This window comes from Spinacia oleracea, chromosome 4 (assembly GCF_020520425.1).
Source record: "Spinacia oleracea cultivar Varoflay chromosome 4, BTI_SOV_V1, whole genome shotgun sequence".
In the NCBI taxonomy this organism is placed as follows: domain Eukaryota; kingdom Viridiplantae; phylum Streptophyta; class Magnoliopsida; order Caryophyllales; family Amaranthaceae; genus Spinacia; species Spinacia oleracea.
Window position 1 is genome coordinate 42,147,900 of NC_079490.1, and position 72,089 is coordinate 42,219,988.

Below are 72,089 nucleotides of genomic sequence, written 5' to 3' on the forward strand. Positions count from 1 at the left end.
GTCTCTTGGTCTCCACAACAAATTGCTTTGCCATTGTGGTGTCTCTGATTTGGGTCATGCATGTGATTTAGCTTTGAATAGCTTTCCGGATTTATGCCACTTCGAACCTCTTGATCTTTGTCAAAGTTGTACCACCCCCCCCCCCCTCCCGTTTATGAAAAAGTTGGCTACAATGTACTTTGATATGATAGAAAAGAAGGTGGTGATCCAATACAAACCAAGTACTAGAGGAAGGGTTGTCCTCATTGGCAACCGAACGGCACACTCTTTGAATTTCTTGAAAACACTTCCAATTGAGGGGTTAGGGAAGACGATCCACCCAAGACAATTCAGGTGTGTTATGTGATATCGCCTTACGATTCCTATGTTCCTGATGCTTTTACTTGTCCTTGTTGCTCATCAAAATTTATAGATCAATTTGGAGATCATGTTTTACATTGTGGCAATGATATTGTCCTTAAATTCCTCCATCACTTAGTTCGGGATGTGTTGGGGGATATTTGCACTCAGGTTGGGGTTCTTGTGCAAAAGAAGGTGCCCTTAGGTATTTTGTCCGAGGAAGGGAAAGATCTCCAACCAGCGGACCTTCTTCTCTATTCTTAGGACAAAGGGAAAATGTATGATTGGATGTCATAGGGGTCTCTCCCTTCACTTGGTCAGGTGTTGATGCTTTTTTTCCTAGAGTTGATGTCTCTAATGTTGTTGCCAGAAAGAAGAAGAAGTATGAAGCGAAGTACATAGATAACGTGTATAGTTTTATTGCTTTTGCCTTCTCAACTTTTGGAGAACTTTGGGAGTGATGTCCTCGAGTATATGTCTAGGATCACACGTACGTACTTCTCAGAGTAACACGGCTATTACTAATGTTCGATCTTTTCTTTTCTCAACGGTTGTATTTTGCCTAAAATAAGGTGTAGGAGCTCATTTAGTTGATAGGCTCCCATCCAACTTTGTGTAAACGTTTTTTTTAATAACAAATAATAATAATAATAATAATAATAATAATAATAATAATAAGAATAAGAATAATAATAATAGTAATAATAATAATAATAATAATAATAATAATAATAATAATAATAATAATAATAATAATAATAATATCGGCCCAGATTGTATCTCGGCTCCCCACCAACTTCTTGTAGTTCACTTGATCTTTGTAGCTTGTTAAGCTTGTAACTTTTTGGTGTTTTCCCATAATAATAATAATAATAATAATAATAATAATAATAATAAAAGTAATAATAATAACAATAATAATAATTATACCCCTCTTAGTTTGTTGGTGTTGTTCTTTTGCTGTTTAGCTTGTATTCTGTTTTTTATTGACCAATGAAAATAAATTGTTTCAAAATAAAATAAAAATAAAAAATATAATAATAATAATGTGGTTCGGGATACCCTGGTTGATGTTTGTTATCGGTCTGGGATTTCGGCGCGGAAAGAGGTTGATATTGGTCTATCTGGAGGGAACGATGGAGCTCTCTGACCAGCAGACGTGTTGCTCTACTCATGGGATCATGGCTGTGATGTGTGTGTTGACTTGACGGGATCATCTCCTTTGACACAATCTGGGTTGTCTGGCTTTGCTCCTGGCCGGGTTGTGACTGATGCGGCTGTTCGGAAGCGGGTCAAGTACGAAGCACGTTGTAGGGCCATTGATTATGGCTTTCTTCCGTTCTCTTTCTCTTCTTTGGGGGAGCTGGATAAGGATGATGTTGCGTTGTTGAAGCGGATTCAGATGTTTTCTAGGACACATGACATTGGAGCTCGTGCTGCTGCTCATATTTTCACCAGGATAGGTTTTGTTATAGCCAGAGGAGTGGGGGCCCAGATTTTATCTCCGCTTTCCACTAACTATTTGTAAAATATTTGACTTTGTTAGCATTTGATTCATAATAATAATAATAATAATAATAATAATAATAATAATAATAATAATAATAATAATAATAATAATAATAATAATAATAATCTTAATTAAATTAGATTGAATTAATTGAATTTTACGTAACTTAACTGAAATGAATTGAACTAAACTGAATGCTAAGAATTGAATTAAACTAAATTCAACTTAACTTAACTGAACTGGATTGAACTAGACAAAACCGAGTTAAACTGAATTGAGTTTCTCTAAAATGAAAAAAACAAAAAAAAAAAAAAAAAAAAAAACAGAGCCATAGTCTTCTTTCAAAGTTGGTGCAAATCCTATTTTTTGAATTGTTTGTATTCCTCGAAATTCCTTTATATGGCGCTCAGACTTTTATCTTATTGAAAATTTTATTTTTTTGTCTCATTTGTGACATAACTCTTCTTGCATTTATTATTTGAGAGCTCGTGTAAGATACCGTAAATGAATTTGTGGGGACATTTATATTGACAAAGAGTCCATATATATGACTTTTTTTGGATGGGACATTCACATACTACTATGTATATATTGGATATTAGTGTATCGCTATTCGACATTTGTATACGTTAAAATTGCCTACATTTTTTATTTAAAGATACGATTTTGTCCTTATAAAATTCTACCCCATAATAATAATAATAATAAATAACAAATATAATAATAACATATCTTTGTTAATAATAATAATAATCATAACATATTTTTATTAAGGATAAATTGTTTTTTACCACCTAAAAAAATCGAATTTTTTTTTTTTTTACCACCTAAAAAAATAAAAGTTGTTTTTTACCACCTAAAAAAATAATAAAAGTTGTTTTTTTACCACCTATAAACGATAAAATGGAAGAAATTATCATGTAGGGCAATTACTCAGGTGAGTTACATTGCTTCGGCTTGAACTATATGAGTTCTTAATATATCTTGAAAGAGTGGTCCAGTTCTTATTGCAGTTAAGTGGAACAAACTTGGTCCATAGACCTCTTGAGCTATGAGTTCTTATTTCAGTTATGATATATCTTGAAAGAGTTGCATGGTATGACATTAATAGTGTTTGGAGTGTATGTGATTCAATTGCCGCAGTCCTAAATCAGAATTAAATTTCTTAATCATGTTCAGGGAGAGAGGTCATTGTATCCTTGATAATCAGTGAGTACTCAGTATGGGGTCAATCAATTTTAAGGATATGAACTTTCAATGTATCATCTATATATACGTGAAACATAATTTTAGGAAAAACACTAAAGCTTAAACTTCTATTAATTTACTATCGATTTCATGATGCAAAGTTCTGAAAATGTTTGAGATGACTACTTCTTACTTGTACTCCACTCTTCTGGTCTATGGACATGAATGAGATGTTGTTAGCTCCTTCCATTTTCTAAATAGATGATTCAAGTCGAAGCAACGTAACTAGCATGAGAAGTTGCCCCCACATAAGGATTTCTTCAATTTTTCGTTTTTTAGGTGGTAAAAAATAACTTTTATTATGTTTTCAGGTGGTAAAACACAACTTTTAATTTTTTTGCTGGTAAAAAATAATTTTTCTTAGGTGGAAAAAAACAATTTATCCTTTTATTAATAATAATAATAATAATAATAATAATAATAATAATAATAATAATAATAATAATAATAATAATAATAATAATAATAACAATTTAGAGAAAGGGGAATTAGAGAAAGGGGTTGTTTCTTTGCTGAAGCGGGTCCAGACGTACTCCAGGGCTCAGGACATTGGGGCACGGGCAGCTGCCCACATTTTCAGCAGGATCGGGTTCGCCATAGCTAGAGGAGTGGGGGCCCAGATTGTATCTCGGCTCCCCTCCAACTTCTTGTAGTTCACTTGATCTTTGTAGCTTGTTAAGCTTGTAACGTTTTGGTGTTTTCCCATAATAATAATACTAATAACAATAATAATAATAACAACAACAACAACAACAACAACAATAATAATAATAATAATAATAATAATAATAATACTAATAATTTTTCACGTTTCTCTCAAAGGGGCGATTATGGGGGGATTAGGGCTTTCACGTTCGTCGGTTCCACGTCAATCCGCTGGCTATATCGACGGCGAGGGTTGCCTGAGATTGGTCGGCGGTTTTCAGGCTGTCTGAGGGTGTTTTTAGGGCTTTTTGCGGGTATTTTGGAGCAGTTGGCAGCGACTATTGGGTGTAGTTTTGATCGGTTTTCAGGCGACATTCAAGGCTTGCAGTTTCAGGCGTGCTTTTGATCGGTTTTCCGGTGTTATTGTCCGGCATTTCAGGCGGGTTTTAGGTCAGTTTGTAGGGCTCGATTTCTCAGTTGTTTTCGCCAGCGGTGGGGTTGTTGCGACGGCAGTGTGGGTTGCGGTTGTTTGCGTTTACTTCAGGCGTGTTATTGATCGGTTATTGATCGTATTTGGGTGGTTTCCGGCGTAGTTTTAGGCCGGTATTTGTGCGTGCGGTTTTAGGCGGAGCTCTCGAATTTCGATCTTGCTTTAGGTGTGTTTCTGGTCGACGATTTCTGCAATTTAGTTTTGGGAAGTCAGTATAATTTCGTGAGTTCAGTTTCCGGCCATTCGTGGGTTCAACATTTCGTGAGTACAGCTTGGTGAAATCTTTTCAGGCATTTTGTTTGGTTTTTGGTTGTTCAGGTTCGTGAGTTCTTTTCAGGAATTTTGTTTGGTTTTTCGAATCAGCATTGTAGCGTTGCTGCTCCGTGGTGTTGTGGGGATCGAGTCACTGTTTTGGTGCAGTTTGCAGAGTGGTGCAGTTCACAAGGGTTTTGTGTACTCCTATTCCTTTGGTTGTCTTATTTATTTAGGATAACCTTTCCACGGTTGAAGTGCTTTGATATGGCGGCTTCCGTGGAGAAGTTTCATTGCCCTTTTGTGGGTCTTAGCGGGTGCCAGGATGGAGGTGGGCGTGGTTTGGTGAGGAGTTCTCTGATCACTCACTTACGGGATCGTCATTGTTGCACTGGTGTGCGGGATGTAACCCGTCATTCCCTTACTACCAATTTGCAGGTTTTTACTACGGCTGAGGTGACCTTTCGTCGGATGGGAATTTGGCTATGTAGAGATTGTTTCAAGACGCATACTAATCGTATTAGGTGCCGACATGGCAGTGGTTCTAGTTCGGTTTTTGTGGACCCACCTGATTCTGGGGATGGTACTATTCGTTTTATTCTCTACGGTATTCAAAAACCACAAGCTCCTGCTTCCGAGCTGTCTACTTCTGATGCGCCTCGAGAACATCATTTTTCTTTTGATGTTTCTCTTCTAAACACTTTATGGTATAAGCGGTTGCGTTCTGTGAAATCCATCCTTCCTACATGTCGTTTGGGTTTTTCGCGAGTTCTGAAAGGGGCGCTTGATAAGGTGATTTGCAGACCAGATGACATCGCTTGTTGGGTTCAGTTGCTCATGTTACCTCTTTGTGTCCTCAAGACTTTTTCTCCACGAAGTAATCGTGAGTGTTCCTCCGGTGTTAGGCGGCGACAGCAGGAAGAGGGTATCACCTCTTCTATTCGTTCTTGGGGTGTGCCTGGTGGTTATGAGCAACTTGTCATAGACACATTGGCTAGCGTGTCTCCCCCTCTATTGGATGTTGACGAAGACCATGATTTGGCGGAGCGTAATATTAAGCAATGCAAGAGAAAGATTTCTGACGGTCACTACACTGCTGCCGTTAGAGTTCTTTCTTTCTCAGGTCTTGCCCCTTACAATGATGCTACTCTTGCAGATTTGCAAGCAAAGCACCCTTTCGTTCCGGTCCCTACCTTACCGGATATCCCTGTTGATCATCACCTTACTGCTTCCTCCGCTGTTGTTTTGGAGCAGATTAGGGGCTTTCCGCGTGGTACTTCGTGCGGTAGAGATGGCTTGTGTGCTCAACACCTTTTGGGTTGCTTGGGTGGTGCTGCTGTAGCTGTTCCTGATGAGTTGGTGGATGCTATCACTCAGGTAGTTAATCTCTTTCTTGCTGGAAAGTGTCCTGCTGAGCTTGGAGGATACATTGCTAGTGCTCCTCTTACGCCACTTGTTAATCCTGGTGGTGGTATTCGGCCTATTGCTGTGGGCACTATTTGGAGGCGCCTTGTTTCTAAGGTCGGGGCTGCTTTGATTGGTCCGCGTTTAGGAAACTACTTAGGAGGTCTTCAGTTTGGAGTTGGGGTTCCAGCAGGTGGTGAGGCCATTCTCTATGCTGTCAATCGTTTGGTTGAGGCTCGTGGAGCCGATGTTGGCCTCTCTATGTTATTGGTGGATTTTCATAATGCGTTCAATTTAGTTGATCGATCGGCTTTGTTGCGTTAGGTTCGGCTACATTGTCCTGCTCTTTCGCGTTGGGTTGAATTCTGCTACTCTTCTCCAGAGCGGCTGTATTATGGGGAGCATACCTTGTGGTCTTGTCAGGGTGTGCAGCAAGGGGATCCTCTCGGCCCTTTGCTTTTTTCTCTAGTTCTACATCCATTGGTGTGTCGAATCAGAGACTCATTTGATCTATCTCTTCAGGCTTGGTACTTGGACGATGGCACTATCGTTGGTGACACTTTGGTGGTTGGAAAGGTCTTGGAGTTGATTTTGGAGGAGGGTGCTCATTTAGGTCTCCATGTTAATGTTGAGAAGACAGAGGTTTTCTGGCTTTCGGAGGACCTACGCAGTCGTCTAGAGGGTGTCTTTCCTACGGATATTGCTCGTCCTGCGCTTGGTGTTAAGTTGCTTGGTGGTCCAGTCAGTACGGATTCCTCTTTTTGTAAGGAGTTGGTTTCGCAACGTGTGTCGAAGACTGTTGTGTTGATGGATGTTGTAGATAAGCTTAATGATCCCCAGTGTGAGTTGTTGCTTCTTCGTGCGTGTACTGGAGTATCTAAACTCTACTTTGCTATGCGCACTTGTCCGCCTCATCTTTTTGAAGCGGCCCAATTATCTTTTGATGTGGCTCTTCGGGCTTCTTTAGAGCGTATCGTGGCTGCTTTGGGACCTGGGTTCGGTGACTGGCAATGGCGTCTTGCCACCTTACCTTATTCTTACGGAGGACTGGGTGTTTATTCAGCTGGTGATGTTCGGCATTATGCTTTTCTTGCATCCCGTTTGCAGTCTTCTGATTTGCAAGATTCGCTTCTTCGGCTCTCAGGTGTTGATGGTCCGGGGCCGGCCTTTGATGATGCTCTTGGTCTTTTCAATAGGACCGTGGAGACCGACCTTATGCGTAGCCTTAGTGAGATCGCTGCCCCCACACTCATGAAGAAATTGGCAGACATATATTTCACGAAGGTTACTGTTGTTGCGGAATCCGCCTACTCCTTATCTTCACGTCATGTTGCCCTATAGAAATCACAGTAGGGGGATCACTCCTCAGCTTGGTTGCGGGCAGACCCCATCTCGGCTTTAGGCCAGACTATGAACTGTAAGACTTATCGTTCGGTTCTTTGCTATCGGTTGGGTATTCCGTTGTTCTCTGGTTCGACGCTGTGTTCTGCTTGCTCTCGGGTTTTCGATGGGGACATTTATGGGGATCATGCCGTGTCTTGTGCTGGGATTGTGGCTATTACACATCGACATCATGTTGTTCGTGATACCCTTTTGGATATTTACTACCGGTCGGGGATTTCTGCTCGCAAGGAGGTTGATGTTGGGCTGACTAGTGAGAGTGATGGAGCTCTTTGTCCTGCAGATATATTGCTGTATTCATGGGATGGCGGTCTAGATGTGTGTGTTGACTTGACTGGGTCTTCCCCTATGACGCAATCTGGGCTGTCAGACTTCGTTCCGGGTCGGGTTGTGGCGGTTGCAGCGCAGCGGAAGCAGGATAAGTATGCGGCACGTTGTAGGGCTTTGAGTTACAGTTTCTTTCCATTTTCCTTCTCTTCTTTTGCGGAATTAGAGAAAGGGGTTGTTTCGTTGCTGAAGCGGGTCCAGACGTACTCCAGGGCTCAAGACATTGGGGCACGGGAAGCTACCCACATTTTCAGCAGGATCGGGTTCGCCATAGCTAGAAGAGTGGGGGCCCAGATTGTATCTCGGCTCCCCTCCAACTTTTTGTAGTTCACTTGATCTTTGTAGCTTGTTAAGCTTGTAACATTTTGGTGTTTACCCCATAATAATAATAATAATAATAATAATAATAATAATAATAATAATAATAATAATAATAATAATCGAAATTTAAAAAATAAACAATTTTTTTTTAATATTTCTTGATGCTTGATGCCGCCTAGTAATGGAAGCACCCTGCCATGGTGAGCCGCCCGATAATGGCGGAAGCCACCATGGCTCAGCCACCCAAGATCTGCGGCTGAGCCATGGTGGCTGCCGCCATTACCGGGCAGCTAGCCATGGTAGGGTGCCGCCATTCCCGGGCGGCCAACCATGGTAGGGTGCCGCCATTACCGGGCGGCCCATGTCAATTAAAAAAAAAAAAAAAATCTTTTTGTGTGCGGCTCTGTACTTCAATGGTGGTTCGTTACCTCTGTATTTCAATGGTGGACATTGCTGATGCTTTTCATTTTGATTGTTTAATTTTTTTTAGTTACTTTATAATTTTTTGTGTAATTCCTTCTGCCTTTGTGCTTATTTAATAATGGGTGAGGCAAAAACTGAACAACCACCACTGTTCTAACTATTGGTGTGGCAAAAACAGAGCAGTCATGTTCTTTGCAGCTCCTATTCTTTGGGGGGTCTCAAGCAAAACAAAGCAAGACGCCGGCGTGGATGGTGTCGAGCAAACCAGAGATGTGAGGGAGGGGCTGAGCGGTGAATTTCTTGAAAAGGGTAAACCCGTCATTTCATCACAAATATGGGGCGTTTTTAGCTAATGCGGACGTCAATCAAAAACCCCTTTATATGTAGTTACGTTCAAGAATTGTCTGAGAGTAGTACCCCAGCCCAGCTGCCCCTTACCGGAGGTGGGTACTGGGTAGCATTTTAAAATCATTTATGTTCTTTTTATCCTAACTTTCATGTCAACGTTTTACTACGGAGTATTATTTAATAAACATATTATTCATAAGACTATTTCATATAAGGTGTTGTTTGGTTCACATAGGAAGTAGAATTTTCCATGAAATGCAAATTCCACTACAAAAAATTGTATCTTTTATGACAACCTAATAACGACGGGTAAAAATCTCGTCGTAAAAGGGCTTTTGTGACGGGGATAACAACTCAACAAAGACGGGAACAATCGTCGCAAATTTCTTTTACGACGGATTAACGACGAGATTTTCCATTAACGACGACCCCCTTTTATGACGGGTTCGCGACGGAAAATCCCGTCGTTAATCAACAATTATTGGCTTTTAGCGACGAGATTTCCCGTCGTTAATAGTACAATTTCTTGTAGTGTTCATATGAAATAAGTTCATTAATGAAAATTCATGGGAACTTGCTAAACTTGTTTGGTCAATAATGTGGGAAGTAACTTTCCATGGGAATTTCTAGTTACCTAGGGGGAACTAGGTAAGCAAACTCCCCCATTTTGTGGGAAGTTGAAATTCCCATGAAGTTTCACTTCCCCCATTTCATCAACATATTGTCAACCAAATAACTGACATAGTTTGTAATTCATAAGAATTATAAATTCCAATATTTTTGTATGTCAACCAAACAACACTTAAGACTTCTAAATTTAAATACTTCATCAGTTCCGGAAATATCGCACCATTTATTTTTTACACTATTCACACTACGATTTTGGTCATTTTTTGTGATACACACGTAAGTAAATTTTAGTTATATGAGTTCATGTTAGATTCGTATCGATATATATTTTCAAAATATTAATTTTTTATAATTTTTGCTTGTACACGATTTGAGATATTAAGAGTCAAAATAATGGTTAGTGGCGTAAAAGTCAACCATGGTGCGATATTTCCGGAACAGAGAAAAGTATAATTCTTTGTTATTTTATTCCACTCACACATTGAATCTTAAGTCAAGTCTTGGTTTTTGCAAGAGTCAATTTAAAACTTTGTCAACACCTACCCATTTTAAGGTTACTCCCTCCGTATCTATTAATCTATTAATCTATTAATATACTAAAAGAGACACCAGGAAGGACACGTGTCAATTCCTGGTGCAATTTTTTCCCGCCAAAAACCACTTTTCCAAAAACCTGTATCTGTTTTATTTTATTTTTATTCTCTACCCTTTTTATAAAAAATTTATCTATGGAAACAAAATTTAGTTTATAAATTATGGCAATAATAGATACGACGTAATAATAATTATTCTAAATTGGTAATATTTTAGTCAAATCGCTATATCAATAATGGAAAATATATCACTCAATATTTTGTCAAATTACCATATTAGGATTTTAAATATGCATAATAGATGAATAAATTTAAACGAGTATGTTAAAAATGTTATAATTATGAAGTAGTTTGAGAGATATACAGTTAAATATTAGTGATGAAATGATCAAAATCCGTGCGTGCACGGGATCTAATCTAGGTTAAAAGAGATACACTTTGACCGGCACGCAATTTTAGGAGAGTGAGTTAAATTTATTAAAATAAGATGAAAGTGGAGTAATGGGTGAATTATTTATCATAGTAAAAAAATGATGTGAGTAAGTGTAGGGACCACAAAAAAGAAATAAATCTAATATATATATAAAGGGGAGTTTTTTTGGAGAGCGTCCACGTAGGATTTCCACGTCATCACATACATTAAGTTATTATCTAATTAAATAAATAATATTAGAGGTCTTGCCATGATTAACCACTTAATACGATAAACATACATTCCAACTAAAATTTATCCTACTTCTCTTCTACCTTTTTGTATATATATACACAGAAAAACAAAAAAAAATCTACAAAACTCCCGACTAAATCAAACAATTCGTTTATGTGGTTTCACGTATGCCTAAGATGTCAAGGTTAAGTGCAAGTTGCAACTTCAACTTCTCAAGATGCTAATTTTATGTAGCAACAATATCTTAATTATGTGATCATGATGCTTCTGTACATAGGGAATTTTTTTCGCCATTTTCTGTAAAGGGTTCGAGTTCATTGTATAGTTTTACGAATTTACATATGTTTTAACGTTTATGATATACAATCGACACGACACTATTTACGTTAACACAATGAACCACATTTTAGGTGTGAAAATTACACCAAAATAGAGGATATACAATGATAAACGTGACATAATCAGGGTTGCAAGCCCACATGTGTCCATGTGGTGCTATTAATAAAAGATACTTTTGTGTTATTTACTACTAATACTAAAGTTCCACAAAATTAATAGTTAGAAACTTGTCGTTTGACGCAACGAATACGATTACCTAATATATTACTTATCCTCAAACCCCTTATATTTTGTCAATCTTTCATATTTGGATCAATTTATTATAAATATGAATATGATAATTACTACTACGAAGAGATAAAGTTTGCTAGGAATATAAAGATACAATTACCCCCTTTTAAAAAACTAAGACAGAATTACAAATAGTGAGTTTTCACAAATGTAAAATATCATAGAGAGTGGATAGAATAGTCAAAGAAGAAAAATAGATAGAATAATAAAATAAAAGTAAAAAAATTAAGATAATTATTGAAATTTCTGTAAAAAATATATCTCATAATTGTATTCACAATTAGCATTAAAATAAAAATCGAAATTAAATTTCTTGAAAAAAAAATATATTTTAAACTGGTAGTTGTGAAATCTACCTCATTACGATAAAGATAAAAAAGATAAATATACGGTAGATGTGATTCTTTTGTTTGAGATAGGCGTAGGGGTGCAAGATGAGTACTTTGTTCTTAGGTTGAATTCAGATTTGTTTAGGACCCGTGGGTTGTACAAGGATGACCAGATTGGATGTTATTATGAACCAAAACCCAAATAAAAGGGCGCCATGATAGAATTTTAGATAAAAAAATATTTTTGGGTGCAATCATGAAAGAAATATATAATAGAGTTTTATTTACATTAAACCTTTGATATTTGAATTATAATAGAATTTTACTTGCATTAAACCTATATTATGGGTAAATTTATAAAAGTATACTCCTCTTTTATAAACCAGTGCTATATCACAAACACATTAACACGCAAATAACTAACTTGAGTTTTACCATTATTGAACTAACCATTTTATACTACAACTTGAAAAGGGGCCTATTTTAACTTTCAATTATACGTATAATAATTTATAAAAAAAAACCTATTTGTATACGATGATATGATAAGACAAATATGTACGAAAATTGGCAAACCTGTGCATCGCACGGGCTTCAATACTAGTCGAGTATTAATATAATTGGAAGTGGAGACCAAAACATGTCCAAAAAAAGCGTATCTCTTTTTAAAATACGGTTATTTAAGGAAAGTGCATCTCTTTTTAAAATGCGGAGGGAGTACAAGTTATGTGTTTCACATATCCTATTTAAAGATGGTGAACAATAAATATTGTACATCGCGGTAAAAGTTAAATTAAAATGTTTAGAAATTATCCGGCATAAGGTAAAAGCTATCTACGTCGTATTTTTTAGTGACAAAATTTCCACTTTAATAAAATTACCTTAAAATCACTAATAATGTATAAAATTAATTTTATAGCCCTTTAAAATGTTATCCATAAAAAAATTATACTCCTCCATTCCGGAATACTAGCACAGTTTCGATTGGACACACTTGTCAATGCACAATTTTGACTACCAATATCTTTAACTACATATTATAAAAACTTATAAAATATTAATATTTTAAAAATATATATTAAGATGAAGCCAACAATATATTATATTATATATTAACATTTGTTTTCGCGTTCTAGAAATATAATGAGGTCAAAGTGTATTACTCCCTCCGTCCCTTAATACTCGACCTGTTTTGACTTTTTGCACTATTCACATAATTTACTTTGACCCTATTTTATTTCTAGTATATGAAAATAAATGTTAGTATATAATATATTGTTGGCTTCATCTTAATATATATTTTCAAAATATTAATATTTTTATAAGTTCTTATAATAGGTAGTTAAAGAAATTGGTGGTCAAAGTTGTGCATCGGCAAGCGTGTCCGGTCAAAACAGGTCGAGTATTAAGGGACATAAGGAGTATTACGTATGTGATAATTCAAAAAGTAAAAACGATGCGAGTATTTTACAACGGAGGTAGTAATATAAATACTAATCAAAACATGTTAACACTACAAAAAATTGTACCATTAACGACGGGAAATCCCGTCGCTAAAGGCCAATAATTGTTTATTAATGACGGGATTTCCTGTCGCGAACCCGTCATAAAAGTAGACCGTCGTTAATGGAAAATCCCGTTGTGAATCCGTCGTAAAAGACATTTGCGACGGTTGTTCCCGTCTTTGTTTGGTTGATAGCCCGCAAAAGGACTTTTACGACGGAATTTTTGACCCATAGTCGTAATTAGATTGTCGTTAAAGATACAAATTCTTGTAGTGTAAAAGTTATCGAAAGTTAGATATACCTTTTACGTAGAAGACATTTTATAGGTGTTTTGTCTTAAGCTTGGTTAGGTGAGACTGTGAGAGTAGTGTGAGACATTTGCCCTATCAATAAAATCTATTTCCGTATGTCTTAAGACATACGAAGTAGCAATTAATTTTGCTCTTTATGAGTCATGATACTCATGACAGATTGACAATGCTTGGTTATGTAACGCATAGTCCATTACTCCAGCAAATTTTTTATTCACATCTCCTCTAACAATACCAAACAAAGTACGGAGTATAGTCACAAAACACAATTAATTCTTTTCACTAAAGGAATATACTATATTGATCTCCATTGTTCCATAGTGATATTCCAATTCATATATTTGACAATATTCACAAAAACTCTTTCTAATATATTTCGTATAAGAGAAAACATGTTCATGCGTTTCCAATATACAAAGTATAAGAGAAAACATATTCATGCCTGTTTTTTTTTTTTTATTCGTCTCAATTTCTTAACCATATTAAAATTTTATAATTTTAGTAATGTATATATCACTAGAGATAAAAATGATATATATTGCGTATTGACAAACATGAAAAGTAAAAACGGAGGGAACTTTTTTCTTTCAAAAAGTACTTAGTAATTTTCTTTCAAAAGTTGAAATTGGATTATCTTAATTCAGTTCTTAAATTTATTTTAATAATGAATGAAATTTTTTAACGATGTTTGGGTATCCAACTCAGTACTCATTGGCAATTGGAATTAGAGTAAATGTTTATTTTATTTCACTATGTATTTTTTTAAGTACACAAAAATATATTACTAAATTTTATTTTTTATTTTTTATTTTTTAATTAGTAATTTACAAGATAAAATGAGATATATATATTTACTTTAAATATATTAAATATTTATTTCTTTCAATACTATCGACCACCTTTAATTACCTATATTTATAGTAAAAAAAATAGAATTGATAGTAAAAGTAGTTTGATGACTCATGATCTACGTGGAGCCAATGAGACATTATTAACAATACGCCACATAGGATTAAGACAACCAAAACTTATCGCAAGTTGCCACCTTTATCATCATCCTCTCTCTAATATTTTTCTTTAGTAAATCGCCAATTGGCTTATTTAATTGGTTTGCTTGATTTAACTCATGTCCATAAGTAAATAATGTTAGATATTAGTTTTCAAGTTGTGTGAGTAGGAGTATTCTCCCACATGGAAGAGAAATGAAGTTTTGATTGTCTTTAAATATACCCATGTGCCTCATATATTGAATATGAGATGGCTTGGGTTATTGGGTCTAGTGGAGCATTGGGCTTGGTTTGCTAGTATTGAGTTAGTAATATAGCTATATATTATTAATCAAGACTTAGCACTTAGCACGTGGCACGCGCACGGTCCATTTAATGACATACTTAACATTAATTATTTTTGCGGTTATTAATTAATTAATATTTCGGTATTAATTAATTAATTAATTTAAATAGGATAATACCAAGGGCAGTTATTTAGTAACTGTCATATTGGTTTTCCTATTTAATCCAATGCATTAGGTTAATGTTAATTACGTTCTCCACATCTCTCACAATGTTAGTTTCTTCCAAAATACATGTTTATGGAGAATGGTTTAATTTGCTGTATTCCATTCGTGATTAGGGAATTTTGGGGGTAGATTAGCTTTGAATCCCATCAGCAATATAGTGGGGGCTAATATTATCTTAAAGACAGAAATTAACTGGTCCTAATCTAGTTTCTAAATTTTCGTTTTTTATATTTTCAAAGAACAGTATTTAACAAATAATTATTCCCTTATCAATCCTTGGTCTCTTAAAGTAACAATTATTTCATTGAATGATATTTAGTTTCAGGCTGCTGACAGAAAACACACAAGCCATACATCAATTATGACCACTATTGTCTATTCAAAATTTTCTTCAATCCATATATGTCAGTTTCTTATATTGTTGATTTTTTTTGGCTAGCTAGTTAAATATCCTTTGGAATTTTTTGGTTTTAGATTGCGTAATTTCGGGATTAATTATGTATTGCGTAGTTAGTTGGGAGTTACAGACGAACTAGACAAATCATGTAGACCATGCTAACTGAGTAAGGGCGCGCAGATGAGAAGTTTTATGTGAACACTAACTCCCTCGGAAGTTAACTTATTCTTTAAGAGATAATGCAAGTTAATTAGTAATTAGTAATTCGACGAGAGTGTTAATGTTTTTAGGTGGGCTCCGTGTCCTACTCTCTTCCCTTATAAAATAGAGATATCAATGCGGTGTTATAGTTTCTAATTCTAAAAGTAAATTGTAAATGTCAAATCTCAGTGGTTGTATACTTATATCTTGATAGTTGCTGATGTGGTACGTGTTGTAAATCTATATTATTAAAATGGAGCGATGAGAAATGTGAGGTCTTCAAAACCCCATTCTGCATCTCCCATTCACGGTTATTTAAGAAAATCCAAACAATTAAAAAAAAAAAAAACAAATCTGCTAAAGTTTACACGCATAATTAATTGAGAGGCAAAATTGGAAATAAGAATAATTAAGAGTAACGCATGAAAGAAAAAGGAAACGATTTAAACCAATTATTCACTTTCAAATTTAATCTCCCAAATAATCGGGTCATTGCTATTTTTCAAATGAAATGGGAAGAAGAATTTCATTATTTACGAGAGAATATCAACTACATTAAAGTATCTGTAGAATTATGGAATTCTCCCTTTGGAGGCTATGCATTGATTATTCACATATATAGTTTACAAAGTCAACTAAGGTTTACAATTACTATATTTACAAAGCTAAATATGGAATAATAATATTCACATATTATTGTGTCTAACATACCCCTTCTGTCGGAGCTGAAGGTGGACGGACGCTCAGACCGGAACGGAAATCTATAAACAAGGGTGAGGGAAGACCCTTAGTGAAGATGTCAGCATACTTGAACGAAGAAGGCACATGGAGAACCCGAATATGGCCAAGAGCCACCTTTTCACCAACAAAATAAATATCCATCTCCACGTTCTTAGTGCGTTGATGATGTACCGGATTATGAGACATGTATACCCCACTAATGTTGTCACAATAAACAATCGTCGCCCTTTTCAAAGGGCAATGAAGTTCCAGTAGCAGATTCCGATTCCATGTCGTTTCTTCCACGATGTTAATCAGTAACACCCCTGTACTCCGCCTCAGCGCTGGAACGAGACAATGTTGTCTGCCGTTTGGAAGACCAAGATATAAGATTATCACCAAGAAACACACAATACCCAGACGTAGAACATCGAGTATCAGGGCAACCCCCCCAATCGGCATCGCTATATAACACAAGACCAGTCACAGGTGCCGATGAAAAGTGCATGTAGTAGTCAAGTGTACCCTTAACATATCAAAGAACACGCTTCAGAGCATGGAAATGTGAGTCGCGAGGATCGTGCATGAATAGACACACCTGTTGTACTGCATAAGATATATAATGGTCTAGTAAAAGTAAGATATTGTAGTGCCCCTGCAGCTGAAGATAAAAGGACGGATCAACAAATGGTTTGCCACTCGAAGCACTCAGCTTGGACTTAGTGTCCACAGTTGTAGCGGCCGCCTTGCACGAGGACATGTCTGCACGAGCCAGAATCTCCTGGGCATACTTAAGCTGGCAAAGAAACATGTTGTCCTTGGAACGGGAGACAGAAATACCAAGAAAATATGAAAGCGGACCAAGATCCTTCATAGCAAACTCAGAACTAAGCAGACCAATAATACGTGTCCGTAGATTGTTAGCAGAACAGGCAAGTATGATATCATCAACATACAACAGAAGGTAAGCAGTTTTCGTACCTCGTCGGAAAATGAACAATGATGTGTCACTCTTACTATTAAAAAATCCCAGAGAGATGATGTAAGTCGCAAATCGTTGGTACCAAGCCCGTGGAGCTTGTTTGAGGCCATAGATCGACCGACGAAGAAGACACACATGTTTCGGTTTGTTAGGATGAACAAATCCCGGAGGCTGATGCATATAAACTGTTTCCTGTAAGTGACCGTGAAGAAAAGAATTTTTCACATCCAACTGATGAATAGACCAGTTTCTAGAGAAAGCAAGACTAAGAACCGTACAAATGGTTGTAGGCTTGGCCACTGGGCTAAAAGTCTCACCACAGTCAACTCCGACCACTTGACCCTTACCATTGGCCACCAATCGGGCCTTATACCGCTCAAAATTCCCATTAGACTTTTCTTTGTGCGTAAAAATCCACAAACAACGAATAAAAATCGCATCCGATGGACGCGGCACCAAGTCCCATGTCTGTGTGTCAATCATGGCATTATACTCATTAGACATGGCACTATACCAGTTAGGGTCCTTAAGAGCTAACAAAGGAGATTTTGGTATCGGAGAGATGTTTGGCGTTGAAGAAGTAAGTAAAGCTAAGCTCACATACTTGGAATTGGGCCTTAAAATCCCATCTTTGGACTGGGTCCTCATGGAGTGAAGGGAATTAGTGGGGAGGTTTGGGCCAGAATAGTCCGGATTGGGCTCAGAAAGGTGAGGGATAGACTGGGCCGGGTCAGGGATGTCCACGGTAGGTGGCTGGGTGGACCGCCCTTGGGCCGTGGCTGATTGAACAGGCCCACGGTCCACAGAAGATCCATTCTGCCCAGCACACGTGTGTAGAGCAAGGGGTGAAGAAGGTGGGCTATTGTGTGGGGAAGTAGGCCCACTGGGAAGCTGGACCGTGGAATTGGACTGCCCAAGTGGGCTGGTTTAGAAGGCATGTTTATGAAGGAGTGATGGTCTACTAGACAAAAGAGGGGAGGATACCGAAGTGGGTTGGGACTGTGAAGTGGACTGCGACGAATGACGCGAGAGTGGAGGGGAAGGAGGTTGATCAAAGTCAGAAACCAGAAATTCAAAATCCTTGACAATAGGAATGTAATTAGATGAATTAGGAAATTTAGATTCATCAAAATTCACATGTCTGGAAATTATAATTTTCTTAGTTGCAAGATCAAGACAACGATATCCACTATGAGAGGTGGGCGTAACCAAGAAATAAGCATGGGCTCGACCTAGGACTCATTTTATGTGGTGCAGTGGCCGAGAGATTAGGATTACAAAGACACCCAAAAGTACGAAGATGATCATATGAGGGAGCTTTGTTATACAGAATATGCACAGGAGTGAGGTTATGAAGGAGGCGAGTGGGCCGTATATTTAACAAGTATACGGCCATGTGAAGAGATTCCACCCAATATGAAGGAGGTAGGGAAGCAAGAAATAATACAGCGCGTGATATTTGTAGGGGTGTTTTTTGTACGTTTTTTTTTATCTCCCTATGGGCTTTTGTAAGTTTTTGAATTTCGAAGGAGTCGCCTCCAAACAATATTTAAGGGGGTTTCGAAAGACCAAGGTTGAGTTTTTGTGGATAAGGAATTGAATTTTAGAAACGGATGGATGAGATCCGGGCAAGGAAACGAGATGCTTATTTGCGAGCTTTTAAAATTGTATTCGAGTACATGAGAAGAAGCATTTTTGGATAACCCGAGTCATGACACTATGTTGGTTTGAACATGCATTTAGAACATGAATATTGCTACTTGTATGTGATCATTTTCTTTAAAGTTAATTAAAGGAACCTAAGGCCGGTTTGTCCAATAATTATCTTTGTTAAGCGTGATGTGACCTTTTGTACATTTGTTGAATTTAGCATGTGAGGTGATGAAAGCAATAAACAAGTAAAGCATCATCACAATAAGTAAAGGAATTATTGAAAGTGCGTACAAAACCACGTGACCTAAATTAAGGTGAGTAAAGAGTGCGGAATTGAAATAGCAAGAATAAAGGTGCAATATTGAAATGCGATGTTGAAAGGTGCGATATTGAAATGTGTTATTGAAAGGTGCGGTATTGAAATGCGGTATTGAAATGCGGTATTGAAAGGTACGATATTGAAATGCGTTATTGAAATGATAATATTGAAATTGCGATATTGAAATTGCAATATTGAAATTGTATTATTGTATTTGAGATTCGAACGTTGAACGACTACTTAATAATAACTGCGTCCGACATGGAGTCAATTATAAAAATCTAAACTTTAGGATAAGTTTCTCCTCCCAAAGTGTCTTAGATTTTGATTGTTGAAATTGAACTTTAAATATTGAACTTTAAATATTGAATCTTGAATATTGAATCTTGAACTTAGGAGGCTAAATGTTTAAAGTCCAAACCTTTTATTGTGAAAAAGACCTCAACTTTAATGTGCTCCATAACTTTGACATTGATTCTTGTTTAAGGAAGTGATTACAAACAACCTTAAACATCATAGAATCCATAACTTGTATTTGAATCATGAAAGGATTTTGACTTTGTAAAAATGTGTGATTGTTGTAAGTAACACTTTTAAGAGTAAAAGTGTCAACTTTACTAATCATTTTTGGAATAAAGATTGAATCTTGTATGGCATAATGAAAGTGGTGTTTTGGACAATCATTTGGAGAGGGTTTCAAGAGTGAAACCTCCCAAAAATGACACCTTTGGCAGTGTTTTTCCTAGTTAATCAAGGGTATGAACCCTAATGATAACATTATAGGATTTTGGATTTAGAAAGGTGGAAGAGTAGAAAAATTGTAGATTTAAGTAGGGATTCAGAATTACCTAGTTAGGATTAGGTTAGATTTCTGATTAGTGCTCCCAATTGCTTAAATACTTGAAATTGTATAGGAATTTGTAGTTTAGAATTGGATTTTGTATTTTGTATTTTGATTTTGAGAGCAAATTTTTAAATTACGGCGTTGTGTTTTTAATTTTCTGCCCCAAATGCTTAGGAAATGAGGGCTTAAATAGAGAATTATCCGGCTAAAATCCAAAAGCCACCTACGCCTGGCGCAGGTGACGTGGCTCAGAATCTGCCAAAGCAAGGACGATGACACCGTCCTTAACTTTGTCTCTTATAGCTATACCATTGTACGAATTGTACGAAGTTGGCATGTAGTGAATGCTTAAGGATTAAGGTTTGATTTGCGTCTAAAACCAAGCTGTTTTGAATTTCGAAATTATGTTTGGACTCGGTTTTACGGGACGGGGCTCGGCATGCTCGGTTTTGTGGGTCGGCGCTTGAATTTGGATTGCTTAGTGTAATTTTGACTGGAGAAGGCCTTGTAAAGCCAATGGAGAGTTCCGTGCGGTTGTGACGACTCTGATGTGTACTTGTACTGTTTTCCCGTCTTTGGTTTAGAACGGAGCTTGGCATTGAAAATTTTGAGTCTTGAAATTTTGAATTTTGAATATTGAATTTTGAATTTTCGAATTTTGAATACCCGGAGTTGATCCGCTGGGGATATGTCCACTAGGGGAAAGAATTTTTATTGACTCTTAAAAACTCAAAATTTTGGCTAACTTTCCTGGAGCTTGGGTATGTTTGGAGTCGAACGCCTGAATTCTTGTATTTTTCGGACTTTGTATTCTTGAGATATTTATATGTTAATGTCGGAGAAACAGATACATACCAATATTCATCGGAAGGTAGCATGATTTGATGTTTGATGCTTGGTGTAGAAAACCGTAGCAGCAAAGTATGTGCAATCAGCACGGAGGACCGCGCGTAGATTCTTTCGCGCATGGTCAGAGGGGCTGCGACTGGCGCAGGGTCCTGCGTCCCACGCAGGGCTGGGCTATATAAACTCCCTCGTCGCACTCTTTGTAGGAGAGCATTCACTTGTTTGTTTTGTTTTCTCAAAGGTTGATTGCTCTCTCCCCTTGGTCTAGTTGCTCTTGCCTTCTCCATGTTTTGTTTACGAAACAACTTGTAGGATTGCATGTAGTTTCGATTCTTGCACTTGAAATATTTTTGTATTTGTTAGTGTAGTACTTGTAGGGCAGTAGGCTTCTTGTATCTTGTAGGAAGAAAATTGTATGGTAGCCACTTGAACTTGAACTGTTGGAACTTTGTAGAATTTTGAACTTTGCTTTTTATTTTGAATTTTGTATTACTTTTTTGAATATTGCACTTGGCCTTCGTAGATAGTGACTCCATTGGTGACCTCGTTGGGTCTTGTAAGAGAGTAGGCTAGGATAGCCTAGACATTGTTGTAGAATTCTTGAATACCTTCTTCGGCATGGATAGCCTAGGCGCTGGTGTAGAACTTGAATACATGCTTCGGCGTGGATAGCCTAGGCGTTGGTGTAGAACTTGATTACCTGCTTTGGCGTGGATAGCCTAGGCGTTGGTGTAGAACTTGAATACCTGCTTTGGCGTGGATAGCCTAGGCGTTGGTGTAGAATTCTCCATTGAAATAGAGGTCCCTCGCTAAACTTGTATTGCCACTAGGGATTTTTAAAAACCTTGATTTTGTAAGGGCTAGTATAAGATAGCCCCCAGGTTTGGATGTTGATTTTTTTTAATATGAATGCTTTAGCATGCCTCGTCATACTCGGAGGAAGCTCGCTGAATGCTCGACTGTTCGAGCGGCTATGGAGGACGCCTCAGACAATGAAGCAGCTGAGGCGGATGTGCCACTGCCGGGCATGGTACCACGGACCAGACCGGTTTTCGAGGGGGACGGCTGGCAGTCCTCAGATCTTGCATTTCGTCCCAAGTATCATCTGTCTCAGCGATCGCACACTGGTTTGGTAGGTTTTGCACTATGTCTTGAACTTGTTTCTTGAACTTGTGTAGATTTGAACTGATCCACCCTTTTTGTAGGCTGATGGGGAGGCGATGTGTACCTATTGGTCATTGAAGCATCTTTGGACCATTTCTCCTACTATTTTCGACGCCGAGGAGACTCGAGCGATCTGGAATCAGACGGGCTTGGCTCCTTTCTGGGAGGCATTGGGAGGCTTTCAAGGGCAGGCAGGCGTCAAAGCCCGGACACAGGTCTTGCTGGAGCGGTGGTGGGATACCACTAACACCTTTCATATGGTCTGGGGGAGATCACCATCACCCATTTCGAGTCTGCTATGATCACGGGCCTTCCTTTTTCCGAGAGGGACGTGACCTTTAGTCCCAACCTGAACTGGCAGTCGGAGGGCGTCATGGACTTGATTTGTCCTGGCGTTGATTTGATTTCGGAGGGCATCCATACCTCCATGGCGGTGATTATGACTAGGCTTCGCATGACGGACTTATCAGCGGAGTAGAGGGTTTGACTCTTCCTCTTGGCTCTTGTAGGTAGAGTGATGGCGCCGGGAAGGAATATCCACGTGCTGGTGGGCTTCCTAGGGTCTTTGAGGGATTTAAGGGATGTCTCGGGCCTCAACTGGGGTGGTCTGGCATACGGCTACCTTTTGTACGAGATGAAGAACGCCTCACGGACTGCACCGGAGAGCAAGGCGAGTGTAGCTTCTTTGTGGAGCGTGCTAGAGGTATTTGGGACACCTTATATTTTGTATTTCTTACTTGCATGCTTGTATGTTTAATTTTGTATGCATAAGACTTATGGGTGCCTTGCTTGTTTTTGAAGATTTTGGCGTATGAGCACTTTCCGAGCTTGGTGCCGAATCGCCCCAGGGTTGCGGCTTACCCGTTTGCTGCCTCATGGGAAGGAGCGGAGTGCAAGGATGTGTCTTTAGTGACCTTCCGCAGAGGTTTGCGGGTCTTGCCTGTCAGAGAGGGAGGCCTTTGTACTGTTCTGGATTTTTATCTCTGTTTTATTTGTACACTTGTCTGAGCTATTTGTGTTGTAGGTGGTCTGGCGCCATTTTGATGATGCGCCTACACCTGCTTCGGCCATGCGGGCCTATTACTTTTCTGGACGGCGGGTGCTGTTCCCAGGAGTGTACCGTCCCATCTAGTATCTGGGTGAGAGGGTGAGTCCTCAGCATAATGTGAGAGGCAGGTTCGTCCCTATGGATCCTCTGGAGTCCATGCTGGCGAAGATTGTCGATGTTGCTCGGCTTTATTCGGATGCCATGGAGGCTGGGGACGAGTCCATTTGTCTCCCATGGCAGAACTTTGTGGATAGGAGGAGTCGCTATGATGACCTCTTGGCGAGGCTTGCCCCACCTGTTCGCTTTGTACTGCCGGTGAATTTTTGGATTTGAATCTTGTATCCTTGCATTCTTGTATTCTTGTATAATTGGATCATTGTATGTGTTCTCCGTTATGTGGACTTCGATGGGGAGCATGTGGAGGTTACTGTTCCAATGGCCTCTCCTCCGCATCGGGCGGCGACTGATGCCCTTCCTAAATACTATGCAGCTGTAAGTGCCCTTGTATTTTCTTGAAATTGGTTGCAATTTTGTATCTTTAGAAATTGATCTTGAATTTTGTATGCAGGCGCCTTGGGCGAGAGTGCGTCGCTGGATGCTCGTCATTGATTCTTTGAAGAGGCATTGCGTCAATCTGACCAAGAAGCTTGCCGGCAAGGACAAAGAGGTGAGTTTGTTTCATATGAGGTGTTTGTATTCTTGAAACGTGTATACGGATATCTGATGCTTGAATTTTGAATCTTGTATAGGATCGCCCTCGAGGTCGGAGGGACTCCGTGGACAGGGGTCCCCCGGTGGACACTTCGAGATAGCATGTCGGGCGGAGCTTAGCTCAGGGCCCGAGTCCTAGTGCTGGTGCCCGTCAGAGGCATTCGGATGTCGATAGGGCAGCTGTCCCCTCTGCTTATGCTGAGCCTACCAGGCGCTCGTACTCTGTTGGAGGTATGGGCTGCAAGATGCCTTTAACGCCTCCCCCTGGTGCCCATTTAGGAGCGAGTAGCTCCCAGCCTTGGAGCGCAGAGCCTTGGGCTTATTGGTATGAGATGGAGTGGAGGTGCCATGCCTATGATTTCGAGATGCAGCGCTAGTTTATGACGACCCCGCGGTCTTATCAGTATTCCCCCTATCAGCAGGGAGCTCACTGGCCTTCCGATACCATTCGTATTTTGGAGCAGGAGCCAGCTACCCATGGGACAGAGCTAGACCAGGATCTGGAGCTGTACATGAGCCTATGATTGATATTGTGGCTGATGATGGCTCGGATTGACCCTGCATGGTAGCGAGTTCCAGCTTTGCCTTGGTTGGGTTTTTGAATGAGGATATTTGTATGGATATTTGTAGTTGTATTTTTTTATTTGGATTTGTATGGTTGGATTTTGTATGATTCGAATTTGGATTTTGTATGTTTTGAGTTGGTATGACTTGAATTGGTATGGTTTGTATTTGTATGTGTTTTGGCAGGGTTTGAGTTGAATTTCGTAAGCGTTGTGTGTGTTTTTGAAATTTGTGGCTATATGTATGCATGCAAAATGAAAAAAAATTGCCCATTTTTTCGGATGTACATACCCACTATAGGTCCCCACTTTGACTGAGGTTTTTTTATTAGAAAAAACGCAAGTCAAAGTATATTCGACTCTTGCTTATACACATGCTGATTCTAGCAAAAATTTGCCCATTTTTTGGGGTGTACATACCCACTATAAGCCCCAACTTTGACTGAGGTTTTTTGGTTAGAAAAAGCGCAAGTCAAAGTATATTCAAATTTTGCTTTATGCATATGATGACTCGACTTAGGACGCCGATCTAGGATTAGAATGCTTTGAATTTTGACCAAATTGACCCGAAATGACCCGAGTGCTAATTCGAACTGCTTGAAATTGCACGGCTTGCGGCTTTTAGAATCTTCAGCATGAATTATTGGGGTGATCTAGCTGCCCAAAGCTATAAAGAGCGCGTACTTGGAGTCATAAAGTGGACGTTAAGCTCGTCCTTCCTACAGGCCTTGCGTCTGGCGCAGGCTATGGCGCCCAGCGCAGGTGGTCCTTTCTAGTACCACCACAAGTGCTGGTTTTTGTATAAATAGGGAGCTTTCTGGATCAGATTTCTTGCACCAATCCTTCTCTGCTCTTCTTTATCTTCTACTTCTTCACAAAAAGAAAGAAAATTGCTATATCATTTGAAAATGCCTTGAACTCTTAGCTTGGTTCGTTAGGCAAACTGGAGAAAAGGAAGTTGGATGACATGCATCTTGGGGTGCTCGTCTCTTTCTGGTTCGTGAAGCTTGACTTGTATTTCATTCATGCTGCTTTGGAGGCTTGGGATCCAATTCCCCACGTTTTCCACTTTGGTAACAACGAGGTATGTCCCCTCCCTGAAGAGTTCAGTACCATATTGGGGTGGCCCCTGATGATAGAGCCTTGCATGCCTAGTGTTGAAGAACACTCTTTCTTGGCTTTTGAGAGGTATTTGTGATTGAAGCCCCCATTTTTGAGTGTTGTTGTATATGGCTGAGGGTGGATATGTCCCTCCTTGTCACTTACTTGCTGGGCTTGACGTCCCCAAGGTTTTCCGCTTGAGGGCCTTGAATATTTGTATCTTTGCTCGCTTCCTCTTTTAGAAGCAGGGGTTTAGGAATGGCGATGCCTCCCTAATAGAGATTGTGGAGCAGTTTTCTAGTGGTAGGGACCGTATGCCGCTTGTTATTGGCAAGACATTGATGGGCCTTGATATGCTGAAGTCGGACCCCTCTTCCATGCTGTCAGGAAGTCCGGTGCTACTCCATGTAAGAATCTGGAGCTTTTGTATTTTGAGATTTGTATTTGTATATTGAACATTGAATTTTGAATTGATTTCTTGTATTTTCCCCAAGGTCTGGCTTATGGTGAGACTCATGTTGGTGGCACCACCAGAGAATATGGCAAGCTATAATAGGAAGAGATTCATTGTGCGGCCCATGATGTATGTGAAGGAAATAATGCCCTTGGTCCAAGTATGCATTAAATGCTAAGTCTAATAAATGCGGTTCAGTGTTAATTAATTATGCAAGTTAATAATTCAGTGAGATCAAGTGAGCTGAATGCCCAGCTAGATGCCGCTTCAGTTCAAGTGGAATTAATAATTTTAATCCACGACTTAATCTTGACTGAACCCGTAGGGTCACACAAATAGTACGTGAACGGATCAAGTATTTAAGTGAATTAAATACTCCATTTATGGATATTCGGAATCGACGGATCTTGGTTCTAGTGGGAGCTGAAATCGTCAAAGACAAATTATGAATACTCCGGAAACGATGATATTGCCGGAAACGGAAATATGGATCGTATCGGAAATATAAATATTATCCAAGTCGTAGATGTTGCCGGAAACGGAAACATGGTACGTATCGGAAAATATTATCGGGAATGGAATTATTGCCAGAATATGAAATATTGCCGGAAACGGAAATATTGTCGGAATCAGAAATATTATCGGAATCGGAAAATAATTCCGGAAACGGAAATATTAAATATTTGTTCGAGACGGAAAAAAATTCCGGAATAGGAAATGTTAAATATTGTTCGAATCGAAAGCGCGACGTACGAAATAAACATCGGACGAGCTTGCTAGACGCAAGGGCCCAACACGAAGCCAAGCCCGCGCCTAGCAAAGCTTGCGCAAGCGAGCAACAGCAGCAGCGCAACCCGCCTAGCAAGGCAGGCCCATCCAAGCACGAAGCAAGGCTAGGCCCAGCCGAGCAAGGAAGGCCAGCAGCGGCAGTGCCCTTGCAATGGGCCGCGTGATTGCCTTCTGAGCCGAGCCGCGCGCACACAGTTCTCCCCTTCGTGGGATGTGTGTGTGTGTGTGTTCGTGAAACGATACGAATCCTTAGACGCTTAGGATTTGTCCGATTAGTTGTTTTCCTAAATCCACTAGAGTTAGTCGTTTAATTAAACACTAAAATACAAAGGATTAATTTAAGTAGAATTCTAATCGAATTAGTAAATTGAATCCTAGTGGAAATCTAAGTATGATATTTCCTCCCTATAAATAGGTGATACATAATCACAATTTATAACGACATATCAATCATAAGTATTCATATAGTTTTAAGATTAAACTAAGCTTAATAATTTGCCAAATAATTAAGTTCGAATAACATATAACCTTAGACTATATTCTAGTTAATTGAATCTAAGGCAGATCCGAACGTGCTGTGTACTATCTACGGAGGGACGACACTTGGAGTCCTAAACTTGTTCTTGTTCGGCTCGGGAGCTACTAGGGAAGGCACGCATGACATGTATGTATCCTAAATTATGCTAATTGACTATGTGGCAATTAATTTGGAATCCTGGCTTTATGGTTTTTCCGCATGAAATATATGTTTTATATTTGTCATAACCTAACAGTGGTATCAGAGCCTCTAATTAATTCCATAATCAATTATAGTTAACATGGTTAAATTTTATAAATTTGCAATGAATTAAAGGGGTGATTAATTTCGTTTATTATAATTAATTGCAAATTCGTGCGATTATTTAATTATATATTCGCAGGATTTTCGGCAGCTTAGTCAATTATGGTAGGAATCGTATCATTTTATAGTGAATTTCGCATGTGACAAAAATCTATGATTTGATGCCGAACCCAGAGTTCCCAAATTCGAAGCCTAACTATGACTTTTCGGAGGTTTTAGTGTTTCGAACGCAAAATTTATAATTTTTATGATGTTAAATTAAATATTTGCGAATCTTGTATGTAAATCTTGAATCTATGATTGACCTACTGTATATGTTTAACAATTTTAAAGCCTAATCTTGTTAATTATACAACCTAATTTGTAATTGTAATTAATTTGTTGAAATTCGAATAATTTAGAATTTGATTTGATTTCATAATTAATTAGCAATTTAATTAGGAACCTATGATTAAAAACCACCATAAAAATTTAAAAGTTTTAAAATTTTATGACCTAGATTTGAATCCATGAAAATAAATATAATCGGGTATTAATTTGAATAATAAATTTTCGATTTTTTCGCCTAAATTAATGAAATTAATATGAGTTATTAATTTGTCAATAAATTTAAATAATAAAAGTTTTAATTTTTATGAAATCCGTTCACGAATCTTGCACGCACGAAGCAATGGACGCTAAGTGTTACCCTTAAGGGATGTTGTATAGTGCGGGCATGCGACGACGAGCAAGGGAGCTCGTCGCCCATGCGGTACGATGCAACGAGCAAGGCCATGGAACATGCGCGCAAGGCAGCAGCCATGATGTGCGTTGTGTGCTATGTGCACGTGGGCGGAGTGGCGAGAAGCAAGGCAGCGAGCAGACGCGTGCACAGGCAGCGAGAGCTGGCTCGACCAGCGGGCGCTGCCCCGCTTAGCGAGGGATGCCTCGCCACAGCGAGCGAGCTTCTGCGCGTAGGCGTGGCTTGCTCGACTTGCCGCGTCTACGCGTGGCTGCTCGTGTCTTGTGGTACGATCAATGCGAGTGGCAGCCCATGGGGCGGTGCTGCTACGAGGCCTCGCAGAGGCATGGGCGCAAGGCCATGGCCTTGTGTTGGCCCGATCGGTTCGTTTTAATTTTAATTTTTCGGTTGAAAACGATTTTAATTAAATTTAAATTCGTAATTTAATTTTTTCTCGGAATTTAGTTTTGAATAATTTAATTATTATAAATTTATTTATACTAATTATTATACTAAAATTAAAACCTTGATAAAATTTACATTAATTAATTTCATGAACTGAAAATAAATTAAAGGATTTAAATAATATTTTATATGAGCTTTAAATTTTAATTAAATTTGTAAGTTTGCTGTTGGACTAGGAAATACAATTTTATGTTTAAAATTCGTAAAGCATGTAAAATTCTTGGTTTTAGTGGGAGCGTTTTAGTCATAAACTCTTGATTAGGTCTACATTCCTTTAAGGTTAAAAGAACTCGATTAGAATTAATAAGGATTGAATAATTTGTAGCTTATTGGAACCCTTCATTAATTGCTGCAAATATTTATGTGATGCATAATATGTTCTACTAGCTTGCTATATGGGCCATTCATTGATAAATGAATGGGTGAATGGTATATTGTAAATGTACGGTTTTGCAGGTTATGGAAAGTGACTAGTATGACCCAAATAGGATAGAAAATATGGTCTGCGTACCATTAATTTGAATGTAAAATTGGTCTAATGCACCAAAATTTTTAATTTTAAATATGGTCTGAGTACCATCAAATAGTTGTAATTAGTTTCAATTATAGCTTATCCTATTTGCAGAAAATGACGCCTCCCATGGTGAAATTCAAGACGGAGTTTGAAGTTGAAGCTTCAAGATGTCATTTATATCTTATGCATGCTTTAAGTTATTTATTGCTTTAAATATGTCTTAATTATGCATGAGATTGTGGCTTGATTATGTTGCATGATTAAGGATTTTAGTTCACTTAAAATCTAACCAACATAGTAAGAGCCTTAAGTTCCTAACTTTAAAAATTGTGTTAAAAGGTGCCATGCCAAAATAACAGTTACTTGGATAACCTTTACATCAATCTTAGTAATAGTTTTCCGCCATAGCTAGGTGTTACTTATTGATCCTAAAGGGGTAAAGTACACAAATAATTGTGAGCACATGTTAGTTTTGGTGAAACTCAATGATATAAGTAAGGAGTCCTTTTATGTCGTGGCATATGAGATATGTTTACCTAATAAGATCTTATACGTACCTATCAACCAAGAGTAGCTTCTAAACTATTAGCAAAGGATTTGCTTACCTAAAATATTTCAGAATTGAGTCTAAATACATAATGTGCTTAATCCTTCAATGATTTAAGGGTCTTGGAATCATTTTATTCACACCTGCCGGAACAATAAATCCGAATAAAATGCCAATGACTTGCTTAAATTGCATGATTGCTTTAATTTTCAAGTTATTACTCATGATAAATGTTTAGACTTTGCATGCTTCAATGTATGTTTTAATTATTATATAATTAAATATCTTGCACTGCAGTAAATCCTTTTAGAAAGGTAACAGTATATTTCCTCGATTGGTAGTGAATCTAAGAACGATTCACGGAAATGAGAGAAAATGAGCATTTTAAACGTACGTTTCTTTTAGCGACTTTTATGGTTGTTTTCGAGTATCAAATTCGAATGGCAAACCGATTGGTGCTTGTGAATTCAAAATACAATGTAGTTTTGAGATCATAAAGCATTGAGTTTAAACGCTCAGCTTTACCAATGGTTAACAACCTAATATCTTTATCCATTTAATTCTCGAATGAGTCTAGTCCCTAGATATTCGAATAGATCGATGCTTAGAGAACTTTAGAAGCTCCTGGTAAGATCATCTAGTTGAAAAAATAATTTTATACATAAATAAAATGGTAAGAACTTTGTTGGAGTGACATTGGACATGTCTAAAAAAGTATAAAAGTCAACACTAGGGAAGTCAATTCTTAAGACTATAAGCAAGGGTACAAGAAATAGGAAAACAAGGAACAAATGAAAGGAATTTACGATTCCGTTTGTACCTATAAGTTTATGTTTAAAGAGAAGTAACCTAGCAATCAAACTTCCTTGGTACCATATACCGCTTGAGGTTCTTACTTCGGTAATAACTCAAACAACGGAAGCTAAGTTACACTAATGGCCTACAAGTGGGAAATGAAGCATGGGAATGCTACATTAGTTGTAGGGTCATCTAGTTTCTTTTAAGTCCTTTATCAGCATACCTAAATTTCTGTTTTCAAACACAGAAAGACTCACATTCAAGAAAGACAAAAACAATGTTTGTTATTTGAATGAAATGGTAATTTACGGGTTGAGTCAATATGCTGGATTAAAAAAAACAACTCTTTAACAATAAGAACTTTACTAGGTTCAAATCAATCTCTTGATTTGAGTTCCACTAACCTTTAGCATTGTTGCTTAGACCATATCAACAAGTTAACATTCAAAAGCTCTATTTTGATGGACTTTTGAAAGTTGATTGATTTCTAGATCATTCAAGACAAGCTAGTCTTACTTGTTGAAAGCAACAAAAGATATGAACTATTGTTAGTACACCTAGACAATAGAGTTCAAAGCTAAAGAAAGATTTTATGACTTTATTATTTCACATGGATTTGAGTGAATATAACTTTATTTACTCAAATCTGATATAAGTTTGAATCTGTTTGGCTAGTTCAAAGATTCAGAAGTATAAAACCCACTTGGCAAGAAATCATAAAGATCTAGGTTAGATCATGACGATGATTACTTTAAGTCCAAAAATGATCATCAATGATTGTGTGTTGTAATTTCACGATCTAGCTCCATAATATATGGCATATCTACGTTGGAATGATCGAAGTCAATTAGTACTTGATTCGATCAATGACGAATCATAAAGACTTATCCTATAATTTCTAAAACAAGATGCTCAACTACCACCAAACTAAACCATATTCGTCAAAGCTATTGAAAAGTAATTTCAGAATATCTTTTCATAATATATGTCTAAAGAGTTCCTAAACTCAGTGGGAGCTTAGTGTTTGTTATTCAACAAACTAAGGCCCAAGTGTAGATATATGTTTCATTGTGATTTACTCAAATGAGACACAAGGGTATTGTTTCTACCACGAATTTTTGAGAACATAATGTTTGTTTGCTCGAAATAATGTCCTTTTGGAAATTCGTTTCCAAATTGACAAGTGGGAGAAAATAGACCTCGAAAGTCTTCGAGGAGAACAACAAACATAAACGGACTTTCCGGAAGCTTTTAGAAGTTCTTCAGAAAATCCCAACACTTATTCTTTAAGGACTTTAGAAGTGGCTTTAAAGAATAAACATCTCTTAGAAGACTTTAGAAGTGCTTCAAGGAGAACATAATATTCAAAGGACTTTCAAGTGTCTGTTGATATTCTATTGTTTGATGTTCTATACCCAAGTAGGAATAGAGTTCAAGTCACTGAAACTATAAGATTCTTCTATTAGATAGTGAAGATACATGGAGTTCAGCTCACTGAAACTATGTGATTCTTCTATTAGATAGTGAAGAAACCTACAACTTACAGTCAAACTATTATCATGTAGATTAATGAGTTTGTGACTTGTAAGAAAGCTATGACGAAACCTAGATTCCGTAAAATGGTTAGAGGCCATATATATACTCAAATGTTTAGATGGTTAAAGGCCATAAAATATAACCAATGTTTTGATAACAAAATTGAAATTTTGTTGATTTGCAAAAATGGTTTACACCTATTGGTTGCAAATTGGTTTTCAGGATAAAAACCATCAAACATGGAATTTTGTTCACACACAAAGCTAGATTAGTTGCTAAAGGTTACAAGGAAATTCACGGTGTGGATTGTGTTGAAACCTCATGCACAATCGTAATGCTCAAGTCTATAAATCAAGCAATGATTGCATATTGGTACATATGGCAATTGGATGACTAAACGTATTCCTAAATCAAATGTTGGAAGAAACTATGTACATGTCATGTCATAGAATTTGTGGATCCAAATAAATGCTTGAAAAGGAAATCTAGCTTATGAAATCTAAGTACAGATTTAAGCAAGCAATTGGAAATCGGAATTGTATTTTAATGAAGCTAAATAAGTATTTTAGTTTCATAAAATGTATATGATTCTTATAGATATATAAGAAGTTTAGTGGGAGTACGTAAAACTTAATTGGTCATATGTGTATCACACACATATCTCTCTATTGTGAAACAACATTCAAATGCTAATGACTTATATTTGAAATTATTCATCAATGATGGACTAAGGCGAAACTTAGTACATACTGGGTATTAAGATCTATTTACAAAGATCTTAGAATATTGATTTGGATTAAGTAATGGCATTTACTAAATCAAACACGAAAGACCCCATTGGAGATATTCGACCCATATGAATAAATCTAAGTAAAGAATTTTTGAACTATGTATAAGAATTTACTAAGTTAAACATCAAATGATCGAAACGAGATTCTTAACCTATATTACATGTCATAGAATTTAGCTGGATTCAGTATCTACTGAAATTGGATAGCTAAAGTTACATGAATATAATTCAATTGGGGATTATTCTTCAAAAGAATTTATCATGTATGATACAATATAAGGATCGCTTAAAATGTATCGTCTGGCTTTAGGCATGACGAACATATACCAATCTCTATTGGTCTAAGTAAAGATCAACTTGATTGAGATCAAGAAAAACTTATGGTACTTTAAAAGGTATATAGGAATAAGTTCTTGATTCAAGGAAATAAAGATATGCTAAATATTGATGCTACACGCATAAACACTGGCAAAGGTTCAAGTAAGGCCCCTTTGGAGTTAACCATTGGCAAGAACGAGCTATAGGCATCGTGGTTTGAAATGGCAACATGGATTGGAGACCATGAGTTGTTGCGTGGGAAATTAAATATTAATTTCTATGTTCTGAGATACAGATGGAAAGTCTTCCACATATCTATGAACTGCTTGGATACGTAAATCCAAACAAAGCATCACTAGCAAACTAAACAGTTGAAGCAAAAGTACTTATTGCCTAAGAAGCAATAAAACAGGGTTGTTTAAGTTAAGGGTTCTTCACTGAACTTGGGTAGATCACATGTCTGCTGGCTTAATGGTTCTTCATTGCAAAATGCGTAGAACCACTCTTGAAGCAAGAAAGACGTCTGCTGACTTGATGGTTCTTCATTGAAAAATGCGTAGAACCACTAATGTAGCAAGAAAGACTAGATCACAAAATAAACATACTCAAAAGATCTTATCATCTATCTCGAAGAACATTCGATGAAAAGGATATTAAGATTGGCAAAGCATGATAAGTAAACCTATGAAACGAGTGAGAAACAACACTCACGTTGTGGCACTGGAAATCAAGCATATCTTTGAATTCCATTAATTGTTTTAAATATGGGTTAGAGGCCCATGGTTGTAAAACATTGGGGTTAAACATTTATCATATATGAAATTTATTTTCATATTCCATTTAATCAAGGTTTATTATTAAATGATGAGTCCTTTCAATTTGAAAATATATTCAAGATAGACTGTCAGGACCAGTCCTGTGACTAAGAAATGTCTATCAAGTGAACTTGAATGTCAAAAGTTGAAAAAGGTCCCCGGTCGGAGTTTTCTATAAAGATGGACTCATAGAAAACACTAGACGACTAGAATGCAAGATGACTAGTAGTTCTGTTCCTTGAACTATGTGGACATGACAATGTCGCAATCATTTTCATAGATACTTACTTTGAGAAGACTAGTATTGGACAGACCTATGAAACCTTACTGTAGTAGATGAAAATTTGTCATAAGTAAATTTCATTAAAATTATTAGACACTAACCCTCAATAGCTGAGTGATTTGAGATTACTTGTTTGAGAACTGGTTACTTTGACGTTGTCAACCGTCGCACCGTAAAAGGAGGCTATAACGGCAACGCTCGGGTAATCACCGTAAACGAAGTCTAACCTCAAGATCGCAAGATTGGGATTGTCGTCCCATAAATCGGGATGAGATGATGAAAGTTGTACAAGGCCACTCGGAGAGCTAGAAACTGTAAAATGCATGGCCGTGCTCAGATGAATCATAGGTTATGATTATCTGTTTATTTGATTAGTTGAACCCTGAAACCGAGAAATACCTCTGGACATAATAAGGATGACAACTCTTACCTTATGTTCATGAGCAAGCATCAAGCGACAAAGGAATTAGGCAATGCACACTTGTCCCAAAGGACAAGTTGGAGACTGAAGGAAATTATGCCCTTGGTCCAAGTATGCATTAAATGCTAAGTCTAATAAATGCGGTTCAGTGTTAATTAATTATGCAAGTTAATAATCCTGTGAGATCAAGTGAGCTGAATGCCTAGCTAGAGGCCGCTTCAGTTCAAGTGGAATTAATAATATTAATCCACAGCTTACTCTTGACTGAACCCGTAGGGTCACACAAATAGTACGTGAACGGATCAAGTATTTAAGTGAATTAAATACTCCATTTATGGATATTTGGAATCGACGGATCTCGGTTCCAGTGGGAGCTGAAATCGTCAAAAGGAAAATTATGAATACTCCGGAAACGGAAATATGGATCGTAACAGAAATATAAACATTATCCAAGTTGTAGATGTTGCCGGAAACGGAAACATGGCACGTATCGGAAAATATTATTGGAAATGGAAATATTACCGGAATCGGAAATGTTGCCGGAAACGGAAATATTGCCGGAATCGGAAATATTATCGGAATTGGAAATAAATTCCGGAATCGGAAATTTTAAATATTTTTTGAATCGGAAATGAATTTCGGAATCGGAAAACGAATCGGAAGCGCGACGTACGAAATAAACATCGGACGAGCTTGCTAGACGCAAGGGCCCATCACGAAGCCAAGCCCGCGCCTAGTGAAGCCCGGGCAAGCGAGCAACAGCAGCAGGCAGCAGCGCAACCCGCCTAGCAAGGCAGGCCCAGCCAAGCACGAAGCAAGGCCAGGCCCTGTGAGGGGGTCGAAAAAGCACGAGGCTAATGCATGACCTCGTCCCTCGTGGGCGTGACGTTGTCAGATCAAGTGTAATTGGATTTCCTGTGAGTTTACACCCAATCGACTAGTAATATAGGAGTCGCCATTCAATTTTTAACGACAATGAGAAAAACTGACAAAACCCGGTTATCGTGACATAAAGGGAGTGCAATTATGTTCGACCACGACGGCCATAGGTTCCCTTGTGATCCCTGGTGTGGGGATCGCTCAACGTACACCCGCAGGGCAGAGATTGAGAGTTCGGGGGACTGTAGCTACCGAGAGGAGTGCTCATCGATAATACTCCAGAGGCAGGTTATCCTTACTAGCTCAGCATAAATAATTGAAGGGACATGCGTTAAACTATTAAACTATTCTGAATTGATTTTAGCAATATGCAACACATAATACTAAATCGATCGTGATTATCTTATTTAGAGTGATTTAAGGTACCTAGCATGATAATTCAATTGTCCAAGGTATTATCTTATTAGGAGTGATAGATCAATCAAGTTAATAGTTTGACAATTTTATAAAAGGTCGATGAAAGCGATTAAATCATACGAGGGACACATTACAACGCACCCTTGAGAGGTGCGTTGTGGTTCTCAGAAAACTAACCACTTGGCTTTGCTATTTCTCCTTTTATTTAACGAATCTAGGGTTTCTAAGCAATGTTCCAGTATTTAGGCTTAATTCATCAAGCTACAAGGGTCAGGATGCGTTCTGTTCGACTTTTGGGTCGATTGCGACAGAACGCTGGATCAATTTCGCAGCGTGAGGCTTGGGCTTAAGGCTAGAGTCAATACTCAGGTTATGCCATTGTGTTCTTTTCACGTCGGTTTTAAAGCTCTATTTATAGGGAAAGGGTGTGTGGAAAGATAGATTTTATGATACGAATCCAAAAAGCATCCGGAGATAAAACGGCCCCAGGCATTTTTAGCGCCCAGGGCTGGGCGCCGAAGATTTCCGCGCCCAGATCCCGGCATTAAAAATGGGATCTGGGCCCAGTTCTTTGTCAGATTTGGACTCTTAGAACACGGAGCTCTTGAGATTTATCCGAGTCTTGTAGTGCGTATTAACTTATGACGGGATGCGTCTGGGCCCGTTACGAACTCTAGGTTCGTTAGGAATTTAATTAATACGTAACTCTTATTTTCGAATTATACCAGGAATGCAAATTCTATCTCTTTTAGGATTTATGTTGGAGTGCAACACCTAATTCTGATAGGTTTCTATCTTTTATGATTTTTCCACTTTTGACAACTACCTTTTACGACAGTTACTATTCTTAGCAGGTTTCTATAAATAGTATTTTTGGCTGAAATGAAAGGGTGATTGAGATTCATTATTTTATAGGAGATGCGTTGCCAAGTGGAGATTTATGTTCTCATCATCGAACCTTCCCTTTCGGGAATGGGGACAAAAGTAGGTGTCTACAGTTAGCCCCCACTTTGATTGAGTCTTGAGATGAGACGATGATCGAAGTACTAGACGGAGTGCGTCATACAAGCCATGGTGTATGTGACCTGTTTTGCGAGGGTCTCACGAGCCCCCGAGTGATAACATTTGAGTTAAGGGTCATCACTTGAAGTGTTAACACATTCCTCACGTGTCATTGGAATTTGTTAACCGATAGTATAGAAACTCCCTCACTTTGTCATTGGAAGTATCTAAGATGTTTTCGAAACCAAAGCTATAAAGTGTAACTAGGCCTAGCCAAGCCCAATCACGAGGTAAAACATTTTAAGTATTCTCATTTTCAGGGTTAGCTAAACGAGAAAACCCCCTTGTTTTTATAGGACGTAAAACGAAGGAAAATCCAGCACATCGCTCTTTTTTGGAAAAACGGAATACCAATCCTTTGATTTTTGGAAAAGGGAAACCATCCTTTGATTTTTGGAAAAGGAAAACCATCCTTTGATTTTTGGAAAAGGGAAACCATCCTTTGATTTTTGGAAAAGGGAAACCATCCTTTGATTTTTGGAAAAGGATAAACCGGGAAAAGTTATCGTTGCAGCGACTAAGGACCTGCGTGGTTAGTGACGCAGACCCCGCCCGCTGAAGGTGGGCGAGCCTCCGCTGAGGGTGGACGCCCCGCCCGATAGAAGTGGACGAATCTGTTTTGATGTTTTTGAAAATAAGGACCTACGTGGTTTGTGACGTAGCCCCGCCGGCTGAAGATGGCGAGCCTGTCCGCTGAGGGTGAACGCCCCTTCCGATAGAAGTGGACGAATCTGTTTTGATGTTTTGAAATAAATAAGGACCTACAGGGTTTGTGACGTAGACCCCGCCGGCTGAAGATGGCGAGCCTGTTTTTTTTGTTTTTGAAGAATTTATTTTCTTTTCATTTTCGAAAACTGAGGACCTGCGCGGTTAGTGACGCAGACCCCGCCAGCTGAAGGTGAGCGAACCTGAATTCGTCTTTTCGATTTAGGACTCGCGTGCCGCGATCTTGCCCAATTGAGGTGGGAAAGTCCCTATTTCATTTGTTCTTGTGATTTCTTTTGAGAATTTTATTTTATTCATTCTTGTAAGAGCGAATTTTTTCGAGGGATGCTCAGATTTAGTTGCAACCTGAATGTGGGTTGACAACGTGCTTAGACGGACCATTGTCTTGTGGTCATTATCTTTCATGGTTTTGAGCTAGTCTTTACGGCTCAATTTTGGCACTACCTGGGTCCTTGATTAGGGGACTATGTATAAGTATCAATAGCAACCTTTGTCTTGAGGTCGTAATCCGGTTTTATCTTTTGAGATTATCCAAACACGGGACTTCGTACAGCGTAGTCTGGGAATATTGTTTTAACTTTGCATACTCTCTTTTGAAATATATATTTTCTTTCGAGCGCCCAAGCACTCCTGCTTGACGGTCATTTCTTGTCAAAGAGGTTCCTTGGGGATACGCATTTTGTAATGTCCTTGATCGTGTTTGGGATCGTGCTCGTAAGTGCGAGCGATTTTTGTAGTGGTGTGCTACTCTTAACAAAGCCGTGAAGTGCGACTTTCAGTAAAGAAATCAGCAATTTTTGAGTCGAATGGATACGGCGGGGCCCTATAGAAGTCAGGGTTTCTTTTGGGCCTGGGCTCATTTTCGGCGCCCAGGCCTGGGCGTTAGAAATAATTCACGCCCAGGTGGGGCGTTGAAAATATTGTTTGGGCTGGTCTTTTAATGACTCAGTTGGCCTCTTATTCGTTCGTTTTTTTTCGTCTAGAGATTCTATTTTTGGAACGAGCCGTTCATTTGAGATCATTGTTGATTGGTGAATAACAATTATTTCTCGAGAAACCGTAGCCTCATAGTGGACCAACGGTGTTTATTATTTCCTTATTCCTTCGCCATTTCTTGGCTTAGAACGATTGTGGGATTCATTTTAGACGCCCAAAGTCAGGCGTGGGATTACAATAACGCCTAGCTATTTGGCGTTGAAGTTGATTATTGGGCAGATCTGCCTCTTTTCCGTTCGCTTATTTCACTTGGAAATTCTACATATTCTCTTCTCTTTTGTTTTTCTTTATTTTTGGAACGTAGAATTTTATTAGAGATCACAAGGAGTTGAGTGATCGTGATGATTTCTCGAGAAGCCGTAGCCGATTGGTGGACTACGGTGTTTGTTGCTTTGGGGCGATTATTTAAAGGAATTGTCACTCTTAAGGCGTATAGTTATTGCAATAGTTAGGCGAGTCTATATGGCCCGAGGAACATACCATGAGGCGTAAGACTTTGATCGCGTATATATATATTTATTTTGCTACGGTCGTTTCGTAGCTTGGAGCCCCCAAGTATGCATGTTGGGATGCTTCCTTTTGGCGTACAATTTTTGTAGGTTCTTTCGAGAAAGATGCCTTGGGGTCCCGCTCGTGTAGGTGCGAGCTATCCCTTCCGTGGTAGGTAATATTTTGCTACCTTTAATCCTTAATGTAGAAGTCGTGTGGCTTGCATTTTGAATTTGGGCGATAAGTAGTCTTTGCCTCATACCGTAGGATGGTTGAACTTATGGTACGACGTAGGCTTGTGTGGTCTAACAGCGTTTCTTAGAACATTCCTCCTGGTGTTGGGATATCATTATTATTTTTTGCATTGGAGTACTTCATCACGCCTCGTTCAGGTGTTCGAACAAGTGTAGCACCTTCTGCGTGGGTGTGCACGGCTTATTACTTCGTTCGATGCGAGGATTCATAGATATATTTTTTTTTATACTTGATTTTTCTTTCGCTTTTGCTTTGGAACGACGTAGACTGTGTAACGGGCTCTTGTAGGGCGAGCGTTATGTGCAGTAGTTTGATCGGAGTTTTGGTTACTCGCGATTTTTAGTTAGCTTTGTTAGTGGGGTGACTTTATATATTCTAAGTAGCGCTTAGAATTTGGGAGGGGTTGTAGCCATTCTAAGGTTCGTTTTACAGGATCAAACCTTAGGATTGTGCCCCTATGACGTGTGTATAGCATTAGTGTCGAGAATTTGCGATAAAATCGACATTTCGAGCATTTTTAGAGTGTTTTTCTCAAGCCCCCAATTGTAGCTACGGGATTGGCTTGGTGCTATAATGCTTGGCGTACGTTTTTATGCATTCATGGTGACATGGATCATGAATAGTTTGAACCAGACTCGTTTAGTGCGAGGTACGTTCGAGTAGTGATTTGCTACTTCTCTTGTAAATGTCGTATTGTGCGACATTGCCATGGTCAAGGTAGTCACATGTTGAAGTGTGCCTTGACCAAAAGCTGGGTGCCTTTCTTTACCCATAATCATATTTAGAAATCTTTTTGACTCACTTGCACCATCGAGATAAACGCATACTTAGCTTAAACCAACGACACTTTATTATGTTCGAAGAAGTCTTTGAAAATTATTTGAAATCTGAGTCCTACTGTGTACAATCCGAGGTGTCCTAAGTAAGTTGACTTATAGAAGGGTTTGTACAGGATTACATGAGTGAATTAAAATACTGTTACGATTTTGAGAATGCTGTCTAAGGATTTGCTGGAAGCCAGGGTGCAGGCGTCAAGATATTACTTGTGCCCGTGTGGCAAATGCTTTAGGCTTTTAGGGCCATAATTTCCAGAATTGCGGGGATATAAACCGCTTTCAAATTGACTTAGATTTACTTGGTGTATGTCTGTACAAAAGGTCAAGGTATACTTAGTTCTTTCCCTAGTTCTTCCATTTCAATTTTTAGCCCCTAGTTGCTATTATGTCTTCTCGTTAATGATGCTTTCAGATTTCGATTTTAGATGCCCGTGTCATATGTCTGAGTAGTGTGAGCCTTGGTTAAGTGCCAAGTCCTATTGACAATGTCTGATTTTTTCAAAGGGGATTCACAAGCATTTGAATTACCATGAACGGGTGCCCTGAGTTCGAAGGAACGATGGGGCAATGCCGTAGAACAATCCTCTTTATTGCAAGCATACTGCCTTTACTACTTGTTGGCGAATATGACTGTGTCTAGTGGTGAAAGGAGGTCTTAAGTGAGTTACTTTGCTTTAGGGAGGGTCAAGTCGAGTACTTTAGAGGTCATCGACGCTCGTGCTAGCCCCCATTCAATTGAGGAAAAGTGATCTTTTGAGTATTGGCTAAGTGCCTAGGAGTGTGAGTGCTCCTTCTGGCAAGGGTACGTGCCCTTATTATTTTTCGATGTGTGCTTATTTTGGCATCTTGATGGCTTGGATTTTTCCTTTGACTTAAATTTTTCTTTCGATTTGGATTGCAAGTAATTAAATTTCAATAAGGGACTCTATTTTTTTATTCTTGTTATTCTATAGGCTTTAACATTTTTGCAAATTGGTTGGACCGAATCATGGATTGCCTACGTATCCGCCTTAAACAGATTTAATTTGGAATCAGGTCTTGCGTAGTTCTTAGCCAGAAAATGGTTTCATAAAATGCCGATTTTAAACAAGTACGTTCGAGTGGAATTGTAATGTTTGAAATAGGGTGAAATAAGTGAAGTTTATTATTATTTTAATCTGCTGCTTTGCCGTAAGCCAAAAATTTGTTTTTTTTAAGTACATGCATTTGCACAAAAATCTTTTCATGTGTTTTTTGGTACGTATATCTGAATACGTGCTGTACCCCCCCCCAAGTGTTAGTTATTTTTCCGTGTATGTGCGGATAAGATGACGAGCACTTCTGGGCAAAATTTGGGAAGCAGAGAGATTCAGCGCCCAGGCTGGGGCGCTAAAGATTCCGGCGCCCAGCTCTGGGCGTTGAAAGTGATTCCTAGGGAGATTTCTTGGCGCTTTGCTTCTTTTCGTTTTGTGCCAAATATTTGCGAATCTTTTTTGTGTGCTAAATGCTTTTTTTTAGACGAACTTTAAAGGCGCTTTGCAAAGTTTCTTTTTTATTATTATTATTATTTATTTTTACGTTAAGCGTAGAATGTACTTTTCATTTGTCCTTTTTTTTTTATTCGTGACTCATGACGGCTTGAAAGATGGGTTGAATGAGATATGACAATTTGTATAGGTGTTAGTCAAGCATGAGGATTGGAAAGGGTAGAAGATCGTAGAACTTTATGTAGTTTTTGTGGTATGATTTGGATTGGTTGAATCAATTCTTTTCCTTCGTTTACTTGGGTAAATTTTGCACTTTGGGAGGTACGGGCTAAGTATTTCATGGCTCGCTCTTTTCGCTCTCCCTTTTCTCTTTCTCTTTTTTTCTTTTTTTGCTTGGGATTTCTCCCCCTTTTTATTTGGGCTAAAAGGTAGATGGTTGTGGTCTTTGAGTCACGAGGCGAGACTGATTGAGCCTCGTTTGGTAGGTCTATAGTGGGCTTTTAATTTTAGTAGGCCTAGGGTGGACCTTTAAATTGTCTTACTTTGCAAGCATATTAAGTCGTTTCTTAAAATGTGCAAATAGCGTAGATTCAAAATGTTGTTTTTACTTTATTGAAATTTAACGAAAGAATTACATCGAAAATAATTTTTTGCTTCTTTTCAGATTCCAGTTTCCGGGATTTAATTGGAAGTTGTGATTTAGACTCAAACTTTCTTTAATTTTTCTGATTATAACTCGTGTATGAATACAAGGAGGTGGCCTAGACTCAAAATAATGACGTGGCGTAAGCCTATAATACTCGACCAAGCGACTTTCAGACTTAGGCTAATTGGACCATAACTTTCGTTGGCTGACACTTTAAATTTTAACTCTTGGGTGTTCATTTGTCATGCGCCATTTTGCTTAATGTTGGCGAGGTAGTTAGTTGGGGAGATCGAATTTTCATTTTTGCAAGACTAGAATCATTAGTGCGGCTTCCCTCTTAGTATGTATTGCTTTACCCCAATGGTAGCCTTATGGCATGCCGATTTGGGTATTTTCATGGTTCGTCATGTTGCGTTCATGGAAAATCTTTTAGTCCGTACTTAGGAGTACTTCAAGGAGCGAGTGGCTCGAGAGGACTATGATAGTCGTGACCAAATGTGATCATAAGCCTTGAGGCCATTATTTTTTTTTGCCAATGGTATTGATACCTTAGGCTCACTTTGGGGGTTGTGCGACTATGGATGAATGATTTTCAGAATGTGACTGTTTCCATTTTGCGAATACTTGAATTACATAATATATTCTTTTTATTGGTGAGAGAGAGTATTGAGGCCGTGGATTCTTAGCAAAGGATGACAATTACATACGGGTGCTTATTGATATAAATGTTAGGAAGGGAGACTCAATATTGTTTAACCTTTTAACTTGCAGAACGACACCAAGCATTAGGACCGATTCTATATATAAGATAACTAAGACTTAGGATTTAGATTATACTTTGGCATAGCCTAGTCTAGACTCGGATTTATTTATTTTTTATTCGAACGTTATTTTTCCTTGAAAACTTTATTCGAACATCATTTTTTGAATACTTTGCCCATGTGACATTCAAGGTCATTTTAATTAGCATGCTCGGTTTTGGTGCCGAACATTGTCGTCATAGGAGGTCTAATGACGACACAAGGAGTTGTTTATTTTATAAGTCGTTCTTAGAATCGAGTGCCTTTTTTCATGCGTCCTCGTAGCAAATTTGTTACGATTTTTTATTTCTACGTATACATGCGGGTACCGAGGCTGCTGTGCCTAACCAAAAGGCCAGGCAGCAACTTCAGCGCCCAACTCTGGGCGTTGAAAAGGATTGGCGCCCAGCCAGGGGCGCTGAAAATGCGTCCCTGACTGGTACTCGTATTCTGTTCGCGTATCCTTTTTTTGTATATACGACTTAATTTTGCGTGCTCGGCTAATAACGTCTTTTACGCGTTGTGCAGCGTTGTGGGATCTGTTACAGGCTGTCCTGGGCATCGCTTATTTTTGTGGCGATCGCCCGAGGCTACGGAACACGTATTTTGGTATAACTCTTTGGCCAATTGGTGTTCGTGAATGTTTGGGCAATTTTTAGGGTCGTTGGTTTTCTAGTATTATTTGTCGCACACAATCACATAATTCGCTACACGTAACTAACATTACAACATGAAGCAAAATAATATGTCACGTAGTTTATGATAGGCTTCTATGGGTAATATTCGCGCCGGCTTGGTACTGCTTCTATCGTCGATCCAACACATGCCCCGATCGAGGTAGTGCATTCACGAGCGAATTTCGTCCCAAGAGGCCAATCACGATGTAAACCAAGAGGGCATGCACCAATGAGACGGACCTAATGGGCGAGCGATTGCGTTTGAGACAGGTGTACTACTAGCGAAAGTGCCGAGTGGACAACATTCGAAGCGTATGCACCCCCCGGGTGGCGATGGGTATCCTTATTCCCAACTCCCGAGACTAAACACGCCAAGGGAGCCAAGATTCGTTATGCGGTTCTGTCCGTTCACATTAATATGCTGATTTTCAGGTCGTCCCAACTTGATACGGAAATAAACGCGGGGTAGGATCGTTTCACCCTTCGGCTATTTTGATTACCTACGAGCACGAGTATTTCATTAACGTCCCCAGCTGAGTCGCCACTGTGAGGGGGTCGAAAACGCACGAGACTAATGCATGACCTCGTCCCTCGTGGGCCTGACGTTGTTAGATCAAGTGTAATTGGATTTCCTGTGAGTTTACACCCAATCGACTAGTAATATAGGAGTCGCCATTCAGTTTTTAACGACAATGAGAAAAACTGACAAAACCCGGTTATCGTGACATAAAGGGAGTGCCATTATGTTCGACCACGACGGCCATAGGTTCCCTTGTGATCCCTGGTGTGGGGATCGCTCACGTACACCCGCAGGGCAGAGATTGTAAGTTCGGGGGATTGTAGCTACCGAGAGGAGTGCTCATCGATAATACTCCAGAGGAAGGTTATCCTTACTAGCTCAGCATAAATAATTAAAGGGACATGCGTTAAACTATTAAACTATTCTGAATTGATTTTAGCAATATGCAACACATAATACTAAATCGATCGTGATTATCTTATTTAGATTGATTTAAGGTACCTAGCATGATAATTCAATTGTCCAAGGTATTATCTTATTAGGCGTGATAGATCAATCAAGTTAATAGTTTGACAATTTTATAAAAGGGTGATGAAAGCGATTAAATCATACGAGGGACACATTACAACGCACCCTTGAGAGGTGCGTTGTGGTTCTCAGAAAACTAACCACTTGGCTTTGCTATTTCTCCTTTTATTTAACGAATCTCGGGTTTCTAAGCAATGTTCCAGTATTTAGGCTTAATTCATCAAGCTACAAGGGTCAGGATGCGTTCTGTTCGACTTTTGGGTCGATTACGACAAAACGTGGATCAATTTCGCAGCGTGAGGCTTGGGCTTAAGGCTAGAGCCAATACTCAGGTTATGCCATTGTGTTCTTTTCACGTCGGTTTTGAGGCTGTATTTATAGGGAAAGGGTGTGTGGAAAGATAGATTTTAAGATACAAATCCAAAAAGAATCCGGAGATAAAACTGCCCCAGGCATTTTCAGCGCCCAGGGCTGGGCGCGGAAGATTTCGGCGCCCAAATCCAGGCGTTGAAAATGGGATCTGGGCCGAGTTCTTTGTCAGATTTGGACTCTTAGAACACGGAGCTCTTGAGATTTATCCGAGTCTTTTAGCGCGTATTAACTTATGACGGAATGCGTCTGGGCCCGTTACGAACTCTAGGTTCGTTAGGAATTTAATTAACGTAACTCTTATTTTTGAATTATACCAGGAATGCAAATTCTATCTCTTTTAGGATTTATGTTGGAGTGCAACACCTAATTCTGACAGGTTTCTATCTTTTATGATTTTGCCACTTTTAACAACTACATTTTACGGCAGTTACTATTCTTAGCAGGTTTCTATAAATAACAGTTTTGGCTGAAATGAAAGGGTGATTGAGATTCATTATTTTATAGGAGATGCATTGCCAAGTGGAGATTTATGTTCTCATCATCGAACCTTCCCTTTCGGGAATGGGGACAAAAGTAGGTGTCTACAGGCCCAACCAAGCAAGGCAAGGCCAGCAGCAGCAGCGCCCTTGCAATGGGTGGCGTGACTGCCTTCTGGGCCGAGCCGCGCGCGCACAGCACTCCCCTTCGTGGGTTGTGTGTGTGTGTTTGTTCGTGCAACTCTACGAATCCTTAGACGCTTAGGATTTGTCCGATTAGTTGTTTTCCTAAATCCACTAGAGTTAGTCGTTTAATTAAACACTAAAATACAAAGGATTAATTTAAGTAGATTTTTAATCAAATTAGTAAATTGAATCCTAGAGGAAATCGAAGTCTGATATTTCCGCCCTATAAATAGGTGATACATAATCACAATTTATAACGACATATCAATCATAAGTATTCATATAGTTTTAAGATTAAACTAAGCTTAATAATTTGCCAAATAATTAAGTTCGAATAACATAAAACCTTAGACTATATTCTAGTTAATTGAATCTAAGGCGGATCCGAACGTGCTTTGGACTATCTATGGAGGGACGACACATGGAGGCCTAAACGTGTTCTTGTTCGGTTCAAGAGCAGCTAGGGAAGGCACGCATCACATGTATGTATCCTAAATTATGCTAATTGACTATGTGGCAATTAATTTGGATTCCTGCCTTTATGGTTTTTCCACATGAAATATATGTTTTATATTTGTCATAACCTAACAGTATGACCGACTTTTACTTGATGAGTGGCGCTGCGCACTCTCGGGGGTTGGATCTTGTATCAGGTGTGTAATTCCTTGGTGGGGTATTGCTGCTATAAGATATGCACCCGGCTTTACTGCCTTGAGAGTGCCTAGCCTTACAATGTTAGTCTTCTCCTCGCCTGCTCGAGTGATGAGACAATATGGCTTAAAGCAAGAAATCCCGGATTGTGCCCTCTATCAATTCAGGTCCTAACACAACGGTTTCACTAATGCCACTCCAACATAAGGGACTTCTACATTTCTGTCCATACAAGGCTTCAAATGGTGCCATACCTATACTGTCGTGATAGCAATTGTTGTATGAAAACTCAATTAAATCTAGACTATCTTCCCATCCTCCTTAGAAATCTACGACACATGCCTAAAGCTATCCTCAAGAGTTTGCATAGTCCTTTCCGTTTGTCCATCTGTAGCTGGATGGAACGTTGTACTCATTTTCAATATCGTACCAAAGTTCTTCTGCAAACTTTTCCAGAAGTTCGAAAGGAACCTTGAATCCCTATCCGATACGATATCCTTAGGAACTCCCTGCAGTCTCACAACATACTTAATGTAAGTTTTGGCAAGTTGTTCCATCTTTCAAGTTTCCTTCATGGGTATAAACACTGTTGACTTAGTCAACCTATCCACCACTACCCAAATGGTTTCATTTTCGGTCTTTGACTTGGGTAAACAAGTGACGGAGTCCATTGAAATACAGTCCCACTTCCAACTCGGAATTTCTAATGGTTGGACCTTTCCTTGAGGTCTCCTATGCTCTATCTTGATTTTCTGACAAGTCAAACATCTAGCTACAAATTTAACTACTCCATTCTTCATCCTTGGCCACCAATAGACCTTCTTCAGATCCTTATACAACTTGTCACCACCCGGGTGAGCAGAATACGGTGTATTGTGACCTTCTTTCATTAGCTTTTCCGTCAATTATCCACACTTTTGAGGCACACACCACCTTCCTTTGTACCTCAAACTACCATCCTCATGAATCTTGAAATCCGTTTATTTTCTTTGCTGAATCTTCTCCTTGATTCACTCTAACTTAACATCTCCAGTCTTATCCTCTTTGATTTCATTGAACAGTGACGGTTAGATGGTCAACGCATTTATTATTCCTTCCAGAAATTCAGCAGTCACGATTTCTAGATTCAATCGTTTCATATTCTTGCACAGCCCGTTAGCAACTACTAACGCATTCACACTATGGCTTGATTTCCTACTCAAGGCATCTGCAACTACATTTGCTTTCCCTTCGTGATATTGGATGTCCAAATCATAATATTTGATTAATTACAACCACCTTCTTTGGCGCATATTCAAGTCCTTTTGTGTGAAAATGTACTTCCAGCTCTTGTGATCCGTGAATATCTTACATTTCACACCATACAGATAGTGTCGCCATATCTTCAATGCAAACACCACAGAAGCTAATTCTAAGTCATGGGTAGGGTAATTGGCTTCATACAGCTTCAACTTCCTTGACGCATACACAATAACCTTCCCATTCTGCATCAATACACATTCTAAACCATTCTTTGATGCATCACTATACACATCGTAAGTATCACCTCCATCGGGTAGAGTTAGCATTGGCGCGGTTGTCAATCGCGTCTTCAAGGATTGGAATGCTTCTTCACACTTATAATTCCACTCAAACTTATCTTCTTTCTTCATCAAGGTAGTCATTGGTTTGGCTATTCTAGAAAAGTCTTGCACAAAATGCCTATAATATCCAGCTAAACCAAGAAATCTTCGAATATCGGTGACACTCTTAGGTGTAGGCCATTCACTAACTACTTTGATCTTTGCAGGGTCCACTGCAACTCCTTACTTAGACACAAAATTTCCCAAAAGTGCAAGCTTCTCCAGCCAGACTTCACACTTTGAGAATTTAGCATACAGTTGGTAATCTCTCAATGTACCCAACACAGACCTTAAGCGTTCAGCATGATCTTCTTCACTCTTTGAATATACAAGGATACCATCTATCAAAACCACTACAAACTTGGCCAAGAATGCATTGAATACTCGATTCATTAGGTCCATAAAGATAGTAGGTGCATTGGTTAACCCAAAAGGCATAACAATGAACTCATAATGACCGTATCTAGTCCTAAATGTAGTCTTTGGTATATCGTGATCCGCGATTCTCAACTGATGATAACCTGATCTCAAATCAAATTGTGGAAAAGATTCATGCTCCTTTTAACTGGTCAAACAGATCATCTATCCTAGGTAAAGGATACTTATTCTTTATTTTGACTTTATTGAGCTCCCTATACTCTATACAAATTCTCATGCTTCCGTCCTTCTTCTTCACAAACAAGATTGGCGCTCCCCAAGGCGATACACTTGGTCTGATATAACCTTTCTCTAACAAATCTTCCAATCGACCTTTCAACTCACTCATTTCCGCTGGATCCATTCGGTATGGAGCTTTCAAGTAGGTGCGGATCCAGATACTAAGTATATGGTAAAGTCAATAGGTCGATTGGGCGGCATTCCCGGTATCTCTTCCAGAAACACGTCGAGAAATTCATTACTATCGCAATGTCCTCAGGTTTATCCTTAGTTATTTGCTCGAGGTTTTTCACATTTCACAAGAAAATGGGGTTTCCTTTCTTGACTAGCTTCACGAGTTCCATTGCCGTGATGATCCCTACACTTCTAGGCTTTCCAAAACGCCAATAGGACACTACTTTTCCTAAGCTAGACCTCAAATGTATATTCTGCTTCTCATAATCGATCTTGGCTTTGAACATTGCCAACCAGTCCATACCTAAAATCACGTCTAGTTTCCCCAATTCAAACTCAATTAGGCTAGATAAGAATATGGTTTTGGCTATGGTTAGAGGCACATCCCTATGGAACTTGTTACACTTTACTATCCTAATTGTTGGTATAACTATGGGTACCTCAATTGCTTCAAGTTCTTTCAAGCCTAGTTTCTCCAAAATACCCACTGATATAAACGAACAAGTTGCATCATAATCAAATAGTACTTTAACGAAAATGGAGTTAATAGAAAAAGTATCGGCTATGACGTCGGACGAAGTTTCTGCTTCTTGCCTAGTGACCACATTCAACTTTCCTTGGGCAACTCCTTTGTTATAGCCACCTCCATTAGCATTTCCATTGGTGTTTTGGTTCCCATTTTGCTGATAGTTTCCCCCAAACTTCCCACCTCTCTGGTTTCCACCATTATTTCCATTATTCACTCCATTCCGGTTTTGGTTATTCCGGTTTTTGTTCTGGTGGTTGTTCTGAGAGTTTTTCTGGTTAGGCCTTCCATTCTTAGCCCAATATTAAAATTCTCTATGGCATGGCTTCTCACAGAACCTACAAATCACTGGATTTCCATCACAATCCCTTATAGGGTGATTGTTATGGCAACGTCTGCACTCATAAACCCCTGTTCCATTTCCTGCAGACTGGTTTCTATTACCATTATTGTTGTGGAAGTTATTACTCCGATTTCCACCATTGTTCCCCTTGAACTGGAATTGGTTGTTCCCTTTGTTCTTTTTGATGTTATTCTGATTTTGTTGGTTGCCACCCTGATTCTGGTTCCCAACATCCTTTCTCTTCTCACCAACTCCGTTCTTCCTTTGTTGAAGTCCAAGTAAATGGGCAGGTTTCCCGTACAAGGTGTCTAGACTAGTGAAGGTCTCTCCAGCTAGCATCAACTGTAAATCCATAGTTAATCCACTCTCAAATCTTTGAGCCACGAGCTCTTTCGTTGCCACCACTTCAGGTGCAAACCTAGACAGCTCTATGAATTTTGAATAGTATTCCGTTGTAGACATCCCTTTCATTTTCAGTTCGATGAATTCTTGGGCTTTCTACTTCTTAATATATGGTGGGTAAACTTATTCCTTAAGGCAGCCTTAAATGATTCCCATCCAAATCCAGGTGTAGCTCTCAAGGTCTCTTCATATATTTGCCACCATTAATCAGCTTGTCCCCTAAGGTAATTGATGTGGCCTAAAAGAATGCCACCTGACTGCACTATCAAAGCCCAGAAGAAAGAGCCCAAAAGCTTGCCTACGGGCATTTCTTAAACTTCACAGGGCCCAGGCCCAAGCAATTAAGAGGACCACATTGGCCCTAAACAAGCCTCCAAAACCAATGAAGGACACGTGTCCCAATCTTGCGTAAACACTCAATCATGCAGGACCAGTTTTCGAGAAACCCTAGCACTATAAATAGTGCAGATCCCTAGGTAAAAGGGCATTCAATTCTTGCCCACCAACAAAGAACTTATCTTTGCTCTGCCTTCTCTCTACAAATTACTTATCTCTCTAGCTTATACTTACTTAAGCATCGGAGGGAATATTCCTACGGGAATATTCTTGTTTTGCAGGTTGCCAGAAGTTCGTGCCAAGTCATACTTGATACCTCCGAGGAGCGCGTGCCACGTCAGCACCGTAAAAGATCCCACAACAGTAATATACAACACTATTAACCCTAAGGTTCTCTGGGAAATTCAGAACTCTCTTAACCAGTTCTGAAGTACACTCGGGTTAATCTCCCCTTGGTACAGAGGAGGCTTACTCTAGGCCACCTTCTTAAACATTTCCCTAGCCGGATCATTCACTGGGTTATTTCTAACTTGTGCTAAGTTCTGCACTACTTCAGCTAATTGCCTAACCACATCCGCAATCCCTTCGTTAGCCATATTCCTTCTCCTGAATAAAATAAATGACTAACTCCAATGACTGGGTTGGACACGAAATTACTAAAGTATTACTTCAACAAAATAAGTCAAAATAATAGCACATAATGCCACGAAAATTTCTGACCTAAGGGAAAGTGGCGCCCTTATATCTTTGTTCGCATCACAAAATTAAGTAGTAGAAAATTCAGCCACCATACATGTAGAATTTCATTGGAGAAATAACAATAAATCCCTTTGTGATAATCACTCAACTTAAATATGAAACTTAGAATTTAAGGATAACGAAAAGAATCTAAAAGCTTTTATTACTTCAACGAAAGAGCTTTACATCCTTTGAATAGTACTTTATTCCCTAAACCATAAATAAAAGATAATTTAAACCATTAATAGTAGCTTTGCTAATTTATTATTCAACCAAAAATAAATGAATGCTAACTATTAAAATACTCAAATGCTAAAGGCATCACGACGATCATTCCTTTCATTGTAGTGCTATGTGTAGGGGAATACAGTTAAACATAATAAAATGTGCGGAACAATCCCCAAAGCCAGGAAACATGTATAAAGCACAGATTAAGCAAACTTACATTCGAAGCGTGTTTCCCACAATAATCCGTGAACGAACACGAACAAAGAACTCCACTTGCCGTTCCTCTACTTGGTTCACCGACACGATCAGATCCGTCTTGATTATCGTAGCTTAGACAATTGATCAAGAGATTTGCTTTTTGGGATGAACACACTATGGAGGCACAGAGAGAATTAGGGTTCTCTGTTTTCTCCTAGGGTTGTGTGTAATCTGAATTGTGATTGCCGTAGTTGGAAATTAGGTCATAAGGTTATTTACATAACCTTACTAACCGACCAAGCCATAAGGCAAGGCAGGCTAGCAAGCCCGCGCAGCATCACACGGACACGCACAACGAGCTGGGCCGTGGGCCGCGCTGCTGATGCTGTGTCGTGGTCTTGGCCCGCGCGCGCACACAACTGCTCGGCTATGGGCCAGCGCTGTTGTGTCGCCTTGCTTGCTTGCCTAGCGCGCGCGCCCATGGGCCTTGAGTGCTTCGTGCACTCGGCTTGTGGGCCGCTCCTCGTATCCGCATTTAATATATTTCCGATATATTATTTATCGTTTCGTATACGACGAATCACCGTCGTACGATACGATTTATTCGTTTCGCCTAGCTTACGAATATTCATGATACGATATACGATTCCGATGCAAGGTCGTATCGTATAATACGTTTCAAACTTAAATCCCGAAAAGCTATTAAATGAATTTCCGATTCATTTAATCCGCTGATCTGTTACGTGTCATTGGTGTGACCTTGTAGGTTCAGTCAAGAGTAAGTTGTGAGTTCAATATCCATTAGAACTCACTGATCGGAAGCATTGCTCCAGCTAGCTGTTCCGATCACTTGATCTCACTGAATTAATTGTTCGCAATTAATCTGAACCTTGGTATTAAACTTAATGCACCTTGGGTGAAGGACATATTTCCTTCAATCTCCCACTTGTCAATCAGACAAGTGTGCATCCACATTCCTTTGTCGCTTAGTGTTACTTACTGAACATAAGGTAAGATCCAAGCCATCCTTATTAGGTCCAGAAGTGTTTCTCGGATTACAGAGTTCAACTCTCAAACTTTTGCAGAAGGTTAAGCCTAACCATTCTGTGCACGGCCATGCATTTTACAGTATCTAACTCTCCGAGAGGCCTTGTTACACAACAACACCATATCCTATCAAAGATAGGAGGACAATCCATTCTTGCAATCTATGAACACTCACTTTGATTCATAGTATGCCCAATAACTGCTTTTATAGCCTCCTTTCACGGTGCGACGTTTAGCTAGTATCAAAGCGAACTAATTCTCAAACGAGCAGACATAATCGCTCATGTTCTGAGGAACGGTTTCTAATCACCATTAATGAGAGCTACCTATGACATGACTTTAATCTCTTAAAGAGTTCTCATGGTCAATCCGATACAAGATCCAATAAGTATCTATACAAAAGATTCTGACATCCAGTCACTCTAGTTCAAGAAACAGAACTAAGTAATCTACTTGCAATCTAATCTTCATTAGTCATTGGTCGTCCACCTTTCAATGACCTGGATTAGGGATTCTTTATGACTTCAATATTCAAGTTCACTTATGGGTGTTTCTTTGCCAAAGAATCCATCTTGACATCCCATTTGAATGATTTGAATCACATGGACTTATCATTTAATTCTAAATCACAATTAAATGAATATGAAATAATAAATTTCATAAATATGAAATGGTTAAACCAATTGTTTTAAACATAGATCTAACAGATGTTCTAAAACAATACTTAGACAATCAAAGCCATTCTCCAACATGCTTGATTCCCATGGTTGCTACATGTGCGTTGTGTTTCACTTGTGGCAACGGTTTAGTCAATGGATCCGCGACGTTGGCGTCAGTTCCAACCTTACAAATCTCGATTTCCTTTCTTTCAAAGATCTCTCGTAGTATATAAAATCGCCGCAGTACGTGCTTGGACTTCTAGTGGCTCCTAGGCTCCTTTGCCTGGGCACTGGCTCCGCTATTGTCACAATACAAAGCCACTGGTCCTTTAATGGAGGGGACAACACCAAGTTCTTCGATGAACTTCCGAATCCAAACAGCTTCCTTTGCTGCTTCTGAGGCAGCAATGTCCTCGGCTTCAGTTGTAGAATCCGGAATAGTGTTTTGCTTAGCACTTTTCCAGCTTACTGCTCCGCCGTTGAGGCAGAACACAAACCCAGACTGTGATCTGAAGTCATCTCTGTCGGTTGGAAAGCTTGCGTCCGTATAGCCCTTAACAATCAACTCATCTGTACCACCATAAACCAGAAACTGATCCTTGGTCCTTTTCAGGTACTTTAGGATGTTCTTGGTAGCAGTCCAATGCGCCTCAACTGGTTCTGACTGGTACCTGCTCGTTGCACTGAGTGCGAACGAAACATCCGGCCTTGTACAAATCATAGCATACATAATGGATCCAATAGCCGAAGCGTATGGAATTCCACTCATCTTTCTACGCTCATCAGATGTTTTGGGACACTGATTCTTGCTTAGATATACGCCATGTGACATGGGTAGATGGCCTCTCTTGGCTTCCATCATATTGAACCTAGCTAGCACTTTGTCAATGTAAGTGCTTTGGCTTAGTCCAATCATCCTTTTAGATCTATCCCTATAGATCTTGATGCCCAATATGTACTGTGCCTCTCCTAAGTCCTTCATTGAAAAACACTTCCCGAGCCAAGTCTTTACAGACTCCAACATAGGAATGTCGTTTCCAATAAGCAGTATGTCGTCAATATACAAGACTAGGAATGCAATTTTACTCCCACTGACCTTCTTGTATACACAAGATTCGTCCTGATTCTTGATGAAGCCAAACTTATTGACTGCTTCATCAAATAATTTATTCCAAATCCTTGATGCCTGCTTTAGTCCGTAGATGGACTTCTTAAGCTTGCATACCTTTCCTTGGTTCTTTTGATAGACAAAACCCTCCGACTGTGTCATGAACACAGTCTCTTCAAGAACACCGTTCAAGAAGGCAGTTTTGACATCCATTTGCCATATTTCATAGTCATGAAAAGCGGCAATCGCAAGGATTACCCGAATAGACTTAAGCATCACGACCGGAGAAAAGGTTTCATCGTAGTCAACGCCGTGAACTTGCCTGTAATCTTTTGCTACCAATCTAGCTTTGTATATGTATACAATTCCATCTTTATCTTTCTTCAATTTGAAGACACATTTGCATCCGATAGGTGTGAACCCATCCGGCAAATCAACCAAATCCCAGACTTGATTTTCAGACACGGAGTCTATTTCAGATTGCATGGCCTCTAACCATTTAATGGAGCTTGAGCTCGTCATAGCTTGCTTGTAAGTCAAAGGTTCATCACTATCCAATATGAGAACGTCTAAGTTTTCAGTCAAGAGGACGCCTGTCCATCTGTCCGGCTGAAAAATAGTTCTATTTGACCTACGAGGGGCAACAACGTTTTGAGGAACTACTCCCACTGGCTCTTCTAAAGACCTTGGAGGTTCATCAACTTGAACTGCTTCTAAAGAGTTCTAAATTCGTTGTTCGTCTCGAATCTCTTCGAGGTCTATTATTCTCCCACTTTTCAATTTGGAAATATGATTTCTTTCCAAAAAGACACCGTCATGAGCAACGAATACCTTGTTGTCTGACTTGTTGTAGAAGTAATACCCCATAGTTTCTTTTGGGTACCCAACGAAGAAACACTTGTCAGATTTAGGTTGTAGCTTGTCCGAAATTAATCGCTTGACATATGCTTCGCAACCCCAAATCTTCAGAAAAGACAACTTTGGAAGTTTCCCAGTCCATAATTCGTATGGAGTCTTTTCAACAGCTTTTGACGGAGCACGATTCAGTGTGAGTGCTGCAGTTTGCAACGCATGTCCCCAGAACTGTAAAGGAAGTTCGGCCTGACCCATCATTGACCTGACCATATCGAGTAAGGTCCTGTTTCTCCGTTCCGGCACTCCATTCCATTGAGGTGTTCCCGGAGCAGTCAATTCAGAAAGAATACCGCATTCTTTTAGATGGTCATCAAACTCGTGGCTAAGATATTTACCTCCTCGATCCGATCTTAGAGCTTTGATTTTCTTGCCATGTTGATTCTCTACTTCATTTTAAAATTCTCGGAATTTCTCAAACGATTCAGACTTGTGCTTCATTAAGTAAATATAGCCATATCTACTGAAGTCGTCCGTAAACGTTATGAAATAGCTGAACTCACCTTTAGCTTTCGTACTCATAGGCCCACATACGTCCGTAAGTATTAGCCCTAGTAGTTCGCTTGCTCTTTCTCCCACCTTTGAGAAAGGTTGCTTTGTCATTTTGCCAAGTAAACAAGATTCGCATTGATCAATCTTCTCTAAGTCGAATGATTCTAGAATTCCTTTTCGTTGAAGTAATTCCATGCGCTTTATGTTTATATGGCCTAATCGACAATGCCACAGAAATATGAGATCCGAATCACCAGTTTTAGCCTTTTTGGTATTTATGTTATAAATGTGTTTGCTCGTATCTAGCACATAAAGACCGTTTTCTTGTTGTGCTGAACCATAAAACATTCCATTCAAAGCAAAACAACAACTATTGTCTTTAAATTGAAAACTAAAACCTTTAGAATCCAAACTTGAAACGGAAATGATGTTTCTGGTTATACTAGGAACATAGTAACAGTTTTCTAGTTCCAAAACAAACATACTAGGCAAAGAAATAAAATAAGATCCTACGGCTAATGCAGCAATCCGTGCTCCATTTCCCACGCGTAGATCCATCTCGCCTTTATCAAGCTTGCTACTTCTCCTTAGTCCCTGTGAATTGGAACATAAGTGTGAGCCACAACCAGTATCTAATACCCAAGAAGTAGAATTAGCAAGATTACAATGTATAGCATACATACCTGAAGGAGAAGCAACGTTTCCGTCCTTCTTCTCTTCCTTTAGTTTGGGGCAATCTCGCTTGTAATGACCAATTTTATTACAATTGAAGCATTGCGATGTAGATGGAGAACGAGCTGGGTAAAAAAATCTCGAAGCAAGCCCGCGCAGCATCACACGGACACGCACAGCGAGCTGGGCCGTGGGCCGCGCTGCTGCTGCTGTGTCGTCGGCTTGGCCCGCGCGAGCACACAGCTGCTCGGCCATGGGCCAGTGCTGTTGTGTCGCCTTGCTTGCTTGCCTAGCGCGCGCGCCCATGGGCCTTGAGTGCTTCGTGCACTCGGCTCGTGGGCCGCTCCTCGTATCCGCGTTTAATATATTTCCGATATATTATTTATCATTTCGTATACGACGAATCACCGTCGTACGATACGATTTATTCGTTTCGCCTAGCTTACGAATATTCGCGATACGATATACGATTCCGATGCAAGGTCGTATCGTATAATACGCTTCCAACTTAAATCCCGAAAAGGTATTAAATGAATTTCCGATTCATTTAATCCGGTGATCTGTTACGTGTCATTGGTGTGACCTTGTAGGTTCAGTCAAGAGTAAGTTGTGAGTTCAATATCCATTAGAACTCACTGATCGGAAGTATTGCTCCAGCTAGCTGTTCCGATCACTTGATCTCACTGAATTAATTGTTCGCAATTAATCTGAACCTTGGTATTAGACTTAATGCACCTTGGGTGAAGGACATATTTCCTTCAAATTCGGGCGCCGACCCACAAAACCGAGCAAGCCGGGCCTCGTCCCGTAAAATCGAAATTCAAAACCCGAAACGGCTTGTTTTTAGACGCAAAATCAAGTCTTAACCTCCAAGAAAACACTACGTGCCAAACATCTTACTATTAGTACGAAGGTACATCAATACAAGACAAATCAAGGACGGAGCCCGCGTCCTTGTTTTGGCGGCATTCACGCCACGTCACCAGCGCCCATTTTTCCTATAAATACCCCCTAATTCCAAGCATTAAGGGAGGCAGATTTGACAGGCTAAAGTCGTATCACCTAATCAAAGATAACCTAAGTCCACTAGCTAGGTAGCAAGGGAAGTCAGGATCGAATCCACAGGGAAACAGTGTTCTTTCTACTATTAATTAATTAATCTAGACTATTGGGAACAGGAGTTGGTTGGTGGTTTGTATGCTAAGACTACGAACGATAATTAAAGGAATATTCATCAATATATTAAGGAATCTAGGGCATAGGTTCACCAACAAATAACAATCCAGGACAATGAACAATCACGATAATCAACAAAGTAATCAATTAGACTAGCATGCTCTCTCAAGTCGATACTAATCATAGACTTAGAATTAACGGGCTCTCGCTACGTATTAACTCCAATTCCACCTATTGACACAAGCCTAAACATCAAATTTCATCTCTCGAATCTCAATTTGATATTGCATAACTACCACAATTAAACCTGCGAAAATCTAATTGTATAGTGAAATAAACCAATCAATAGGAATCAATTACAATGCCAACAATCATAATCATTCAATCATCCCTTCATATTATTCATGGATCCCCAACCCTAGAAATTAAACTACTCAAGCATGTTGACAATAAACAAAGCAATAATCATAATTGAAAGCATTATTAAAGCAAGACAATGAATTAAAATAAGAGCAATACCTAATTGAAGAACAATGAAATAAGAAAGCTAGAATTTTTATTGAATTTGAAACTAAGTGTTTTGAACTGATTTGGAGAGAAAACTAAGCTTAGGAAAATAAACTAAGTGCTTAATACTAGAAAATAAAGTGTTCAACTAAAACATATGGGCTTAGTATTTATAGTTTGCGCAAAATAACATTAGGAAATCGGAAGAAAATCCGCGAAAAAGCGCCCAGGGTTGTCGTCGCCCGGTCGGGCAGCCAACCGCCCGACGGGCGACCAGTTCGAAACCCGCCCGTCGGCCGCAGGTCTGCCCGACGGGCGTAGGGAGACAATGCTGAAGCCATCTGCACGCCCCCGGTCGGGAGCCTCTCGCCCGTCGGGCGAGTTGACATTTTTGCTGCTCCTGCTTTTGATGGGCGCCCGGTGGGCACCGGGCGAAATACCGCCCGTCGGGCACCTAGCTGACGACCTGATCTTCTGCTTGCTCGCCCGGTGGGCGAGGGGAGATCAACCGGGCGGGAAGCTCTTCGTCCGCAATACCAAGTTTAACTTCCGGGGCTCAATCATGAACATCTAAGGCTCCCGTAAGTCGACAAAAGTCGTCCCGAACTCCCTCGGGATCATGTAGTGGCCTAAATCTTGAAGAAACGGGCCTAAAAAGACCAAATTTTCACTAAGTATTCCTGAAACTTGAGGCACACTCAAATACACAGATTAGTACTAAAATGGCTCCTAAGTGCTCATTTAACGCGTAAAAGTACTAAGGGACGGGGGTGAAAACACTATATAAAACACACATATCAAACTCCCCCAAGCTAGATCCTTGCTTGTCCCTAAGCAAGGAAATCATCGATGAACACAAGACCAACTTCGCCCCCAACATATTTCAAAATGAAAACATAATCCAAGGCAAATTCCAACGAGCATGCATCAATGTTAACCAATCAAGTCCATCCAACCGCTAATCCACCTTAACAATCGTCACGCAAAGAGAACCACAAATGCACAATGGAATTCAAGACTAGTGCTCACACACTCGTCAATCATTTATGTGGCGGATAAAAGATGTACTCGTTCGCTCTCCTCCCAACATATAAGTGAACAATGCCCTCCCAAACTCACAACACTCGTGTGTCTAGAAAAACATACACTCAACCTAATAGTCTACTCGGAATGTGTCATGTCATAACTTGCATTGATAAACAACTATTTTCACATAAGTACGACTCTATGCACAAAGGTCGGAAGGTCTTCAAAGCTTGTAATGTTGGGCTTAGGTAAGGGTGCCGTAAATTTGGATATAATGTGAGCTTAAAGCCTTGGCTTTGGGGAGCATAAATCCTAAATACAACCATGATCAACCAATATAATGACCACAACTCTCCCACTCAACACATGATGAAACAACAAACACCAACACCATACTTTCTTGCCTTTTTCATAATTATAATCAATCACTCATGAGGATATGAGTTTGCAAAACTTGATTGAAACAACACTTTGAACTTTTCTGAGAGTAATAGATTTTGTTTTCTTTTCTTTATTTTTCAATCTCTCTTTTTTTTCTTTTAGAAACCCTCACAATTGTTTTGTTCTTCCATCTTTTCATTTTTAACTCATTTTCAACGACAAGCATGATAAGACAAACTTTTTCTTTTCCACACTCACATTGTGCTCAAAATGTAGCACACCACAACTCCCTCACCTCACTACTATTAGCTCCCACAAGCTAGCCTCGGGAATAGTAACCAATGGGGTTTTCACAGGCTTGTAATGTGGCTAGTCACCGAATAAAAGGGCACAAGCAACAACATGGGAAGAAAAGGAGGGAACAAATGTATCTAAATTCATCTGAAGGCTACCTAAATAGAAAAATGCCTTCGTCCTCCACAATGTGCATGTATATGAGTCATAAAACGCTACTAACAGTTGCAAACCAATACTCAAAACCAACAACACACCAGGAAGCTATCACACATCCTAACCAAGTCAACTAGTCAAGCACCAAGTCCACAAATAGTTAGTCAGAGTTGATTCATACTAAGGCATCAAATCAATCGAATATCAAATCATGGAAAACACATCTACATTGCTCATTATCAACTACCAAGAATCAAAACAATTTTCGATCAAGGGGCACAGGGAAGCATGATATTGTATTCATCGGAACGTATTTTTGTATTTTTTTTAAAGCAATAAACACACCAAAACAAACACACAACAGTAAGTAAATGCTGAAATAAAAGGAAAACATACCTAATATGTACAGGTAATGTGAAACCCCCCCCCAAACCAAATCAGACAATGTCCTCATTGGCTCAAGGCGTACTGAACCATCATCATCATCAACCGCATCACTGGTGGCCTTGGCCATCATCCTCATGGTCACCATCACCACCTTGACCACCATGGCCGCTAGTACCCGCTCCATACCCCCCGTAGTGGGTAGGCGTGAAGGTGCCCATGGAACCGGGGGCTCCGTACCCCTCCGCGGGATAAGCAAACCAGGAAGGTGCTGATTATCTGGGGCAATGTAGCCTTGCCTGGCGTACTGATCGTAGAAAGGGAACATAGTCCTCTGGAGATCCGCGGCGAACTCATGGAAACCGAGCTCAAGTCTGCCCAACCTCTCATGAATCGCCCCCAACTCCTCTGAAGACCCTTGCTCCTCCTGTGGAGCCGGACTACCTCTCTGTCCCGACTCCATCTCTCTACGCCCACCCCTAAGGAAATAGGTGCGAGGCGCGGCCTCGGGCTGTGGCTGGGGCTGGAGTTGGGCTAAGGGTGGTGCCTGCTCACCTACATACAGATAATGGGACTGACCCCTCGTAAAACTAGTGAGCCCGGTAGTGTCCGGTAGAGTAAAGAGAGCGTTTCTCTGGAACATCCATGACATATGACCGGGAAGAAGTTCCCCGTACTCAGAGTGCACCCTGTAAAGGCTCCCAAAATACTCCAAATCTAACGGATTGTTACCCCGGACCGCGGCATGGTCCCTCTCAGCAAAGTTTGCCAGCGCTATGGCAATGTGGGTGACCAAACCCCCTAAAGCAATATCGGTCAAGTAGCGGTGGTTGGCAGTAGTGAGCAAATTCATGGCCAAGTGATGGGCCAAATTCATCCTGTAACTTTCATTACCATCCAACAAAAACCCCCCGAGCACCTCTAACTCTGTGCTCCTCACATTCTCCTTTTGGTCCCTCCCAAAGATAATAAAGGCCATAAACCGAAACCAAACAAAAGGAACGGGGTGTTGCACGCTAGATGCGTGCAAATGCTGCATGCTACTAGGATTGAAATCCCCAGTCAACTTTCCCCAAACAGAACTATTAAGATATCCCTCCCCGGGGGACCTATCATGCTCAACAGATAAACCAAATATCGCACCAAAATCTTTAATAGTCATATCATAATCATTATTTAACAATCGAAAAGAAACTCTAGTGACATCCTTGTATCCATTCTTTCTGACATTAAATGAGCTAAGGAATTCAAGAGTAAGATCCCTAAATGTCAACCTAACCATGGAAAACATATGCTTTATGCCCACCCCATGAAATAATCTCCTAACATCCCTCTCAATACCCATATCATGCAAAGTTTTCTGACAAATAAATCGAGTAGGGACTACCTTCCGAAGCTTGAGGTGTGCAAGACGGGTTTGTTGCTCCTCACTAGTAAGAATCATGTTCGGGAAAGCCGAATCCGGTGCAAACTGAGGTGGTGGTGGTGGACGGCTTGTGGAAGCCTCCTCTTATCTCCTTGATGCTCCCGTGCAAGTCCTCTTTGTCCTATAACCCATTGTTGAAGAGGTTTGAGTTTTTGAGGTTTCTTTGGTGAAATTGGGTTTTTTGTGGGGAGTGAGAAAGGGTGAAAATTGTTTGATGGAGGTTGAAGAGGATGTTATGAGGATGATTTTGGTGTGTGGATTGATGAATTTGGGTGAGAGATGAGGGAGATATGGAGGTTTGAAGTTCTTAGGGTTTGGGGTTTAATGGAGTATGTGAGAGAATGAAGAAGATGATTGAGAGGAAAGTGTGAAGGAAAGGAGAGATCCGTGCGTTTTAATTCTTGTTTTCTCCTTTCGCGCGCCGGGCCAACGCCCGCCCGACGGGCGAAAGGCGACACTTCCAATATTTTCGACGCGCGCCCGGTCGGGCGCTCCTCGCCCGTCGGGCAAAAACCGATCCTGCCTTTTTTCCTTCGACGCGCGCCTGGTCAGGAGCTCCTCGCCCGTCGGGCGATTGGCGACAGATCTGCAGCTTCGTAATGAGCCGCCCGTCGGGCACCAGGCTGTCCGTCGGGCGGAAAGAGATCTTGCGGGTTCTTTCGATACGCACCCGGTAGGGCGGCAGTCGCCCGGCGGGCGATATGCGAACGTCCTTCTACGATCATTTTTCTAACTTCTTGCACTTAAGAGCCAATCCTGTACAACATCAAACGCCCAAAGCAGTAAAAATACCCTCTCCTCGCCTCTCGAAAGCAAAGGATAAGCTACAAAACACACAAAATAAAACTAAACTATCGAAAGCAATGAAATACAGGTTGCTTCCCGCAAAGCGCTGGTTTATTTCTAGGTCCCGCTCGACCTTGTTACCTTGAATATGCAGTTTATGAGGCGGAGGGATTGAGGTGATGGACCTTAACCACTCCTACAGTAGCCCCATCATGGTACAACTTCAGACGTTGCCCGTTGACCTTGAATCGTTCACCATTATCATTCTCTACTTCAACAGACCCAAACTTGCTTACCATAGTCACGGTGAACGGCCCAGACCACCTAGCTAGACTTAAGTTTTCCAGGAAATAACTTAAGCCTAGAGTTAAAGAGTAGAACCTTGTCGCCCACCGCGAACTCTCTATGAAAAATGTGACTTTCGTGCAACTTTTTGGTCTTTTCCTTATAAATCCGAGAACTATCATAAGCTTGTAGTCGGAATTCATCGAGCTCACCCAATTGAAGTAACCGCTTCTCACCGGCTAACTTTACATCCATGTTGAGCTGTTTGATTGCCCAATAAGCCTTGTACTCCATTTCTACTGGTAAGTGACACGCCATGCCATACACCAACCAATACGGGGAGGTACCAATAGGCGTCTTAAAGGCGGTTCTGTATGCCCATAGAGTATCATCTAGCTTATCGCTCCAATCCTTCCTAGACTTCGCCACCACCTTCTCAAGGATAGATTTAATCTCCCGGTTGGAGACCTCAACTTGAACACTCGTTTGAGGGTGGTAGGCTAGTCCAGTGCAGTGATAAACTCCATACTTGCGCAGGAGCGCATCCATATGCTTCTCATGGAAGTGTGACGCTCCATCACTAATCAAAGCGCGCGGAACCCTAAATCTAGGAAAGATGACCTTCTTGAACAGGGAAATGACTGTCTTAGCATCGTTAGTAGGTGAGGCAACGGCTTCCACCCACTTGGACACATAATCTACAGCAACAAGGATATACAAGTTACCCTTGGACGATGGGAATGGTCCCATGTAGTCGATTCCCCACACATCGAAGACCTCAACGTCAAGGATCCCGTTCTGTGGCATCTCATACCTCCTCGAAGTAGTGCCGGCCCTCTGGCACGCATCACAAGCTATAATAAAAGCATGTGCATCCTTGAACATAGTGTAGACACCTACTTTTGTCCTCATTCCCGAAAGGGAAGGTTCGATGATGAGAACATAAATCTCCACTTGACAAAGCATCTCCTATAAAATAACGAATCTCAATCACCCTTCTCGTTTCACCCAAAACCTGCTATTTATAGAAACCTGCTATTTATGGAAACCTGCTAAAAATAGTAATTGCCGTAATGGGTAGTTGTTAAAAGTGGCAAGTCATAAAAGATAGAAACCTGTCAGAATTAGGTGTTGCACTCAAACATAAATCCTAAATGAGATAGAAAACTGCGAGAATCCTATTCCTAATATGATTCGGAAATAAGAGTTACGTATTAATTAAAATCCTAACGAGCCTAGAGTTCGTAACGGGCCCAGACGCATTCCGTCATGAAATTGATACGCACTAAAAGACTCGATTAAGTCTCATACACTCCGGATTCTAAGAGTCCGAATATGACAAAGAAACGGCCCAAACATCAATTTCAACGCCCAGCCCTGGGCGCTGAAATTGCATGGATCCTATTTTCAACGCCCAGAGCTGGGCGCCGAAATCTTTGACGCCCAGCCTTGGGCTCTGAAAATACCTGGGACGTGTTTTTTCCTAATTCCTCGTGGATTAGAGTTCTACAATGCTATCTTTCCACGAACTCTTTTCTATAAATAGGGCCCTAAGTTCGACGTGAAGAGGACACAACACACAATTCATATTCTGAGTATTGACTCCAACCCCTAGCCTAAGCCTCACGCTGCAAAATTGTTCACGCGTTCTGTCGCAATCGATCCATAAATCGAACAGAACGTATCCTGTCCCATAATTTGAGATTCGTTAAATAAAAAGGAGAAATAGCAAAGTCAAAGTGGTTAGTTTTCTGAGAACCGTGACGCACCTCTCAAGGGTGCGTCGTAATGTGTCCCTTTTCTATGATTTAATTGCTTTCCTCGCCCTTTTTATGAACTGTTAAACTAAATAAATCTGATTGTTCTACCACGCCTAATAAATATAATATTTTTGGGAAATTGGATTATCATGCTAGGTCCCTTAATGCAATCTAAATCAGATAATCGCGATCGATCTAGTATTATATGTTGCATATTGGTAAAATCAACTCAGATTAGTTTAATAGTTAACGCATGTCCCTTCAATTATTTATGCTGAGCTAGTAAGGATATCCTGCCTCTGGAGTTATCGACGAGCGAGTACTCCTCTCGGTAGTTACAGTCCCCCGAACCCTCAATCTCTACCTTGCGGGTGTATGTTGAGAGATCCCCACACCAGGGATCACAAGGGAACCTACGGCCGTCGTGGTCAAACATAATTGCACTCCCTTTATGTCACGATAACCGGGTTTTGTCAGTTTTTCTCATTGTCGTTAAAAACTGAATGGCGACTCCTATATTACTAGTCAATTGGGTGTAAACTCACAGGAAATCCAATTACACTTGATTGAATAAAAAGAATCGTCACACCCACGAGAGACGAGGTCAAGCATTAGCCTCGTGCTTTTTCGACCCCCTCACAGTGGCGACTCCACTGGGGATAGTGAAGGAAATACTCGTGCTTGTAGTTAATCAAAATATCCGAAGGGTGAAACGATCCTACCCCGCGTTTATTTCCCCATCAAGTTGGGACGACCTGAAAATCAGCATATTAATGTGAACGGGCAGAACCGCATAATGAATCTTGGCTCCCTCAGGGAGTTTGGACTAAGGATACCCATCGCCAATCGGGGGGGTGCATACGCTTCGAATGTTGTCCACTCGGCACTTTCGCAAGTTGTACACCCGTCCCAAACCCAATCGCTCGCCCACTAGGTCCCTCTCGCCTGCATGCCCCATTGGCTTGCACTTGCGGGTTGGCCTCTTGGGCGAAATTCGTCTGTTGAAGACACTAACTCGACCGGGGCATGTGTTGGATCTACCATAGAAGCGGTACCAAACAAGGCGCAAATAACTACCCATAGAAGCCTATCATAAACTACATGACATGTTATTATCGCCTCATGATGAATGTTAGTTATGTGTAGCGAAATATGTGATTGTGTGTGACAAACTATCCTAGAAAACCAACGACCTTAAAAATTGCCCAAACATTCATGAACCAATTGGCCAAAGAGTTATACCAAAATACGTGTTCCGCAAGCCCGAACGATCGCCACAAAAATAAGCGACGCTCGGGATGGCCTGTAACGAATCCCACAAACGCTGCACAACGCGTAAAGGACGTTATTAGGCAAGCACGCAAAATTAAAGTCGCAAAAACAAAAGTATACGCAAACAGAAAACGAGAACCAGCCAGGGACGCATTTTCAACGCCCCTGGCTGGGCGCCATTATTTCTCACGCCCTATGCTGGGCGCTGAAGTTGCTGCCTGGCCTTTTGGTCAGGCACAACAGCCTCGGTGCCCGCGCATGAAGTATACGTAGCAGTAAAAAAACTTTTCGTGAAAAAATTTCTACGAGGGCGTATGAAAAAGCACTCGATTCCAAAAGCGACTCATATAAAAAAAATAATTACTCTTTGTGTCGTTGTTAGGCCTCCTACGACGACAATGCTCGGCATCAAAACCGAACATGCTAATTAAACGACCTTGAATGTCACATGGGCGAAGTATTCAATAAAAAATAATGTTCGAATAAAGTCTTCAAGAAAAAATAAATGTTCAAATAAAAAATAACTAAATCCGAGTCTAGACTAGGCTATGCCAAAGTACAATCCAAATCCTAAGTCTTAGTTGTCTTATCCATAGAATCGGTCCTAATGCTTGGTGTCGTTCTGCAAGTTAAAAGGTTAAACCATATTGAGTCTCCCTTCCTAAAATTTAAATCAATAAGCACCCATATGTAATTGTCATCCCTTGCTAAGAATCCACGGCCTCAATACTCTCTCTCACCAATAAAAATAATATATTATAGTATTTGCAAAATGGAAACAGTCACATTCTGGAAATCATTCCCCCATAGTCGCACAACCCCCAAAGTGAACCTAAGGTGTCAATACCATTAGCAAAAATTAATGGCCTCAAGGCTTATGATCACATTGGGTCACGACTATCATAGTCCTCTCGAGTCACTCACTCCTTGAAATACTACTAAGTACGGACTAAAAGATTTTCCATGAATGCAACATGACCAAACATGAAAATACCCAAATCGGCATACCGTAAGGCTACCATTGGGGTAAAGCAATACACGCTAAGAGGGAAGCCGCACTAATGATTCTAGTCTCGCAAAAATAAAAATTCGATCTCCCCAACTAGCTACCTTGCCAACATTAAGCAAAATGGCTCATGACAAATGAACACCCAAGGGTTAAAATCTAAAGTGTCAACCAACGTAAGGTATGGTCCAATTAGCCTAAGTCTGAGAGTCGCTTGGTCAAGTGTTATAGGCTTACGCCACGTCATTATTTTGAGTCTAGGCCACCTCCTTGTATTCATACACGGGTTATAATCAGAAAGATTAATGAAAGTTTGAGTCTAAATCGCAAATTCAATTTAAATCCCAGAAACTGGAGTCTGAAAAGAAACAAAAAAAAATTATTTTCGATGTAATTCTTTCGTTAAATTTCCATAAGGTAAAAACAACATTTTGAATCCACGCTATTTGCACATTTTAAGAAACGACTAAATACGCTTGCAAAGTAAGACAAAATTAAAGGTCCACCCTAGGCCAACTAAAATTAAAGGTCCACCCTAGGCCTACTAAAATTAAAGGTCCACTATAGGCCTACCAAACGAGGCTCACTCAGTCTCGCCTCGTGACTCAAAGACCACAACCATCTACCTTTTAGCCCAAACAAAAAAATTGATTGAAGGATTTTTGTTGGAGAGAAATCCCAAGCAAAAAGAAAAAAAGAGAAAGAGAAAAGGGAGAGCGAAAAGAGCCATGAAATACTTAGCTCGTACCTCCCAAAGTGCGAAATCTACCCAAGTAAACGAAGGAAAAGAATTGAGTCAACCAATCCAAATCATAAAATTCTACGATGTCTACCCTTTCCAATCCTTACGCTCTTAGACGCCTTCGCTCTGGGGTCCCTGTTCAGCTCATTTAACCCATCCATGTTCTCATTGCCATAACCCAACAAACCATTACCTCAACTCTTGTTTTTGAACTTGTTATCAACCGCAAACCACGCACGGCCATCGACACGTGCGTCATGCCCATCATTTCCAAAGTCCAAACCTGCTCTAACACCACCATTAGCATAATGACCATATAACTTGTTTCGATACGTCCTGTTGATATACCCTTGAGCCGGCCCTGTGCTACTCATTGGCCTTGATTGATGTAAACTCGTGACACTAGCCTGAGGCCGTAAAATATGAATCCTAGCAGATGTAATCCTTATGCTTGACCAATACCTATACAAATTATCCTATCTCATTCAACCCATTTTTCAAACCGTCTTGAGTCACGAGTAAAAAAAAAAAAAGAAGACAAATGAAAAGTACAAAACGATAATGAATAATAAAAAAGCAAACTTTGCAAAGCGCGTTTAAAAGTTCGTCTAAAAAGAAAAAGAGGCATTTAGCGCACCAAAAAAGATCCGCCCAGAAGACATTTTCAGCGCCCATAGCTGGGCGCCGAAATCTTTAGCGCCCCAGCCTGGGCGCTGAATCTCTCTGCTCGCCAAATTTTGTCCAGAAGTGCTCGTCATTTTATCCGCACATACGCGGAACAATAATGAACACTTGGGGGGTACAACACGTATTCAGATATACGTACCACCAAAAAAATATACATGTACTCAAAAAATAAAACAAATAAACAAAATTTTGGCCTACGGCAAAGCAGCAGATTAAAATAATAATAAACTTCACTTATTCTACCGTTTCAAATAATATGTTTCCACCTCAGAACGTACTTGTTTAAAATCGGCATTCTAAGAAACCATTTTCTAGGCTAAGAACTACGCAAGACCAGATTCCAAATTAAATCTATTTAAGGCGGATACGTAGGCAATCCATGATTCGGTCCAATTAATATTAAAGCCTATAGAAAAACAAGAATAAAAATAGAAGTCCCTTATTGAAATTTAATTACTTGCAATCCAAGTCGAAAGAAAAATTGAAAGCACGAAGAAGAATCCAAGTCACCAAGATGCCAAAACGAGCACACATCGAAAAATAATAAGGGCACATACCCTTGCCAGGAGGAGCACTCACACTCCTAGGCACTTAGCCAAGACTCAAAAAGATCGCTTTGCCTCAATTGAATGGGGGCTAGCGCAAGCTCCATGACCTCTAAAATACTCGACTTGACCCTCCCTAAAGCGAACTAACTCACTTAAAGACTTTCTTTCACCACTAAACATAGTCGTTCGCTTAAAGACCTTCTTTCACCACTAGACACAGTCATGATCGCCAACAAGTAGTAAAGGCAGTAAGCTTGCAATGAAAAAGATTGTTCTACAGCGTCGCCCCATCGTTCCCTCGACCTCAGGGCACCCGTTCATGGTAATTCAAATGCTTGCGAATCCCCTTTGAAAAAAAAAATCAGACATTGTCAATAGGACTTGGCACTTAACCAAGGCTCACCCCACTCAAAAATGTAGCACGGGCATCTAAAATCGAAATCTATTAGCATCATTAATGGGAAGACATAATAGCAACTGGGGGCTAAAAATTGAAATGAAAGAGCTAGGGAAAGAACTAAGTATACCTTGACCTTTTGTGCAGACATACACCAAGTAAATCTAAGTCAATTTGAAAACGGTTTATATTCCCGCAATTCTGGAAAAGATGGCCCTAAAAGCCTAAAGCATATGCCAAACGGGCACAAGTATATCTTGACGCCTGCACCTTGGCTTCCAGCAAATCCTTAGACAGCATTCCAAAAATCGTAACAGAATTTTGATTCACTCATGTAATCCTGTACGAACCCTTCTATAAGTAAACTTACTTAGGACACCTCGGATTGTACACAGTAGGACTCGGATTTCAAATAATTTTCAAAGACTTCTTCGAAGATAATAAAGTGTCGTTGGTTTAAGCTAAGTATGTGTTTATCTCGATGTTGCAAGTGAGTCAAAAATATCTAAATATGATTATGGGTAAAGAAAGGCACCTAGCTTTTGGTCAAGGCACACTTCAACATGTGACTACCTTGACCATGGCAATATCGCACAATACGACATTTACAAGAGAAGTAGCAAAACACTACTCGAACGTACCTCGCACTAAACGAGTCTGGTTCAAACTATTCGTGATCCATGTCACCATGAATGCATAAAAACGTATGACAAGCATTATAGCATCAAGCCAATCCCGTAGCTACAATTGGGGGCTTGAGAAAAACACTCTAAAAATGCTCGAAATGACGATTTCATCGCAAATTCTCGACGCTAATGCTATACATAGGGGCACAATCCTAAGCTTTAATCGTGTAAAACGAACCTTAGAATGGCTACAACCCCTCCCAAATTCTAAGCACTACTTAGAGTATATAAAGTTGCCCCACTAACAAGGGTAACTGAAAATCGCGAGTCACCAAAACTCCAATCAAACTACTGCACATAACGCTCGCCCTACAAACACCCGTTACACAGTCTAAGTCGTTCCAAAGCAAAAGCGAAAGAAAAATCAATGATATATAAGAAAATAAAACGAAAGAAACATCTATGAATCCTCGCATCGAACGAAGTAATAAACCGTGCACGCCCACGCAGAAGGTGCTACACTTGTTCGAGTACCTGAACAAGCATGATGAAGTACTCCAATGCAAAAAATAATAATGATATCCCAACGCCTGGAAGAATGTTCTAAGGCACGCCGTTAGGCCACACAAGCCTATGTCGCACCATAAGTTCACCCACGGTACAAGTCTAAAAAAAAGAGAATAAGGCATATTGCGCTAATGCGGGCACGACCAAGAACACGTGTAAAAGAGGCAAAGACCACTTATCGCCCAAATTCAAAATGCAAGCCACACGACTTCTACATTAAGGATTGAAAGTAGCAAAATATTACCTACCACGAAAGGGATAGCTCGCACCTACACGAGCGGAACCCCAGGGCATCTGTCTCGAAAGAAACTATAAAAATCGTACGCCAAAAAGAAGCATCCCAACATGCATACTTGGGGGCTCCAAGCTACGAAACAACCATAGCAAAAATAAAATATCTCGAAGCAAATGTTTGAACAATCGAGAGGGTACGATGTTTGAGCCCACTTCATGAATGGGCCTGAACCGTATCAAGCTTCTAAGCAAACTATTCAAAATCAGTCATTGCTCAAAAAAAATGATTCAAGCAAACTGATTAATGGACCGCACACAACGGCCATTCTATGAACGCTCGTTCGCACATACATATCGTCATTCTAAGTATCGAACATTCACAAACGCGTTCAAAAGGAAAAATATACAACAACAAGAGCGGTCAAAGTCTTACGCCTCAAGGTATGTTCCTCAGGCCACATAGACTCGCCCAACTGTTGCAATAACTGTACGCCTAAAAGAGCAACAGTTCCTTAAAATAATCGCCCCAAAGAGACAAGCACCGTAGTCCACCAATCGGCTACGGCTTCTCAAGAAAATCATCACGTTCTAAAAACAAAGAAAAAAACAAAAGAAAAGAGAATACATAGAACTTCCAAGTGAAATAAACGAATGAACAAGAGGCCAACTGTGTCATCAAAAGACCAGCCCAAACAACACTTTCAACGCCCCACCTGGGCGTGAATTATTTCAACGCCCAGGCCTGGGCGCTGAAAATGAACCCAAGCTCAAAAAAAAAGGCCCTAACTTCTATTGGGCCCTGCCGCATCCATTCGACTCGAAAATTGCCGATTTTCTTACTGAAAGTCGCACCTCACGACTTGGTCAAGAGTAGCACACCACTACAAAGATCGCTCGCACTTACGAGCAAGATCCCAAACACAATCAAAGACTTAAGAACCTCTTTGACAAGAAATGACCGTCAAGCACGAGTGCTTGGGGGCTCGAAAGAAAATATATA